Genomic DNA, 72,089 nt, shown 5'->3' with positions numbered 1-72,089 from the left:
TTATTCTTTAAAACTGTATTCCTCTTGTACTATTGATATATTCTTTTCCCCCTTTGATCTATTTACAACAGGCCTGTTAACATTTCTTGCAGCCTTGGTTTGGTTGTAATGAATTCCTTGAGTTGTTTGTTTTTTGTTTTTTTGTCTGGGAAGCATTTTATTTCTCCTTCGATTCACATGATAGCCTTGCTGGATAAAGTAGTCTTGGTTGTAGGCTCTTGTTCTTCATTACTTTAAATATTTCTTGCCATTTGCTTCTGGCCTCAAGTGTTTCTGTTAAGAAGTTGGATATCATCCTTATGGGGGTTCTTTTGTAGGTGATAGCCTTTTTTTCCCTAGCAGCTTTTAATATTTTCTGTTTATCTCTTAGGTTTGTTATTTTAATTATGATGTGTCTTGGTGTGGATTTCTTTGTGTTTCTCTTTAATGGAGTTCTTTGTGCTTCTTGAACTTGTGACATTTTCCTGCATCAATTTAGGGAAATTTTCAGCTATGATTTGATTGAGCACGGTCTCTATCCCTTGTTCTTTCTCTTCTTCTTCAGGAACTCCTATGATGTGGATGTTGTTTCTCTTTAGGTTGTCACAGAGCTCTCTTAGAGATTCCTCAGATGTTTTGTCTCTCTCTCTCTCTCTCTTTTTTTTTTGCTGCTCTGCTTCTATGTTTATATTTATCTTGTCTTCTAAATCATTGATTCGACACTCTGCTTCATCCAGCCTGCTTGTAATTGCTTCTAGTTTTGTCTTCATTTCTGATATTGTATTTGTCATTTCTGACTGGTTCTCCTTTATTATTTCAGTGTTCTTTCTGATGTTTTATGTGCTCACTGTCGATCCACTGTTTTACTAAGATCTTTCAGCATTCTAATACTTATTATTTTAAACTCTGCATCCAGTAGTTTGCTTATTTCTGTCTCACTTAGTTCATTTTCTGGAGGTTTCTCTTGTTGATTCATTTGGATTGCACTTCTCCATCTTCCCATTTTGTCTGTGTTGCCCTGGACTTCCCCAGCCATGGCCTGGCACAGATCAGTGGGGTCACTGCCTATGACTGGTTCTTATCCACCTTTTGGAAGCTATATGTTATCCATTTCTTGTGGCTGCCTCTGCTAGGTCCTGGTGCTATTGTAAGTATCAGCTGCACTCCTAGGCTTGCTTTTATCTACTCTTAACCTGGGAGAAGTTCCTTTAAAAGTTCAAGTACCCCTAAAATTTGCTTTCTGTTGCCTCGTATTTCTGGCTACTTGTTGGGTTCAGTACTATAATTCAGTGATTAGGTATGGTAGCACTCAGTAGGGTGTAGTCTCAGGGTTCCAGTGGGTGTGGCCCCTGTGCTCCTTTCATGTGTTCTGTCTAAAAGACCACCACTACTTTTGCTGCCCGGGGCTTTTGGGCTCAGGTGGTGCTGGCGTCAGCCTGCTTTCACGACCACTGTTGACCTGGTCGGGCTTGCCCGTGTCCACATGCCCCTTTGGACTGCTTCCGTGGCCATCCCATCCTCAGCTGCCCCTGAGAGCCTGTGTGCACTGTGAGCACTCTTGCTCACGGGCTTGGGCATCTGCCTCTTCCCTCACCCCTGCCGGTGGGGTCACGCACGCCCAATCGGACCACTTCCAGGGCTGCCTCATGTCCAGAGGTCTGTGAGTCGGCCCCCAAAATACAGTCTTATCTCTTTTCTTTCCCTCACCATTAAAATTATTTTTTCTTTCTTTTTTTTTTCTTTTTTTTTTAGTGAGAGAGAGAGGGACAAATAGACAGGAAAGGAGAGAGAGATGAGAAGCATCAATTCTTTGTTGTGGCACCTCAGTTGTTCATTGACTGCTTTCTCATATGTTCCTTGACTGAGGGGGAGCTGCAGCTGAGCCAGTGACCCCTTATTCAAGCCAGCGATCTTGGGCTCAAGCCAGTGACCATGGGATCATGTCTGTGATCCCATGCTGAAGCAAGCAACTTCATACTCAAGCTGGTGAGCCCATGCTCAAGCCAGATGAGCCTGCACTCAAGCCGGTGACCTCAGGGTTTTGAACCTGGTTCTTCTGCATCCTATACCAATGCTCTATCCACTGTGCAACCACCTGGTTAGGCTACCAATTAATTCTTATAAAAGAAGTTACAGTTGCTATCCATATGTCTTAATTTTTATTCTTACCACAACCTATTGAAAATAGTCTTCTTAGTCTGCAATCTATTGGAGATACCTGTATCATGATCATCCATGACCTACCTGATAGTGTCCTTAATTTCGCAATCTATTAGACATCAACATAGCATTCTGACTGCTTGCCACATTTGAATTTTTAAAACTTTGGTCTTATACTAATCATATCTGGCTAAACATACACATAATGCCTCTAGGAAGGTTCATCTCTGAGCACGTGACCCATTGAAATTTCATATATACCGGTTCGAAACCCTGGGCTTGCCTGGTCAAGGCACATATGGGAGTTGATGCTTCCAGCTCCTCCCCCCTTCTCTCTCTCTCTCTCTCTCTCTCCCTCTCCTCTCTAAAAAAAAAAAGATAGAAATTTCATATATAAAATAACTGGATCTCTGCTCATCCCAGTCTGGCTTATTCTGCTGCCTATGGAGATCTAAGTTCTTGTTGTGGCACTTTCCTAATCCAGAGGAAGTAAATAACATTCTCAGTCCACATATGGGGCACTGTGAGAACTGATGCTCATTAAGTGTGTTATGTGAAAGTCATGAGTGGAGCACTAAACATTTGCAATAAAGCAAAATTAACAAATGTGACTCAAGTTCTCAGAAGCGAAACAATTCAGATCTTAAACGATATGGCTGTCAAGAATCAAAATGAGAGATGAATTTCTCCCCAAATATGTGCACAGATGAGATTCAAAGAAGTAAGCTGTCAGGATAGACAAGGAGAAGGAAATCTGTTGGTTGGACCTAGAAACAAGTTAATTTTGTTATAAACCACAGAAGTTTCCTTTTCAAATAGATCCATGTGGAAAATCCAGATGGCCAAACACTCAACTCACAAATGTGAAAACTAAGCTTCAAAGCCTGAATATAGCCAAAGCATTTTACTTACCTATTATTGAACATTCCTTATCATTATATTTAAGCTTAAAACCTTAAATTATTCCTTTTCTTAAGGAGAATCAGTTTTCTGGATTGGTAGGATAGAAAGAGTATTAGAAAAAGTTAAACACTTCAGAAATGAATTTAAAAATCACCAAATATTAGCTCTGGGTTAAATACTCTTACTAGATCTTGGGGTTACAGAAACTTAGCTCTTTTTGGGAATTCCCTAACTCAGTTGATTGCTACACTCAAAAAATAATCAAATTCCCATTGATTACTATTAGGTGAAAATCACCCTAGACCAGTGGTCCCCAACCCCCGGGCTGTGTACTGGTCCATGGGCTATTTGGTACCGGTCCGCAGAGAAAGAATAAATAACTTACATTATTTCCATTTTATTTATATTTAAGTCTGAATGATGTTTTATTTTTTAAAAATGACCAGATTCCCTCTGTTACATCCATCTAAGACTCACTCTTGACGCTTGTCTCGGTCACGTGATACATTTATCCGTCCCACCCTAAAGGCCAGTCCGTGAAAATTTTTCTAACATTAAACTGGTCCGTGGCCCAGAAAAGGTTGGGGACCACTGCCCTAGACCATTCCTACTCCTTTACCCATTTTCTTACCATCCAATCAATTATCAAACAGTACTGGTTTGATCTGTTGAAAGTCTCTTCAGCATGACCACTTATTTTATCCACACTGCCACTGCCTACTACAAGCTTTCATTATCTGCTAGCTAGATGATAGTAATTGTCTCCTATTTCCCATTGATCCTTCTTGCCACCTTCTGAGAGCCCTTTCAGTCTAGAATATCAGTTTATGTTGGTCTGTTGTTTAAAGTTTCTTAATAGCTACCTATAACCCATGTGATGACATTTCAATTTCTCAGCAGAGTGTAAAGACTCTGTCACTGACTTATCTCAGTTCTCACTTTTATTCTTCACACAGTCCAGTGTGTGAAGAATCACTGGCGATTCTCCCATATGTGTCATGTTCTAGCATGCTTTCTTGCCTTTGTACCTCTATTCCTTTTACCTGGAAGGACTTCATCCTTCTTGTCTGCTTGGAAATCTGCTAGTTATCTTTAAATTTCACTGACTACCAGATCCATGCATATTAACAATTGAGAACTCAGCACCAAATCTTTGCCTTTTGTTCAGCACAAGAAATTGCTTGATCTTGTAGAAATGTCCAGTGAGAGGCTATATGAGTTACTAAGTTTCTGAATGATCTACGTAAGTAAAGGAAGGGAGAAAAATTTTCTCTACTGGTTTCCATACTGGGGTGCATATGTATGAGTTTCAAGCAGATCCTCTGGCTTCTCACGCACCAGTAAAACCAGGAACACATGGAGGGGAGGGGAGAAGTACCTGAAGTGAATTTAAGGTAGGAACAATTGAATTTTTTTCATGTGAAGTCAGTCACAGAGCAATTGGGGTGGGTGAAACTAGTAGCCTAAAGCATCAGAACTAATGCATAGGAAGTGTTTAATGAACAGCGATTTACATTATAAATGGAAGATAGACTTGCAAAAAAATTCTCTCTCTCTCTCTCCCTCTCTCTCTCTCTCTCTCTCTCTCACACACACACACACACACACACACACACACACACACACGAGTCCCTGCTTTGCACCATTCCAATATGCATGAATTATAGTTATAGTGACTCATAGTTAATTTAAATAATACCATTTCCTCAGCAACATGGCTTAAATTGTACTTTCCACAGTATATTAACTATAAGTACAGTCAGTCCCCTGTATCCAAGCATTCCACATCCATGGATTCAACCACTATGGAGCAAAAATATTGGGGAAAAATGTTACATTTTTGCTTATGCATACTATGTAGTTAGCTTTACAATGGTTGCACCTGTACTGAACATGTACAGACTTTTTTTCCTTGTCATTATTCCCTAGACAATACCGTATAACAGCTATTTACTTAACATTTACATTCTAATAGGTATTATAAATAATCTATAAATGATTTAAAATACACAGGAGGATGTGCATAGGTCATATGTAAATACTAGGCCATTTTATATCAGAAACTTTAGCACCAGTGGATTTGGATACCCATGAGGGGATCTGGGACCCCTCCTCCATGGATATTTAGGGATGATGGTAATTTAAAAACATACACACTCCATTGCTAACTCTCCCATTCCAAATTTTAATGGAAATAACAAGTGTGCATCATGATCAGTGAAAATTACATCATTTCTGTTATCGTCTGTCAGCTATTGTTCACCTTCAGACTCAGACAGCAAAATATGCAGTTTTGATGCCTCCTTGTCTCCTAGTTATACATCCCTCTCATATTTTATAACGACTAATAATGGAAAGAGGGAATTGGCTAACAAAGATGAAAACTTAACAAGAAAAAAAGAAAAGTGATTGGCCTTGGAAGTGAAACTTGAAATGGACTTAGATAGAATTATGCAAGAAATAGTTGACTGGGAATATCAACACTGCTGCCATTCTAGAAACCCCACATATGCAACCAGAAGAACCCCCAAAAGCAAACTTGGCCACCTAAATGTGGAAAGAGGTTCTAACCAAAAGGGTAAAGATGTCCCATAAAAAGTGATGCTGGCAAAAAAACTTTGCGTTAAAGAAAACCTTAGAGATATTTCATGATATTGAAAGTTCAAAGAATAAAGTGTTGGAAGCTGATCCAAACTTAGACATAGAAAAAATACTTATTTTGTTTTATCAGTTATACCATGAGAAGGAGGAAAACACTGTTCCAACTGCTTATTTCCTTTGTTACAAAGACATAAAACTCTAATTCTCAATGTTTCCAATGCTTTTAATCACAGTGTGCTAAATAAATATTTGATTTATTTTTACTTCTTTATATATACATTTATAATAGATACTGAGAGAGTTTTTAATGTATTGACAAAAAAATTAAAGTTCATGGAGCAATTATGGTTTTTCCCATTGATTATTAAGATCATTTGCTTCCATAGTCATTATGTAGTTTTGTACTACTGTGCAAAATGAGAGCTGTTTCTCCCTGTATGTATCTATAATACAATTTACATATATACTTCTATACAGATATACTATGAGAAAAGATGGTATTGGAACTCAATCTTAAAGGCAGGGTAGGTTCTCAGCCACAATAAAAGAGATGAGGATTGTAATGGTCATTACAGACAGATGAACAGCATGTGCAGTGGCCTAATGTTTGATGGAGTACAGTGAGTTCGGAGAGCGAAGGCTGTCTGGTACATCTAAAGCTCAAGTGTGCCCAAGGTAAAGAGCAGCCAGAGATAAAACTGAAAAGGTCATCTGGTACCAGGCCTAATAGGGATTTCTCTGCTTGACTAAGGATTTTGATTTTTATCCTTTAGGTTATGGGAACCTCTGAAGGGTTTTCAGCAGATGAGTGACATGATCAGACTTATTTTAGGGCATTTACTCTGAGCAGCCTTCGAGATTGGATGGAGTAGAAGCCTGCAGCTTCGAGGCAGGAATATCAGACTGATTTTAGCTGATGCAGGTAAGAAATGAGGAGAGACTGAACCAAGAAGCATGAGAGTATGCAATCACTTTGCCCTTTGTTATCACCAAAAAAACTGATGTTTCCTTAAAATCCAATTTCCCTAACATATCTCAGTAGTTCACCATTTAAACAGATTAAATAACACAACCTTATGGCCTGAGCTATAGTCGCACTGCAGTCTACTGAATACACTAAGGAGAGAGCTGGAGTGCCATCCTATTGAAAACTAGCCACCTCCTCACTTATATAATCAATAATCCTGTCCCTTCTCTTCTCTTGCATGGGCACTTGTTGAACATGACTTGTCTTTCCTAGCTTGATTAGAAAAAATGTGTTCAGGTATGATGCTCATTGCTTTTTTTTCCTTCCAAGCTGTCACCTACATTTTAATTTACTGGGCAATGCCAATGATCTCAAAAGGTGACCTAACAGTTTTCTTTGGGGATAGAGAAAATTAGACTAGGTGGGTAGCTCAGTTGGTTAGAGCATCATCTGATATGGCAAGGTAGTGGGTTCCATCCCTGGTCAGGGCACAAACATGACTCAACCAATGAACCAGTGAGTGGATGGATGGGTGGAACCACAAGTAAATGTTTCTCTTTCTCTCTTTCTCTCCCTCTCTCCACAATAAAAAATAAAAATTAAAAAAAAATTAAAAAAAATTGTCACATAAACATAGGAGTGAAGACAAAGCAATGCCAAATTTAAATTTTAAAGATACCACATGCTGCACAGGTAGTCAAGAGTAGGAAAAGCATCTAAGTTTACTTTCATGTATTAACATTTTAAAGGACTAACAATACTTCAGGAACAACTTGCTGTATTATTTTATTTGTCAAAGCATTGATAAAGGAAACAAATGAAAATACTTTCTCCAGTTTCTCAGCCATCATATCTTAATTTATTTTCAGATTTTTTTTGTATTTTTCTAAAGTTGGAAATGGGGAGGCAGTCAGACAGACTCCCGCATGTGCCCGGCTGGAATCCACCCTGCATGCCCACCAGGGGGCGATGCTCTGCCCATCGGGGGGCACCGCTCTGTTGCAACCAGAGCCATTCTAGCGCCTGAGGCAGAGGCCACAGAGCCATCCTCAGCGCCCGGGCCAACTTTGCTCCAATGGAGCCTTGGATGTGGGAGGGGAAGAGAGAGACAGAGAGGAAGGAGAGGGGGAAGGCTAGAGAAGCAGATGGGCACTTCTCCTGTGTGCCCTGACCGGGAATCAAACCCGGGAGTCCTTCATGCCAGGCCGACACTCTACCACTGAGCCAATTGGCCAGGGCCAGTTTTTTTTTTAATCAGAATTTTACTTTTTGGATCCAGAGACTAATGCCCCTTCACAATTGTTAAACTTCTTTGAATGATATTGTTTAGCCTCATGGATCTGAGTTTTATCCCATAGAAAAAGAAAGAAACTTACTGTAAGTAGGCATTGTTAATTTTTAATCCTACACTACATCATTTTCTCCAAGTATGTCCACCAGCTGTCAACCAATATTTTTGTTTCATCCATATTGATTCTTTATTACTAGTTGTACCCTTATATGAGATGCTGTACTTTTCCAGAGAACATTTCCTAATTTATTTTTCTCTGTTAAGACATTTTCTATTGTAAATAGAGCACTTTGTGATTTTCACCACACACTTGGCAGATTTCCTTACTCTTCATAAAGATAATACCAACATCGGTAATGGATGTCAATAATAACCATGGCCCCTCCAGGCTCCTGCTCAGGCTGATCCATCAGGCCTCCCTGAATGGCATTCATTAGAGTCCAGGCACCAAGATGATAAGATAGCAAAGCCAATGATGCCAGCTTTCATTCTTTAACCAATTACCTTCTGGACTTGGTTCAAACTGAAACCAAACACCCTGAATAAATTTACTCATCTTTGGAAGTTATGAAAATACATGAGAAGCTGCAAATAAGATTCAAAGCTATTTTTTGGATGACAGTACTCATTTTATCTATATAACAGCAGCGTCTTCATATATTAATGCAGAGAATGACAGTTTCCCATGAACATTCAAAGTGATAGCACATGAAATATTGGAGTTGCAGGCCATATATTTATATCCACAACTATAAGATAACACTATGTTCATTAAATTAAAATCCTGAACTACAGAACAAAAGAATTAAGAGAGTTTTCTGAACTACCATATCAATCAAAATTAGATTATTTTAATGATGAATGTCTATGTTACTCAGAAGCTTATCACAATATAATTTTGTCCTAAGTATATGAAAAATAAAGGAGAGTGCTATGACATTCATATCAAAGAGGTAATTTCAACTTTTTCAGACTCAGTAAACACAGTATTGCATGGTAACTGGGAAAAACCCCTCAAAGGAATAGCGTTGTTAGAAACACTGCAAAACCAGACTGAAGATGAGTTAAAACATCACAGTGATGATAAGATTTGTGGAAAGCCCCTGTAGTTCCTCATCAAATCACAAGCTACACACTTGGAAAGGACTTATTTCCTGCATTGACATGTATGTGAATATACCCATGTGGTTGCCATTTACATGTATGTAAGTGCACATATATGGAGAGATACAAGCATAGATATACATATAAATTTCTCATATAAGATTTAGCACAGTTTTGAATGACTCTGTGTCAAACCCTGTAATTTTCATTATATGACATTCTGCTGACCATTCTTTTAACTGGCATTTTAGAAGATGTACAGTAGTAGTTGCATGTTTAAAAGTACTGTAAACTAGTTTAATGATTAAGAGAATGGATTTTAGATTTACTGTTTAGAAACCATTGAAAGATAATTCTTTGCTAAATACAATTGTGTTTAACCAGAATATTCCATTTTTTAACAATACTAGATAACAGAGAGTTAATATGCTTTTATTAGCTACACGTTTGCTTGTGCTCACTGACATCTGCCTTTCTTCTCAATTAATTTATAAGCTTTGCAAGAGTAAAACTTTTAAAAAAGTTACTTATATATCAGTTTATGGTCTTTATGGATTAAGGTGTTGTCTCAAATGGTAAATTTAACATAAGTTTTCTTCTAAATAAGGTTGTGCTAATTTAGATACTATTCTTAGTTGGAAGAGCTCAATTATGGTGTATACTCAAGGACACAAGGAAGAGATAGATGACCAACAGGTAAGTTTACTCACAAATAGAATGATTAGGAGGCTACTCATGTATTGAATGAGAAATTATTTAATCAATCATGAGCTTGGCACCTATGAATCAGTAAGTCACTCTATAACTTTGTTAAAAACGGTTTAATTTTAATCACATATTTTAAGTGTTGAGAGAAGAAAATAAATGCTTACTTCCTAAAGAAAAGTCAAACAAACAAACAAAACACAGTTACAGAATTTTAAAATATATTAAATAAAATTAATTCACTTGACTAGTGGCAGAAGTGAGATATGTTCCTAAACATCTATTTCCCAACTGGGTAATGTGTTAGGGAAATTAGAATACAGGTTATATAAGTATTTTGAGACATATTCTTCTGGCCACAATAATATGTAACCTTGGTGATTAAAAATATTAAAAATGATACAAAATTGTAAACATTCATTTGAAGCTAAGAATGAACAGTGCTCAAGGGGAAGTTAAAGGTGTCTTTCAAATATAGAAAGAAAAACTTTTTGCATGGGGCATGGCGCGGGATATGATGCAGTGTGTAGATAGGGCACTTGTAACTTTGTCAATACAATAAATTTTTAAAAACTTTTTTGTGAAAGGAAAACTTACACCTGGAATGCTAATAAATAGATAATTCTTGGACATTTAACTTGGCTCACAATCATTAGGATATCAGAGAAATGCTCTATAAGCTGCTGGAATACAGTGTCCGGATTCTGGTGCCGGTTTGGTGGGGCGCTCTCTCTCCCTTGTAGTCCTGTGTGTGGACTGCATAGGTGGGAGGACGCCTACCTATGTATACCTTGTGATTTGAGGGAGGCTGACAGAACCATTCACCAAAAATATATTCATCATGTGCCTGTCACAGTGACCAAGAAACAAAACTCTATCAGGATCACTCATTAATAATTATGAATCATAGACTATTTGAGCCAGGAAGACTTTGAAAGATCATCCGACTTTGACTTTGAAACCTCCTCATTGTCCAAATCAGGATATAAAGCCCAGGTGATTAGTCAACATTTTCCCCAGTTAGTCCATAATTACCTTGTGTCAGAAAGTAAAGAGCAGGGATCTTGGGTGTGGGTGTTTCTGAGAGATATTATTAATGCAAGAGGTTTCATAAGGGCCCTAGAATCCTGTAACAACACTAAAACTGTGTCCTCAAAGAATAATCCACCTCTTCTCCTATCCATTATACTGCCATTTAAAGACAGCACATATATACACATATATAATTTAGCATACTGTAGCCAATATTAATAGCTATACATACATGTAATTCTTTTTAATGACTTCATTAGTAATTCATGGCATAAACATATCGTGATTTATTTAACCAATGGTATTAACACTTAGTTTGTCTCTTTAATTTCCCCCACTACATATGACACGAGTAAATTTTCAAGGAGCAATATCTCTTTACACATCTTTGTTTGTTTCCAGAAATTATAGTTTTGTAGGCAATCTCTCTCTTTTTATTTTTGTATTTCTAAAAATACAAATATATTTACTACTAGCTCCACACATAGGAAAAACTGTGCTCAGTGATTGAGCCATAGCCATTCCCCACTAAAAGGATGACGTGTCAGCCTCCTTTCTGTCCTTCTGTGTCCTGCTTGCACTGTTTCTTTTTGAATTTCTTGTTTTGAAAAGCCCAGGTCATTTGAAGTGAACAGAAACCAGACAGGTGAGAGGAGAAGAAAACAACTGCAGGATACAAGAGAGAGACAATGACCAAAGAAATAACCTTTCATTTGGTCAGTTCTAAAATCAAAGCAACCCCATTAGGAAAAGGGAAAGAAGGATCTATGGCGGGGCGTGGATTACAGTAACAACAGCCAGTCAGAGCACTTGCAATAATACCCACCATCACTATCAGAAGGATGCAATTGTTACTGGAAAGGTAAATGAGAGGGGAGAGAGCTACAATAATTGTCAATTGTTTGGGCACTTCCCACTGCCCTTGGTAGATTTCAGCCTTAGTAGCCTATGAGAAGGGTAAGGTCCCTCGAAAGCTCAACTAAGCAACAGCTCTAAGGTAACATTTATACAGCTTTCACTGTGCCTTGATTCACAAGTAAAAGCAAATTTATCAAATTTTACAGCCATGCTTTTCTCAGGAAATGTTGTTTGCCTTTTTAATTGCTGAGCTAGGGTTCATTGGACATAATTGAACAGCTACCTGATTAGAGGGCACAGGCTGAGAATGGCAGGAGCCAGCTGTCAGGAGGCCCTGGCACTTTGAGTGGGTTCCGTCTGCCGCTTTCCTCCTGCTGGGGTGAATGGAGCTGAACCGCTCACTAATGCAATCTTGACTGGGGAGGAGGACAGGAAGTCCCTTTGACCCAACCAGTCAGCCAGCAGCAGGAAAACAGCCTGCCAAGAGTTTCTGTTTCAGGACCAGATGTTAACTGAAAGCCTCAAGTTTCCGGGATTTCATTAAATGTGAGAATCACACCTTCTCCTCACCTGCAAAGAGCTGCAGCCTCCCTGAGGGAGCCTGACAGCTCCACTGGCTGAGTGCTTCTTTCCTGACTCCCTGCTGACATCTTTGAATGGGGCTGATGCCATGAAAATGGATCTTGTTTTTACTCCTGAGAGGCCTCAGACAGGGAGCATTCAGATGGAAGTAAAGAGAACATTTTCGGGGAGCGTTCATCTTTGCCATTTCCATAGTTACACTTCCAGCAACTAAAGTTCATCGACTTCTGAAATACAATCATCTTGCAATCCAAACAGCTGCTCCAGCATAATTTTGCAGTTTTCAAAACACTACAGTCAGAAACTTCTTAGCCCGTCCATAAATTTTCATTTGTACCTCTCACATTGGTTAAATGCATCTCTCATAAGTATCCATAATTTCTCCCACACTTATAACATGATAGAATTTTAAGAGTTGTTAGGAGTGAAGTTTTTTAAATAGCCTTACTTTCATGGAATTTAATTATAATAGTAATAATGAAAATATAACCTGGGCCTGACCTGTGGCACAGTGGATAAAGCGTCGACCTGGAAATGCTGAAGTCGCTGGTTCGAAACCATGGGCTTGCCTAGTCAAGGCACATATGGGAGTTGATGCTTCCTGCTCCTCCCCCCCTTCTCTCTCTGTCTCTCTCCTCTCTCTCTCTCTCCCTCTCTCTCTCCTTTCTAAAATGAATAAATAAAAAAAAGGAAAATATAACCTCATGTGACTTGAGATGCAAAGAATAAGGTCAATTGAGCATATATTATATTTAGTTTAGTGTATTATTTCTTTTTAAGTTCTATCCCACAGTTCTTCCTGGCCAACACTGGTGGCTACAAAGGGCAAACAATCTAGCCACACTCTCATGCTCAGGTTGGCAGTAACACTGCTTTTCTACAAGTAGGATAAATTTTGACATGTAAAGATAGCATAGCATCTTGTTTCTGCAAATATTTAGTGATGGTCCCTAGAGCACCCAAATAGGAAGAAACATTTGCCCACTGCTTCCCATGGGAAGCGTTCTTCTTGTAACATCTTAAGAAATTAATTTGGGAAAGGGAAATTTCTCCTCCAAAGACTAGATCTTTCTGTTCCTCTGAGATCACCCTTATTTTATTACTGTATTCAGGACCAGCAAGATAATTTGCAGAACCTGGAGAAAAATAAAAATATAAGTCCCCTTGTCCAAAATTATAATGAATTTCAAGACAATGACAACAGTCATAAACCAAGCACAGGGTTATTCCAAGCCTGGGGCCCTGTGTGATTACAACACATCTCACACCCAGGAGTCCAGCTTTGACTATACCAGATGCTTTCCTGTCCATTCCCCTGAAGTGCATCATTCTTGGTCAATTTAAACAGCATGACTTATTGGCAAGAGTGTGGTAAGGGAGTTTAGAGAATAAATTCTATAGAACTGACATAATTTGAAAGCATCATTTCTAGTTACTTTATTTAGTTGGCATAGGTTCAATTCATTAAATGAGCCTTTTTAGGTTTCAATCCTCTTTCTGCTGGCAGGTGTCATCTCCAACCATGTCTTTGGAACTACTGACTAACCTTGCAAGGCTGCCCTACTTGTGCTCCTGAAATGAAAATTAGTTGTGTATTTTTACCCTCTAGGAACAATGTCTGTTTTCCTCTGAAACCAGGTTCACGTCCTCTCAATTTTAAGTTGGTTCTTTTAATTTTAAGCATCCTTTCTCTTTTTCAGTTTTCTCTAGCCATTTATCTAAATCAGTGTTTCTCAAACTTTTTTTCTTAATTTTTCCCCAAGAGAGTATTTTAATACCTTTTTTTCCCCTTAATTGCACCCTCCAGAAAATTTTGGTACTACGAATAGACTTGCCAACCTGTTATTGGGAAGAAAGAAATTCTACTCTACTTTTCTAGATTCTTTTGCTTTTTCTCATAATTGTCAACATAAAACAGTAGTAACAAGAAAAAAATAACCAAACTTAATTACATATGTACATATGGAAACCCCACATGCATCAGAGAGTCAGAGAGCCTACGTAAATGAGAAGTCCAAAGATAAAATGAGGTGTATGACATCATGAGTCAAGAAATAAGGTGAGGAGTCTTAGGGTTTGAGAGGGGAGGAGGGCAGCTCACACAATGATAAGAAGATCAGATGTTCGGTACTCCAAAGTCTGCCCTGCACTATACGGAGGTTATATGTTATTTCAGGTAGTTAAACTTCTTATGGGAAAGGTCTCAATTTAAATTTGTTAAGAGAAAGATAAAAGTTTTTCTTGTGCCTGCAGGGTCTTGCTTGCCCTCAGCTTATATTAATTCACATAGCAAAGCAGTACAACTTGGGGGCCTGTTCTGGACCCCTTCACTCTTTATGTTTTCTCTCTCTCTCTCAAAAAAATACAAAACATTAGCTTTAACATCCATGAACCTCTCGACTAAGCTCAGATTTCCACATTACCCACTGGGAAATTAGCCCACAAATATTTGTGTTCTATGACAAGTATTCCTGTGAATCTATATGCATTTTAATTATTACTTTATTGTTTTCATTTCTGAGACTAATTCTATTCATAGCTAACATTTGAAGAAGATGCTGTAAGGGACAGATAGTAATACAAAGAAGTGATGGGCTTTAGAACATGCTATGCCAAAATATGGTACCTTGGAATATTGAATATTTTAATGTGAAGGAATTTGAGAAACCAGCAGGAGCAGGAAGGTCACCATGACCTTCCCTCTACTCTTCCCTTGAAACAGGTCATAAACCCTCATGTGAGGATGCCTTCCCTATGGTCAGCAGAAAAGAGCATCCTTTTTGCTCTTTTGGACTCCAAAGACAAAGTGACACCAAAGAGATCTGAAAAAACAGCTACTTTTCATGAAGACAAGATAAAAGTTTCCCATATCTTTTCAATGATATTGTTCCCTTGCTTGATAAATTATCTCTTCTATTACATAAAGACATGGCAAGAAGATTAAAGTAACTACGAAGTATTGATGTCCACAGAGCAACTAGCTAACCATGGAATAAACTTTAACTCAGCTTGAAATAGATAGCATAATTTAAAGCAATTTATTCTCTTGGAATTATTTTGCTTGGACCACCTTGAAATTATATTGCTAAAGCAGAATAGCTAAAAAATAAAGATCGGTAAAATCATCAACCCCCCATGCTACCTTGTTTTATCAATCTCTTTTATGTCTATACTTATAACAGCTACTGAAATAAAGAGAATAGAAGGTTTTTTTTTTCTATCTAGGGAGGAGCTATACAGTAAGCAATGAAACCTCCGAATGAGAAAGGGTATGAGAGCAATTGAGAACAGAGTCTGTCAAGAACATATGCTGTCTGGTTGGAAAATCAGGAAACAATAATACCTAGTTTAGAACCATATGATGTTCATTGCTTATTCTTGCTTTTATATCTTCATTCAACAATGCTCATTAAGCATCTATGATATACAAAATATTGTGCTAGATGTTGTATGAGATTGAATTTAAGCTACAGCAGATTTTTCTTCTAACCCTATCTTCTGAAATATTTATATATTTATAAAGTTTTATCTCTATTGCAATTAATACCTCCCTCCATTTCCCTACCTCCTACCCTCCATAGACACCTCTAAGGCTCTTTTATAATTAGCTGCAAATGGCTATGAGTAAGACACATCCCAGAACATATATAATGACTAACCTTCACAGGCCTATAAAATATTCAGTGGTGCAGTATTATTCCTCTTAGTTATATTAATCTAAGTTCGGAGGGAGGAGGAAAGCAGGAAAGATAAAGCTTGACATTTTAACTGAAAAGCCTATCTTTCTCAAAGAGAATCCAACCCTACAGCTCATAATTTTGTTGGTTAATAATTCTGATCTGCTTCAACATTTGGGGTACAAGTAAGATCACTTTTATTTTTTTCCAGTTGATCACTTAAATATCACTGCCTGTTATCACTAACAAAATATTTAGTACCTGCTTCTTAATGACTTCCATCATCAAATAATCCAATCTTGAATGGATTTCCTCAGAGTATAGTACAATATTTCTGATTCTCCGTGTTAGTTGAAGAGACAATGAAAGTCTTGTCAGTCCTAGAAACTCAAGTCTGGTGCCTTCCCTGATCATCCCAGAGAAGCTTTCTTTCTTTCTTTTTTTTTTTTAAATTTTCTGAAGCTGGAAACGGGGAGAGACAGACAGACTCCCACATGCGCCCGACTGGAATCCACCCGGCACGCCCACCAGGGGCGACGCTCTACCCACCAGGGGGCGATGCTCTGCCCCTCCGGGGCGTCGCTCTGCCTAGACCAGAGCCACTCTAGCACCTGGGGCAGAGGCCAAGGAGCCATCCCCAGCGCCCGGGCCATCTTTGCTCCAATGGAGCCTTGGCTGTGGGAGGGGAAGAGAGAGACAGAGAGGAAGGAGGGGGGTGGGGGTGGAGAAGCAAATGGGCGCTTCTCCTATGTGCCCTGGCCGGGAATCAAACCCAGGTTCCCCGCGTGCCAGGCCGACGCTCTACCGCTGAGCCAACCGGCTGGGACCCAGAGAAGCTTTCTTAAAGAGTAAAACCATCTTCTTTCGTACAATTTACACTCTACTTAGTGGACTGACAAAGTACAGGTTGTTGCTCAAATCCAGCCTGTCGTCCGTTCTTGTATGAGTAAAGAATGTTTTTTCTAATAGTTATTATTTTTAAACATTTGTAAACAAAACTAAAATAGTAGAGTATATGACAAATTCCTCATGTGATCCTGGAAGTCTAAAGTATTTGCTATATTATCTTTATAGTAAAAATTAAACCATTGGTCTACAGTAACATTACTTTACCATTCTATTCACACAACTTTATTATTCCAGGAGATTCTTGTCCAAAAGAAAGCCCAAACAAAACAAAGAAGTTGAAATAACTTTATTATTTATTACAAGACTTCCAGAAAGGCCTGTTTCCTTTTTAGTAGAGAAAGCATCAATAGGAAGTTTACATCCCAAGATTCTTGAATCTCTTGCTCAAATTTTTCCTCTGGCTATGTCCACAAATTTTAAACTATTATATTATGATCCTTACCCAATATTAATCAAAACCACCTTACTTTTTAAAAAAATCTTCCTTAAGCCAGACCTTAAAAATCCTAATAGAGCAAATCTTATCCTTCATCCCAAGACTCTATCAGACTCTGTTGAGGTAATGGTTGTTCTAGATACGATAAATAATAAACTCAACTTTGTTTTCCCAACATATTTTTCAGGGGCTCTTTGGAAAATGTTACTAAAAAAATTATTCTGACACTTGTTAAAATGTTAAGGAAGACTTTGGGACTATTGCCATAGAAGTCAAGTCTATCATAATGAGAGAGAGAGAGAGATCAGGCTAAACACTTACTACGGCCAAAACTGTGGAGGATTTATAACCAAAGAGCAGAAAAATAGGATCAGTGGATGAAAAATTGCTGAGAGACAGATCAGATATCAAGAGGGAGGATAAATAATTTCATCAGATATCAAAAGTGATTTGATGTTAAGGTGGGGAATTCTCACTGAACTGACATAGCAAGATTCTTGCTAAGCCTTCAGTAAGCAGCTCTGACAATGACAGGGGCCAAGGTCAAGGCTTCCTTGAGAAGAGGGCTCCGAGGACCTAACTAAGGTTTGGTAAAGGAAAGAGTCTTTGTCAGGAGCCAGCATTCTTCAGCCACTCTCCACACAACTAATTCTGCTTTATTTTCCTTATTGTGGATATCCTGTCTTAAACTATGTAATTTCTTTAGTTGTTTGTTTATGTCTCTGCTACCAGAATTTAAGTTCCTTAAAGATAGAGATTATACCTGTTTTGTTTGCTGCTGTAACCCCAGTGCCTAGCTGAGATCTCATTACTCTGTAGTCTCTCAATAAATATTTATTAAATAAATATTTGAATTGCCTTGAACAAGGCTATCAGATGTTACTAGTAAAATAAGTCTCACTCAGTTCTAAGCATCCTTGTCTACTCTTGGTTGCCTTTATTGGTTTAGATTGCTGTATATCTGCAATGGTGTTGCATACTTAAAAGTTTTCTAAGTAGCAGCCATTTTTATTTCCTAATCACAGTCTCAACTACTGTTCTTATAAGGGAAAAACAATAGACCTCATCTTGAGTACAATCCTTCAGTTCCTATGAAAAACCTTGGTTATCAGGCCAGTTTCTTATTTCCGACATGCTAAGTTCTCCTTTGACATTCTGCTGGCCCTTTCCGGCCACCAGATCTTAATTAGGAACATCTCAGTAGTCCAAAAAGGTCTCCTTGTAGCATTAAGTCCCAAAAAGAAAAAAATCAAGGTTTATACCTTTTCCCTCTAGGGTGGTCTTTAGTGTACTTATTCAGTCACCAGTTCTGAATGCTAAAGTGTATTTGGAGTAAAAGCCCTCCAGGTCACAAAAGGTCTTTCTGCCCAACCACCAGGGCAGTGGGTGACAATGACACTGACATGTCAGTAACTAAGGGAGGTTACTCAAGGAATGCTCTGCAAATTAAACTTTGCTCTAAGGTGAATTTCTGTGTTGCTGTAAACCTAGCTGGTGTATCCTGTGGATATAGCCCATCTAGACCCCCTTCAGAAATAAAGAACTTGTTTCTGCAGCCTCTGGGTCTACCGCAGGCAGGCAGTCCTCAGCAGTTAGCACCCTCAGCTGAACAGAACCAAGGTCATATCCTTTCCTCGAGGACAGCTTACATTAATGACTGATCTATGTGGGAGCAGAAAGGCCTGGTCTGCTCACACCAACTTAGATTACCACTGCAGCTTCAGAATTCTCAGTAACATTGGCTGTCCTTCCATCAAAATGGGTATAGGAGGGATAAATGGTGATGATCTGAGACTTGACCGGGTTGGGAGGTGGTAAACACACAACATAGAGTACAAAAGATACATTGTAGAATTTTGCATCTGAAACCGGTATGATTTTGTTAGCCAGTGTCAACCCACTAAATTCAACAATAAAAACTGCATTGCAGTTCAACTTCTCCTTCTGACCAATCCTGTTTTCTTTTTTTTTTTTTTATAATTTTTATAAATTTTTTTGGTATGTTGTGTTTCTATTTTTTATTTATTTATTCATTTTTAGAGAGGAGAGAGAGAGGGAGGGAGAGAGACAGAGAGGGAGAGAGAGGAGAGAGACAGAGAGAGAGAAGGGGGAGGAGCTGGAAGCATCAACTCCCATATGTGCCTTGACCAGGCAAGCCCTGGGTTTCGAACCGGCGACCTCAGCATTTCCAGGTCGACGCTTTATCCACTGCGCCACCACAGGTCAGGCCTGACCAATCCTGTTTTCCACCCTTTTCTTCCATGGTTATCCTTAAGAGTCATCCCAAATAAACCTTTTGTATAGCAACACATGAGACAACCTAGCAGTAGCTTCTATTTTTATTGTTGAAAACCCCTTTCCATTATAATAGGAAATAAACTGTGACTATTTACAATTTATTTATAGTTTGAGAATAAAGACTTGAATGTAAAGTTTCATTGATGCAGTTAAGCAATGTCTAAGGCTCTATTGGAATAGAACAAAGTGTTTTTTTTTATAAGATAGGTAAGACCCTGACCAGGTGGTGGCGCAGTGGATAGAGCATCAGACTACGATGTGGAGGACCCAGGTTTGAGACCCCGAGGTTGCCAGATTGAGCGCAGGCTCATCTGGTTTGAGCAAGACTCACCAGCTTGAGCCCAAGGTCGCTGGCTCGAACAAGGGGTCACTTGGTCTGCTGTAGCCCCCCGGTCAGGGCACATATGAGAAATCAATCAATGAACAACTAAGGAACCGCAATGAAGAACTGATGTTTCTCTTTCTCCCTTCCTGTCTGTCGGTTCCTGTCTGTCAGTTCCTATCTGTCCGTCTCTCTGACCCTCTCTGTCTCTGCCACACACACACACACACACACACACACACACACAAGATAGGTAAGAAAAACAGAAGTGAAAGACTAGTTCAAATGACTGGAGAGTAGATGAAATTAAGATTGAAATGTATAAGGGAAACAGGCAAATAGCTTGTTTCTGATTTTGCATGCAAGGCTGACTGTTGAGCCAAACAGTAACCCACATTTACAATTTGTTTTACAATTTCTAAAGAATTTTTACATACACTGACTTATTTTGACATCTCAATAGATCTGGAGAGAAAGAGATAAAAAAAATAGGTTTGTAAAATACAGTGAAACTCCTGAATTATACTATCTTCTTTGCAATGTCAGAATATGCCTCAGATTCATCATCTATAGGAATTCTGTGAGAACACAGTAAAATATTGCTTGTAAAATATTTAACACAGTGCTCCAATGTAGTGGGTGCCTGATCAGTGCTAGAGACCACCATCATCCCTCCCGCGCCTTTAAAACATCCTTCCTGAAGAAAGACGGTAGGACTTTGTGGATCACCATCAGTTTTCATATTCTACCAATATGGAACTCTAACTCTAGAAAGGTAAAACCTCTACTCAAGACCAATGGGATAATAAGTGTCATAGGCAAGACTAAAACCTGGGTCTTCTGAGCCCCTGTCTGCAGTCCCTTCCAAGGACAGGGTTGGAATATGCATTATCACTAAGAGACTCTGATTCTTTCCGGTTTGTAGATACCAACACTGAGAGTTGTGAGAAGTGATATGACCTCAATTACAAAGTAAGACAAAATCTGCACTGAATTTCTCTGTTCCCTGGATACTCAATCCATTCTATCCTATAGCAAGGGTGAAAACAAACGCCAGACATTACACATGCAATAGGGCTGATGTAGCCTTGGATAATTAAGCTATGGGATCTGTAACAGAAACATAAATAAGGCTATTAATATGAGTGGGTACACATTATTGACTTACCACCCACAGTGCCTCTCTGCCCAAACCCTGGGTAAACCCCCTCCCTCTCCCCTTTTCTCCCCCCATCTCGTTGTTCTTATAAAACAAATTGATATACTGCATTTGTTTCCTTAGTGTTCTGGAGAAGTTTTTCAGTTGGTTATTTTCATTTACTTATCCATTTACTTTTTGGTTTTTAAAATGAAGGTTAATTGAGGAGATTTACATAGGCTTGTGAGGAGCTTTGGGTATTGGTAAGTTATTGGCTCTGAGATCCTTTAGTCCTGACACTTCAACACCACAATATCTGGAGTGAAATGTTTGCAAAGAGGCTCTCTTCTAACACTTGAAATACGTATCTCATATTTTAATACTGCTGAAGGAAACCAAACTTGCCATTTGGCACGTTCTTGCTGCTTTATACACCCTTGCATTTCCTACACTTTTATTTTTATATTAACATAAAACTTCTAAGTCTACACTTCTAAGTAGAGACTACTCAGGACCAAGTTGAAGAGTTATTGAGCTGTTTGGCAACTTTAAAGCTTTTAAGGAACAAAAGCAAGAACAAGTCTCCTGGCACCCAACTCTCGGAATGAGGCAGTGATAAAGCTATAGTGTTACAGGATTTTCTACTGTGGCCTTACTTTGTGGTTCCAAAGAACATCAGCCTTATTAAAATAGTGGCACATCTGGAACCCACGTTTCTCTTCTCATTTTGTAAAAATGGATGTCAGAGTAAATAGGACTGAAGAACCAAATAAAGTCCTTACTCAGATGTAGTACAAAGGAAGAGTCAGTGAATGTGAACCTAAAATAAGGAAGAAGCTTAGAAATCATTACATTTATTTCCCTTCTCCTTATTTAGCACTTCTGGAAGTTAGACACAACGCGCACGAAAGGTTTACTTACTTGTGGCAAAATGGTTTGCCAAGGTCTCGCAGCATTTATAGTGAAAATCAGAAATTGAAACGAGAGGGAATATCATGAGCTGTATCTATATCATGACCTTCAGCATTGTTGAATAATCTATTGTTTCCTTGAAGACACCAATTTCTCTTTCATGTGCATATCTTCCCTTGCCCCTCAGCCCCCAATACTGAGATTCTGAGAAGTTTAGAAATCACTCATTACAAAGTCTTAAATTTTAAACTTTCTCCCAAAACCACAATAGTAACAACAAAGGTCAAATAGGTATGTTCAAATTTTATAGAAAAATTAAATATTTATTCCCTGAGGCCAAAGAACTTTATGTCATGTTTACACTGAGAATCAATTTTGGAGACAAATTGTAAGAACCTCAAAGGCAAGTATCTATAATGGAAATGCTGAAAAAGCACCTGTAATAATTTTACCTCAGGGAAAGGGAGCCAGCCTAGTGAGACTTTCTTCCTTGTCTTAGATCTTTGCTCAGAACTGGCATTGCTCTTTTGACACTAAGAAGGGTAGTTTTAGAACATTTTATTGAAAAGGGACTTCATGGCTGAAATACATTAAGAATCTATCAATAGCAAGGACAGGAAAACATAGCTATTTTATTCTGTTTGTATTCAGTTAAAAGAATTTTTAACGTTTTATTAATGAAAAAACTTAAATATACATAGAAGTTGACAGTACAATAGGGTGAGCAACCAAACACTCTACCTAGATTTTATAATTAATTTTTTACTATGATGTTATCTAATACTATCTAGCAGCCCATCCCTCTAACCATTCATCAGTCCACCTTATTTTGTTGACACGTTGCATATTAAGTTATAGATTTGAGTACTTTATACCACTACACACATGAATATGTCATTAGTTTGCATGTTTTTGTTCATTTACGATTCTTATTTCAAGAGAGCTTTGTAAAGGACTTTGGGCAACCATTTCACCAAGAATAAGTAAAACTTTCTTATATGTTGTGTTTAATTTTTCAGGAATGCTAGATTTTGTTAAGTCGACCCACAAAAGTGGTTTCTATACTCAACTTTTACAATTATCCATTTCCTGTCTACTATTACTATATTTTAATATTTCTATAACAATACATAGTTTAAATTATACAATATCAGTTGTATAAAACCCAACTTTCATAGCACACATACTAGAAAAGCATGAACTCTTTAATTTAGAGCAAGTAGTTTAGAATGTAATTAAATTAATAACAGAACTTTTCTGCTTCTTCCCTAATTAACTCTTTAGGAATACATGATTTCTGCTGCTTCTGTTTAAACATAGGGAGGTAATTTGGAGATGAAAATCTATATTTCTCTATCTTTATATTTTCTTATCTATTTATTCATCTATCTGTTCAACAAAAAATAGATATTGAGTTCTTTACTAAAGCCAGTCCTAAATAGACTCTAAGTCTCATCGAGCATCCAGCCTGGTGTGGCATGGAGATTAGACAGGCACAGACCAAAGTAACTAATGCTACTATGCATGTATGAAAATGGATGAGGGAATGTTTATCTCAGAAAGCAATCAGGGTGAACATGAATGTACTTAATAACAGAGAGGAAGGGTCTGCAGACGCAGGAAAAATGGATGTGTCAAGCTCCTGTTACAGGAGAGAACATGGCACATTAGAGGAATTCTAGAGGAGCTAGTGTGGCAAGGTTCCAGAGACCGTGACAAAAAATATGTAGAAAGAGGCTTCACATGTCAGGGGCTTGACCAAATAGTCCCATAAGGACTTGCTGTTTTCCTTATCTTCTAGGGCAACAGGAAACAATAAAAAAGTTATAAACAGCAGTGAGATTGGAGGAACACAATCATATTTATATTTTGAGATAATCAATTTAGCTTTATTCTGAAAAATAAATTGTATATTTGAAGGATTAGTAACATGCTATTATAGGGATTCAGGTGAGAGAAGAAGGCAACTTGAGCTAAGCTGGTTACCATGAAGATGGAAGGAATGGATGAAATTTGAAAGATATTTACAGTAAAGAGGCTTTGAATGGATGTTGACAATGAATGAGAAATGTAGGTTGATGAAGAGAGAGAGTCGCAGGTGCCCCAAGGTTTCTGGTTTATGTAACAGGTTGAATGATGATGCTATTCGACTCAGATAAAAGGCATTGAAAAACCCCCAGATATTTTTCCCCTGTTCATGGGCAGTGAGTCATGAAATCAGTTTTGCTTGTGTTGTATTTAAAGTATATTTGACTTGCCAGATAGAGGTACTGACTGGGTAGGCAGTTACATACATGGATCTGGAGCACAGAAAGAGGCCAGGGCTGAAGGTCATTGGCATGTTAATACTACTTAAAAGCATGTGATGGAATAAACTCTCTAAGTGGGACTATAGAGTGAAAGGAATGTGAGATTCTGAACCTTAAGACAACAAACTATTCAATGCCTGAGTAGAAGAGAAATAATTTTCTAAGTAGCTGAGAGGCAGGAAGGCATCGAGGATAAGGAATTCTAGAGGCCACCGGAGAAGCACTTCAAGGAGGGAGTGGTTAACTGTCAAATGCTTCTGAGATGTCAAATAATATAGATTTCATTGAGGATTCCAGTAATAGCATTTTCAATGCAGTGGTTGGAAAAGACACTACATTTTAGATTTTTGTCTAAACAACAGATTAAGAATGGAGACTGTGAGATTAAAAGTTTCTCAGTGAAACAATGGAAACAGAGGGGATGAGACTTGAATGGTTTTGGTACCTAGGGAGAATTTTTTTTAATTAATATGGAAGATACTTCAGCGTGTTTAAATGTATCAGAGAAAAAGTTTGAGTTGAAAAAGGAATAAAATATACAGAAGGAGAAGTTATTAATATGCAGAATTTTTAAGAATTGGTGAGCAGGTGGAATCCAATGAACAGGTAGAGGAACTGTCTGAACTCAGACACAAGGAGCATTGTGTGTCATTATCAGAGTAAAAAATGACAGAATAGGTGCAGAAGTAGGCAATTTGATATTTGTTGCTGTAAAGATAAGTGGGTTTTTTTTTCTGTCTGCTTTTGTTGCTCTGGGAAACTGAAAACAATTATCAGCTCACAGTAAGAAGCGAAAGGGTGGGTTGGAATTTTAAGAACAGTGAAGAAAGTGTAAAATAATTGTTACAGAAAATAGGAGAATGAGTCAGCGAGATACTGAGAAGCCATGTGAATCTGGTAATGATAAGTGTTCATGGGATCAATTTTTTGTTGTTGTTCCAAGCAGTACTAGGCTATTGGGGAGTCATCGTGAAGAGAAAAGACAGTAGAGATCTTCCACAGCGATGCTTGGTTGCAAGGAGCAATAACAAAAAGTAGATCATAGGATATTGCCAAAACAGACCACTAAACCTTCTCTGGTTAAAGGGAGAAATAGGAAAAGAAGAGAGCCAGAGGTCTGGAAGAATATAAAAGGGTTTCACGTGTAAGAAAGCTAGACAAGTTGAAAGGCTTGTGGCAGGAATAAATAGAAAAACAGGCTAGAAGGGAAAGTTGTAGTTTTAGATTGATAGCCTTGAATTTATCATTTTCAACAGGGAATAAGTTCAGGTATTGGCCAGGTTCATACTGTTTCTATGAGAGCAAGTGACTAAAGTGGAGTGGAAGAAAAAGTCATTGCAGATGAGACAACGACATACTGGCAGGTTTGGTTACACAATGACGTTGAAGTCACCCGGAGTGGTTTTATAACTCGGGGGTAGTGTGGAGGATTATAGTCACATAATACAATATTCAACGAATGGGCAGGAATGACTGGTAAGTTGTTGTATCTAGACGGAGGATAGGGTGGCATAATCAAACAGCACAGGCCTTGGAACATCAGAGCTTTCAAGGTGGCAGGAGAGATATGCATGTAAACCTTGCAATAAGTGACAAATGCTCCAGTAATGATCTAAACAAAGCACAGTGTTTCTCACAGCAAAACAGAGGGCACTAAATCTATTTAGAAGGTGCATCCAAAGAAAAATCTCCAAACTGACATAAAATTTTAGTTGTTACTAAATTGTTGTTACTAAAATTTAGTTGTTACTAAGTTGTACTAAATTGAACCATCGCTGTTAGCATATTAATTATATTTCAAATGCCAATTCCTGTATCAAGAATCATATTCCTTCTAATTTTTTTCTTTCTTAAATTTACAATAGCTTATTTTATTTTTTAAAATAAAATTTATCATGGTGGACTCTGGTTATCATAATTACACAGGTTTCAGATGTCCAGTTCCACATCATATCTCTGTACACTGTATTGTGTGTTAACCTCCACCCCAAGTCAAGTCTCCATCCACCACCATTTATCCTTTCTACTCCCTCTTCCGCCTGCAATCACATTATTGTAAATCCTGCAACAAGAAGACCTCTTATCTCCAAACACATTACGCTCTCCTTTATTTAAACTATCTATTAAATAAACTATATCCTTAATCAGATTGTAACATTTCCAACGGTTTCAAAGTTATAGGATTTCCATAGTCAGTGCATTGTTTCCAGTGCCCTCAGGTAAGACAACAAATGCTCCAGAATACTCAAAGTCCATTAAGAGATTGCTTAGGAATCTGCAGAATATACAGTCCTAGGCTTGCCTGTCAGAGGACTGTCTTTATAATTCTCTAGCTTCCACATTCAAGTTCTTTCCAATGCCTTGGCTTCATTGGATGCACATAGTTAATGAGGAAATGCTTTGTTTGCTTCATTATTCCTGCCATACTTACGGTTTCTGGCAAGTATTTAGTCACGGTGCTATTTCTGAATATTATAGTCTTTTTTTATTCACTCAGTGTGTAAAGGGCTTTAAAAACCTTGCAACCATCAAAGTAAAAGATGCAGCACAGGGCCTCATTCTCCAGCTTTGCTGCAGGGCTCAATAATCTATAGATCATGTAATAATTTCATTTAGCAGCACAATAAAAGTCAAATTAGTTTCCATGAGACAGTTATGTATGATAATCTGGATTACCGTGGCCTCTTACTGAATGTATTAGCATTGTAATGTTATTTCCTCTTCTGGGATTCTGGTGGAATTTTTTCTTTCTGCTTATATTTATTGAATAATTATGAAAACTGACTTCTTACAGTCTTGAAGAAATGGATTTATACCAAAAAAATTTAATGTGCAGTGATAATGATCTTCACTTCCAATGTATCACTTCTCTCCTTTAAAGAAGTTACTTTAACTGCCACAGTTCCAAAGTCGTCGAGTCTGTGCCTCAGAGAGTCTGTGTTTCTCTGTCAGGACCTGCATTTGCCAGGGGTTGTCAAAGCAGTGTGTCAAAATAAGTTGTAGTTCAGGAAAACGTTAAGTAGTACAAAGTTGTGTAACTGTGGGAAATTTATACAGTTGCTAAGAAGCCAGGGCTTTTCGATGCAAATCCCAAACCAATCCTACTTGGTACTTCTGTAGAAATTGATACGCTTAATACTTATATGAAAATGCAAAAGATCTAAACTATCAAAGGGATTTTTATAAAGAAGAATAAAGTTGGAATTCTTATTCTACCTGATCTCAACAATTATCAAGTGTTACAACAAATAATCAACGCAGTTTGGTTTTGGTGAAAAGATAGACATGTATATCAATACAACAATGTCCAGAAGCATACCCAAACATACGTGGGTAACATCAACATGATCTTTGACAAGCTGCAAGGACAATTCAGTGGGAGAATGGAAAGTCTTTGCAAAAAGTGGTGTTGGATCAATTGAATGTCCATACCAAAAACACAAATAAACAAAAAAACAATTCTATGCCACACTATACACAAAGATTAATTTTAAATGGCTCACAGGCCTAAATGAGAAACCCAAAACTATAAAACTACTAGACTAAAACACAGCAAAAAAATAAAAAAACAAACAAATAAATAAATAATTTGTGACCTTGTGGTAGAAAAAGATTTCTTAAAACATAAAAAGTTTGAGTCTGACCAGGCAGTGGTGTAGTAGATAAGAGCGTTGGAATGGGATGCAGAGGACCCAGGTTTAAAATCCTGGCGTTGCCGGCTTGAGCACCGGCTCATCTGGCTTGAATGCAGATTGCTGGCTTGAGCATGGGATCATAGACATGACCTCATTATCGCTGGTTTGAGCAGGGGGTCACTTGCTCTTCTGTAGCCCCCCAGTCAAGGCACATATGAGAAAGCAATCAATAAACAACTAAGAAGATGAAAGAAAGAATTGATGCTTCTCATCTCCCTCCCTTCCTGTCTGTCTGTCCCTATCTGTCGTCCCTCTCTCTGTCTCTGTGACAAAAAAAAAAAAAGTTTGAGGCCTTGGCCTATTGTGGTAGAGTGTCGGACTGGCGTGTGGATGTCCCAGGTTCAATTCCTGGCCAGGGCACACAGAAGCACCCATCTGCTTCTCCACCCCTCCCCCTCTCCTTTCTCTCTACCTCTCTCTTCCCCTTCCATAGCCAATGCTCCATTGGAGCAAAGTTGGCCTGGGTGCTGAGGATGGCTCCATGGCCTCTGCCTCAGGCACTAGAATGGCTTTGGTTGCAATGGAGCAATGGCCCAGAGGGGCAAAGCATTGCCTCCTAGTAGGCTAGGTGATCCTGGTCAAGCACATGTAGGAGTCTGTCTCCCAGCCTACTTGTTTCTCACTTCAGAAAAATACAAAAAAAAATGTTTGAATCATAAAAGAAAAAACTGACATTTTCAATTACAATTGGATCAAAATAAAACTTAAAAATGGTTGCTGTTTGAAAGACACCGTTTTTAAAAATCAAAGGGAAAGACATAGGCAGGGAGGAAATATGTGACATACATATGCCAGATAAAGGAGAAAAATATGTATGCATATATGCTTCGTAATAAAAATTCAATAAAACAAATAACCCAATTTAAAATATAGGCAAAAGATTTGAATAGGTATTAACCAAGTAAGATATACAAATAACTAATAAACACATAAAAAGTTGTTCAATGCCTTTAGTCATTAAGAAAATACAAATTGATCTCCAGGTCCATCCATGCCCTCACAAAAGTTAAGACTTCCTTCTTTTTCATGCCTGTGTAGTATTCCATTGTATAAATGCACCACGGCTTTTTTATCTACTCATTTACTGAGGGTTCCTTGAATTGTTTCCAGATCTTGGCTATTAAAAAAATGTGTTAGTGTTTCATGCTTCTTAGGATATATTTGTAGATGTGGGATCACTGCATCAAAAGGCAGTTCCATTTGTAATTTTTTGAGATAACTCCATACAGCTTTCCACAGTGGCTGTACCAATCTTCAATCCCATCAGCTACGCACAAGGGTTCCCTTTTCTCCATACCCTTGTCAACACTTGTTTGTTGATTTATTGATGATAGCCTTTCTGACAGATGTGATGTGACATCTCATTGTGGTTTTAATTTGCATTTCTTTAATGATTAGTGATGCTGAGCTCTTTTTTTTCTTCTTTTTTTGTATTTTTCTGAAGCTGGAAACGGGGAGGCAGTCAGACAGACTCCCGCATGAGCCTGACCGGGATCCACCCGGCACACCCACCAGGGGGCGATGCTCTGCCCATCTGGGGTGTCACTCTGTCACAACCAGAGCCATTCTAGCGCCTGAGGCAGAGGCTATGGAGCCATCCTCAGCACCTGGGCCTTTTGCTCCAATGGAGCATTGGCTATGGAAGGGGAAGAAAGAGACACAGAGGAAGGAGAGGGCGAGGGGTGGAGAAGCAGATGGGCGCTTCTCCTGTCTGCCCTGGCCGGGAATCGAACCTGGGACTCCTGCACACCAGGCCGATGCTCTACCACTGAGCCAATTGGCCAGGGCTATGTTGAGCATTTTTTAATGTCTAATGGCCAACTAACTTTGTGTTCTCTTCAGAAAAGTGTTTATTCAGATCATTTGTCCATTTTTTAATTAGATTGTTTGTTTTTTTGGTGTTGAGTTTTATAAGTTCTTTATAAATTTTGGATATTAATCCCTTATGAGATGTATCATCAAACATCTTCTCTCATTCAGTGAACTATCTTTTTATTTTGTTGATGGTTTCCTTTGGTGTGCAGAGGACAAAGATTTGACTTGGGGAGGAGAACATACATTATGGTGTAGAGAGATGTATTGTAGAATTGAGCACCTGAAACTCATATAATTATGTCACCCTAATAAATTCAATAATAAAAGAAAGAAAAAATGCAAATTGAAACAATAATATTCCACTACACACCCATTAGAATGGCTAAATTTTAAAAAGACTGAGAACATCAAAGTTGACAGGAATATGACAGCACTGGAACTAAAACATTACTGGTGGGGAGGTTCAATGGTTAACCAATTTGGAAAACAGTGTGACTGTTTCTTTAAAATTTATACCTATGCCTATCATATGATCCAGATATTTCATTTTTACTTATTTACACAAGAGAAATGAAGTATTTGTCCACATACAATAAACTTTTATACAAATGCTTATAACAACTTTATTTGTAGCCAGAAACTGAATGGATAAACCAATTGTTTATTGGTCTATTCCTACAGCGGGAAACTAGTCAGTAATAAAGAGAAATAAATATGGATACATAAAGATAATAGATGGCTCTCAAGATATATGTTGAGTAAAAAAAAATGCTGTTAAAAGAGTACTTACGGGTTCGATTCCCGGCCAGGGCACACAGGAGAAGCGCCCATTTGCTTCTCCACCCCTCCGCCGCGCTTTCCTCTCTGTCTCTCTCTTCCCCTCCCGCAGCTAAGGCTCCATTGGAGCAAAGATGGCCCGGGCGCTGGGGATGGCTCTGTGGCCTCTGCCTCAGGCGCTAGAGTGGCTCTGGTCGCAACATGGCGACGCCTCAGAGGGGCAGAGCATCGCCCCCTGGTGGGCAGAGCGTCGCCCCATGGTGGGCGTGCCGGGTGGATCCCGGTCGGGCGCATGCGGGAGTCTGTCTGATTGTCTCTCCCCGTTTCCAGCTTCAGAAAAATTAAAAAAAAAAAAAAAAAAAAAAAGAGTACTTACTACATAATTCCACTCATATAGTTTTCTTTAAAATGAAAATGGCCTGATAGTGACAGAAGGTCACTGATTATTAGGAGCCAGTGGTGAGAAAGGGCCAATTTACAAAATAGCAGGAGTAATCTTTTGGGGGTTACAAAAATGTTTGTTTATTTTATTTGTGGTGATGGTTTCACAAATAAATATGAAGTTATAAAATAATTCTTAATTATTGTGAGCAGTAATTAAAACCCATCAAGTTGTACACTTTTTATTTTATTGTATTCAATTATACCTCATTAAAATTGTTAAAACAAGGAGGAGGAGGAAGAGGAAAAGAAGAGGAAGAAAGAGTGAGAACAAGAAAGTAAGACTAGACCAGGCATCCCCAAACTTTTTACACAGGGGGCCAGTTCACTGTCCCTCAGACCATTGGAGGGCCAGACTATAAAAAAACTATGAACAAATCCCTATACACACTGCACATATCTTATTTTAAAGTAAAAAAAAATGGGAACAAATAAAATATTTAAAATAAAGAACAAGTAAATTTAAATCAACAAACTGACCAGTATTTCAATGGGAACTATGCTCCTCTCACTGACCACCAATGAGAGAGGTGCCCCTTCCGGAAGTGCGGCGGGGGCCAGATAAATGGTCTTAGGGGGCTGCATGCAGCCTGCGGGCCTTAGTTTGGGGACTCCTAGACTAGACCTTGGGAACATTTTAAAAAATTCTAAAAAATTTTATTCAAAATGACCACAGCATTGAGTAGTTGCAAATTGGAATATGTAAAACAGGGGCACTTCTATTATTAATTATAAAAGATCTGCCAAATTACCTTATCTCATACTTGCTCAGCTGAAAAGGGGGAATATAATGATTTCCCCCCATCATGTTGTTGTGAGAATACGAAATGTTATTTATGTAATGTTCTGGACATAAAATGGTGCTGAATAAATTAGATTTCTTTTTTTTTTCTTTTATTGATAATCACTAAGCAAACATCCTTTTCCAAGGACTGTTTTTTTTAGTGACATAGGCTAAAAATGACTCTGAGTTGAAAGGTTATGCAATTCATAAATACTGGATGAAAATCAAAAGATTTCATATAAGACAAAGCAGTAGAACTCCAGTGTGTTCAAGCCTTTTTTTCCACTTGGTTTCCCTAAAGACACTTTGTAACTTTTTCAATTTCCTCCCCTAGACCCTCGACTAAGTGTCACACACCATTGTGGTATCAACAAGTTTTTAACCCACTCCAAAAACTTTTACATACCCTTAACTTAATCCGAAGTGCTGCACTTTGCATTAAGTGATTTAGTTGGCAGAAACATATGTGAACACTTGGTGGCAATATAATTTATAATCCAATTTAGGATCTCTTTTGAGAGAGAAAGGTGAGCATTACGTATAAACAGACTACCTCAGGCAAGCTAGGATTTATAATCTCTCTATATAAATTTATTTAAAGTATGTATATGTTTTCTACAGTTAAAGCTTGATAGAAACCCATTCCCCTTTCACCACAGCTAATATTATCAAAGAGGAAGATTGCCCGTCTCTGCATTTAGCTTACAGCAATCCCTCCTGCCCAAACCCAGTTCTCCATTTATCTGTCATCAAATCTTTCATTGTTGAACATTATCTCCAGTCTCTAAATAGTGTTTCCAGCAAGCAGTCACTGAAGTGTAATTTCTTGCTAATGAAACCCTTTAGCAGCCCTGGCTGGTTGGCTCAGTTGATAGAACATCAGCCCAGCATAGAGATGTCCAGGGTTCAATTCCCAGTCAGGGCACACAGGAGAAGTGCCCATTTGCTTCTCACCCCCTCCATCTCCTCCTTCTCTCCCTCTTTCCCTCCTGCAGCCAGTGGCTTGATTGTTTCAAGGGTCAGATAGCTCCATTGGCCAAGAGTTAGCCTTACGTGCTAAAAAAAATAGCTCGGTTGAATCAAGCATCAGCCCTAGACAGGGGTTGCTGGGTGGATCCTGGTCTGGGCACATGTGGGACTCTGTCTCACTATCTACTCTCCTCTCACTTAAAAAAAAAGAAAGAAAATAAACCCCTTTAGCAATGATGATCTGCATCTCTGTGTTTGCACCCTGTCTCCTCAACTAAATATAGTTGATCTTAGAACAAATCTAGGATTGGGGGTACCTACTGCCAACTCAGTAGAAAATTCATGTATAACTCTTGACTCCCAAAAAACTTAACTACTAATAGACTATTATTGAATAAGAATTGTAAGAATTGTAAGAATCCTTACAATAACATAAACACATATCTTGTTTTTATATATATTACACACTGTATTCTAATAATAAACTTAGGTAAAGAAGAGAAAATCTTAAATATATTTACTGTATTTATTGAAAAAAATTGTGTGTAAGTGTACTCTACAGTTCAAGCTCGTGCTCAGTGGTCAGCTGTAATCAATTTCTAAAATGCAGAAATTACGTCTATTATAGACACACATACATCTTTAGTGACTTGTGCATTACATATCAATAGTCTGTTAGTAATAAAAAGTTTATTAGTAGCCAAAAAATAGTAGAAATAGAAAATAATTTTTAAGTATTAAGAGGATTTTCAATCTGGGCAAAGATTATTGTTTGGTATTAAAATCATTAGGTGACTTTTGATGGAAGTGGTACAATTATATGGGGCAGGGGGTAAAATAATACCAAACCAATTACTCTCTGATCATAGGAGGAAACATATAAGAATGATAGAGGAATCTAACTGTCATATCTCTACTTTACTAGTCAGAATTCACATTGCTAATTATGAGACATTGAGTTACTTTGTGTCTTCTGATGTGAGATATACAATATCACTTCTAACATATTCTAATCATAAATGCTTAATTTTAACTCAAGACATTAGAGCTAATTTTTAATGTGTTAGAAAAACAAACAAAAAAGAGAAGAAAAAAAATGACACTAAAAAGAAATAAACAGACAAATCTGTAAAGTAAGATATTCTGCCACATAACAGAGTATGGCTTTGTTACATTTTAATAAAAATCTCTGCCATTAAAAACAAACAAATCAGCCTAATCAGGCAGTGTTGCAATGGATAGAGCATCGGCCTGGGATGTAGAAGACCCAGGTTCAAAACCTGGAGGTCGCTGGCTTGAGCATGAGCTCATCCAGCTTGAGCGCAGGCTCACTGGCTTGAGCTTGGGATAACAGACATGAGACCATGGTCGCTGGCTAGAGCCCAAAGATCACTGGCTTAAGCCCAATGTTGCTGACTTGAGCCCAAGGTTGCTGGCTTGAGCAAGGGGTCACTGCTTGGCTCAAACCCCTGGGGTCAAGGCACATATGAGAAAGCAATCAATGAGCAACCAAGGTGCTACAACTATGAGTTGATGTTTCTCATCTCTCCCCATTCTTGTCTATCTGTCCCTGTTTGTTCCCTCCCACCTCTCGCTAAGAAAACCCCCCTCAAAAAAACAAAACACAAAAACAAATCAACAAACAAAACAAAAAACACTTTTCTAGAGCAAGAGAGAATGCTTAATCCTGGATTGATTCTGATCTGGACACAAATGTCTGCAAAGACATTTTTTAAATAATTGAAATAATTTGAATATGGCCTGAATAGAGATATTAAGAGGTTATTAAATATGTTCACTGTGACCATGTTGTGGAAGGTACCTATTTTTTTAAAGAAAGGTTGTGGTTTTTTTTAAGAACTCTAGGTACCTATTACCTACTTGAACACATTAAAGATAGAACAGAACATTATCTCTATGAAACTTTCATGAGGAAGCCATAATATTACACACCTCTTCAGAGATAGAGGGGCTGTAAGAAATTTAAAATCTTCTAAAGTTGCTATAAAAAGCAAATCAATGTATATCATATGTTATCCTGCTCCAAGTTGCACCTTCCATTCTGTCCAGAGGTAGAACCCAAGTCAATTGGCTGTCTCTTAGGTCCATGTACTTTCTTATCCCTCCAAAGTTGTCCTCCAAGTATACTGCAATGGAGAGCGCATCGTTCTGCCTGCAGTTCCAGAGTACTGGGCCATAATTCCCAACTGTGTGTGTATGTTAGCCATCCATCCATCCATCCATCCATCCATCCATCCATCCATCCATCTGAGGGTCAGGCACAACGTGGTATATATCCTACATGACAAATTAAAAAAATCAAAGTGTTCTTCCTAGAATTAGCCAGCTGTTTCTCACTGTTTACAAAGCACTGTAGCTCATAATTTTTATTAAGTCATGGGGATAATATATTCAGTGATCTTCCGAACTGTCCCCTGTTAGGCATAAGCTAAAAGTGCTTGCCAGCAGCTGCGAGTTTCAGTTAAGATTACAAAAATAACTGACCCTAACAAAATCACAATAGCCTAGTCACAAGCCAGTTTCAGTCAAGTTGTAAAAATAACTGACTAGACGTGAATCATGATAGTTTCTGTAACTTTTAATTGCAGGCTGGAAGGAACCACTGTGAGAATGTCCACCAGATCAATGGACCAGGCTAACCGGATGCCAGCAATTAGCGCTAAACATCCCCTTCTATAATCTCTATCCTACCTTTGCTCGGGTAGGTTATAGTCCTGAAGGCACAACCTACTGCAGAGAAGCCTTAAATAATTGTTCTACTTGATCATTTATGATCCTCCATGACTTCAGGCCATACCTAACAACCTCCTTTTTCAAGATTGATAATCATGATATAGATACAGAGACTGACATTAAGAGAACATTTCAACTTTTTGAAAAATCAATCCTATGGAGTTTCAGTATTGCACTGTAGACTCATATTTAGCCATAATTTAGTTTTTAGTTTCTAAATACCACCCCATTCTCTCTGTCTGCTCCAGCTGTTACCTAGGAGCTCCAGCTATGCCAGATTGCTCATCTCCATGCTTAGGTACGTTTTTAAAGTGCTTTTTTTTTTTACCCTTCTTACTTGCAGCTGTCTCACTTCAGTTCACAAGACAGCATCATCTAAGTATTCTGTTATTTTAGTGCTGTCGTGTGTGTCCAACTCAGCAAAACTGTGCACACAGATCATCATTTCAGGGCTATGAGACTGGATTCTGTAGCAGGAACTCACTGAAAATGAATCTTTTGGGGCACTTTTCTTTAATCATGAAGGAAAAGAAGTAAAATATGCACTGTGCTTATTACTCCAAATATATTTGTGGTAGGGAATGGAAGGGTGTAGAAAGTGTTCAAGGGAGGAAGAGAAGAAAGAAATAAAAAGGTAGGAGAATGGAAGTGAGGAAATTACATTGAGAAAGAGAAATAAGAAAGGAGAGAGGATAGAACAAATTTGCAGAAAGAAATCTTACTTTATTCTTCATTTAAGACTTCATTTTCTTGTAGGATTCACCCTTCAGGAAGAATGCAAAACTAAACTTGACAATGCGTAGTCACCCTTCTTTAATGTTCTGACATTTTTGTTCTATGTTATGTTTAATTATTAATCAGATCCACCCTATCCAATATAAGTATCCTTTAAATGTTTTCTTTTTCCTATTCAAAATGCATCTAGATAACAACAAAATTGATTAAAAGAAATGACAGGAAAAACATTATGAAATTGCTTATACTATATACCAAACAATTGACTTAAACATGCATAGAGAGAAAGTAAATGCAAACTATTTGTAGTGTGCAACATTGATGTTGAATTTACCTACTATGAACATGGTAAATCTATAGTCCAGGGTATGTGTAATGAATTCTCTTTGCTTTAGGGCAATCCAGACCTCATTCTGGTTCCATGCCATTTGTTAATTATCTTTGTTATTCTTGGTCTTTGCCAAAATGGGCTATTTTAATGATGTGGCTTTTAAAATAAATGCAAACAATTCTCAGCCTATCAGTAATTGCAAAACATGCAGACTTTTAAGATATACTTCATCAACTATAAATTCACAACTCTATTTTTCTCTCTTTGGATCTCCTGCTTTAAGTTTCGTTTCCTTTGGGGCACTAACTGCAAAATGATTTTTGTTAGTTACCCTCAAATGACAACTTTCTCTGTTCTACTTTATAATGTGGTGGTTGAAAAGATTATATAAACTCCCCTGTCTTTTTTTTAGGAAGAAAAAATTCTCAACTTGATTATTAGGTGAAAAAAAAAAAAAACTACCCCATGACCAGAAGTCAATGACTTTATGCAACTTCCCCTGCTATATTATAAATTAACTCTTCTTCTTCCCCTCTAATGTTTCCTCTCCACTTTCAGCAAGAAGCTCTGTTGGCACCACTGACTTTTTCTGTTTAGAGTTTTCATGCCCCATAGTAAGGGCTATATTGCCATGGGATAATAGTTTTTTCATGTATAGCACATGATGTTAGGTACAATCCCATCGGTGTTTTAAAGGAATGCCTGTAATTTAGAAATCATAACATGTGGTACCAATTACCATTAAAAAATGTGTCCTGGAGAGTTTGAGAAATATGTGCAACAGTTACTCAGAATTTATAATATAATAATTGTGGTTACTCTTCCAGATGACTCACATTATGTGTTTCTTATTTTAAAAATAGAAATGCATCCTGGGTCATGATAACCCCATGAAACAATATGCTAAAACATGGCTAATTAGCACTGACATTATAAAAAATAAATGCTCTCTTCTAGATAAAGTCAAGTTTTTAATATTTGTGTCTTATTCTCCAGAATTTTTTTTTCCCAAGTGAGAGGAGGGGAGATAAAGAGACAGACTCCCGCATGCGCCCAGACCAGGATCCACCCAGCAACCCTGGTCTTGTGCCAATGCTCTGCCCATCTGGGGCCAGGCTCACAACAAAGCTATTTTTAACACCTGAGGTGGAGGCTCCATGGAGTCATCCTCAGAGTCCAGGCAATGTGCTGGAATCAATTTCACCATGGCTGCGGGAGGGGAAGAGAGAGAGAGACTGACAGAGACAGAGAGAAAGGTGAGAGGGAAAGATGGAGAAACAGATGGTCACTTCTCTTGTGTGCCCTGACCAGGAATCGAACCTGGGACATTCACATGCCAAGCTGACTCTACCACTGAGCCAACCAGCCAGGGCTCCAGAATTCTTAAAAGAAAAACACTTTCAATAAGGAAACATTCTATTTCTGGAAGGGAAATATAAAAAATGAGATATCAAAACTAAGTTGTACACATTGGGATCGCTTAGTATCTAAAAAAATATACATTCCTGAGATTGCACTTAAAGAGACTCTAGTTCAATAGTCCTAGGACTGAGCATAAAAAACTTGCATATCGAAAAGGTTGTATAAGTTATTCTGATGCATAGGCCTCATTGATAGTTTGCCTAAGGTTATACAACTCAATAAGAACAGAATCTGGACCAGAATGAGTTATATTTCAGTAATATTTCTATTACAACATCTAAACAAACAAAACAATGAATATAGTCATTTCTCCTACACTGGTCATACTCTGAGAATGAGACACTAAGTCAGGGCAAAGACCAACACACCAGGTGAGACAATAAAGATCTGCGCAATTTTGGTTGTAAAAGTATCTAATTGGTACTATCCATGGTCACTGGTGAATTGAGTGGATCTGGAAAAGAATGGGACTAGTGGTAGAATAGTAGGAGGGGCAAAATTCAGGGTAACAGAAATAGGGAAATATTTTGGGAGGGTGTTAACGCAGCAAGTATCATCACTGGCCTATTGAGAACACTAATCATACGGCAAACTTTTCAGTAAGAGTAGACACAGAGGTGAAGGTCAAGACAACAGAGAGACACCAAATGCTGTAGAGAGCATCAAAGAGTTTAGAACACTAAAATCTGCAAGCAGTGGCCCTATGGCAAAATTCCACAGGATGGGCATTATTGCTCCACGTGGCCTTGTAGGTGTTTGCTAGGGCACGATTCCCATTTCTCACTCCCACCCCTATTCTATACTGGGGCTGGGACAGTTCCCGACATCAATTGGAAAGACTATTTCAGGACTAGTGTATTAAGCCAAATTGTCACACGTTAAAAATCACATTTGATATCTCTTTATTTCTTATAATGAAATTTAATATTAAGATGGAAAATTTGGAACATATGAAGAAACTAATATTAGTTTCCCATGGGAAAAAGCATAAAATAACATTTTATGTGAGATGGGTACCTTGAGCTAAACACATGGACTTTTAAGACGAAAAGGTAAATTTCATTAATAGTCACAGTAATTTATAAAAGTTTTGGAAATCGACCATTAATGGAAAGGAAATGAGATAGGGAGATATCTGAGAGTATGCCAAACCAAACTGCAAACTCAAGGCCACTAGATTAATATATAATGATCCTGACACACCAAACAGCTACCTTATTGCCCTAAAATTACCCCGTAGAAACACAATTCATGAACTCAACCACTGTGAATAGGGGCCACACCTGGAATTTATTTACTAAGATTTTCTAATTAGAGCAAAAGTACATAAAACGGTCTCTGATTTTATTTTGTTCTAATCCCTATTGGGTACAGAATAAGAAAAGACAGCTAAAGCAGCTGCACCAAATTCAATTCAATATCTACAATGAAATGCACACCGACAATATATATGTCAGTCACTGTCAGCCTTTAGAGAAACGGAAAAGTTAAAAGGCCATCTGTCGGTTCCCAGCCTCCCGGGTGAATCTGAAACTAGTCACCTACACTGAGAAAGGGGCAGGCCATCCAGACTGGTGGGGGGCAGCTTTGACAGCAAACGAATTTACCTACGGGGCTTGCCTTGGGTGACCAGTGATGAGGTCCCCACAGCCAGAGTCTTCAAGTTCCTGTGGAGGCTTTAACGGGGTTCAGTCACGGTCACGGCCCAGACCGCTCTCGTACACACGTGCACACCTGGCTCCCTCAGGCGGCGTCCCCGAGACTACTTCCGGTGGGAGCGTGGGAACCTACCTTCCGAGTGCCCAGAGGGGGTGGGGAGCCTGCGCTCCCCCAGGTCCAGCTCAAGGGTCAACCGGAAGTCTGGCCCTCTGGGTGACCTCCCGCTCCGCTGCCCCTGGATGGAGGATCTCCTGATCCAGAGAGCAGGGCAAACAACCGTGACAACCCTGTAGACCTCTCGCAGATGCTGTGCTGTTGGAACCTGAAGGCGGGACCTTCCACCGGCAAAAAGGTCAGAACACTCGGTGTGGAGGGTCCTGCGTGGTCCCTGTGGCCTGGGACGCATCCTTCAGCGTTCCTGTCGCTGAGGTGTGACTGTCATGTGAAAGCTGGCACGACGGAAGACGGCACATAGTGCTCTGAAATAATTCAGTGTTGTCTAGGGAGGGACGTGGGTGGAGGAATTCACACTGAAGGCCTTGTGGGGTGAAGGCGTTTCTCCAGGTGGGCTCCAGGAAGAGGGACCCGTGCGCGGGCAAAGCGCGGGGAATGTGCACATCCCAACAGCAGGCAGTCTAGTGTGGCGACGAAGTGGCATGCATGGTGTCAAAAAGGGCGGCGAAGAGCAGGGTTCAGTGGTCCTTGATCCTGAGTGTGACCCTGGAGACAGGGTATGGGATGGACAGGCGATACAGAGTTGCAGGATTTGGACCTGCATCCTATCTCGCTGCTTTAATAACAGTGTGGTCTTTGAAAAGTTGCATCCCCCTCATGCCTCAGTTTTCTCATCTGTGAACTGGGAATGATAAAAATGATTCCAAGCTCACAGCATGGTTTTAAGGAGCAAATAAAATTATGTATATCCATACATATATGCATATATATGTATATATTAAACTTAGAAAAATATCACATGAAGTCTACTAAATAATGTTAATAATATATTAATATATATAAATAATATATTAATCTCTGCAGGGGGTGGCCAAAAGTAGGCTTACAGTTGTAAGTGGCATTCTTTTGAGTTTATAAAGCTATTGTAATAATCATAACTTGGATGTCTTTTTCCATAACACCATAAACCTACTTTGACCCACTCAGTTACAAATGTCAATGAAGAACTTGGAAAACAATGTGAAATGACGATTAAGTGCATGGTCTGGAGTCCAGAGGACAGACTGAGGCAGCAGTTGGTACTCACCACTCAGATCACTGAGGGAGTTACTTAACTCCTCTGTGTCTGTAAATCAAAGATAGTAGTTGTGAGGTAGCAGAGCCAATATTCTAAGCACTTAGCACAGCCCCTGTCATAGAGCAAGTGCTCAATCTGTTCCTTGAGAGCTGTTAAAGAGGAGGTGAGGGTTGAAGAACTTGTATGGGTTAGGGAGGATATGAGATATATCTACGTCCTATAAAAAGTATCCCAAGAAAGCAAAAATGAGAGTAAAATGTAAATAGCAAATGACTAATGCATTGGTGGCAGTCGAAGTGGATGTGGCAGTAGTGTGTATTTGTGTATTTTTGCACGCGCATGCGTGCGTGTGTGTGTGTGTGTGTGTGTATGTGCAGCTTTTAACTATTTTTAAAAGAAACAGACATTTGTGACATTTGCTTGGCCAATACATTTGCTTCCAACCCTTATATTCTTTTGCATGTAATTGCTACAACCAAGTGGAGCCAAAAATCTCTCTCATTACAGTCACTAGCAAGACTCCTCACTTTGAGCATTAAAAATGTATTTAGCCTTTGAGGCTGTTTGGCTTTGTAGATGATTACAAATGGCAGAAGCCATAGTGAGCTCTGTAGGGGACGAGAGGCAACAGTGTGAAGGCACTGGCACAGAAGACCACCTAGAATAAAACTCACAGCATTCTAAGCCATTTATTTATTTGTTGATTGAAAAGCACTTAAAATTGTTGGGGTGACTTTGGTTAATAAAATTATATAGGTTTCAGGTCTACAGTTCTATAATACATCATCTGTACATTGTACTGTGTGTTCACCACCCCAAATCAAGTCTCCTTATGTCACCATTTACCCCCCCCTCTACCCTCTTCTACTGTCTTCACCCACCTTCCCCTCTGGTAATCATTATACTGCTGTTCACAGCATGGATGGAACGAGAGAGCATTATGCTAAGTGAAATAAGCTCAGTCAAAGAGAAAGATAGGTACCATACAATTTCACTTATGTGTAGAATCTAATGAACAAAACAAACAAAATGGAAACAGACTCCCAGACACAGAGAACAGACTGACAGCTGTCAGAGGGGAGAGGCGTTGGGGGAGGACTGTGTGAACTAGATGAAAGGATTAAGCAAAAAAAAAAAAAAAAAAAAAAAGCACTTTTAATATAATCTATTTTAACTTTCATACAGCATTTCGGGTGTTATTATTCTATTGTTTTCCAGATGAGAAAACGGGTTTTAGATATGTTAACTGATTTGCCCAAAGTTTCACATAGGAAAATGTTGGAGCCTCTTTGGAATTCATGCACTCATATACACATTCTTTTTTTAAAATTATTAAGTGAGAGGCAGGGAGACAGACAGACTCCCACATGCACCTTGACTGGGATCCACCTGGCAAAACCCCCTATGGGGCAATGATCTGCCCATTTGAGGCCACTGCTCTGTTGCTCTGCAACTGAGCTATTTTAGTGCCTGAGGCAAGGCCATGGAGCCATCCTCAGCACCTGGAGCCAACTTGCTTGAACCATTTGATCCATTGTTGTGGGAGGGAAAGAGAGAGAGAGATAGAGAGAGAGAGAGAGAGACAGAGAAAGGCAGGAAGAAGGGGGAGGGGCAAGGGTGGAGAAGCAGATGGGCGCTTCTCCTGAGTACCCTGACCAGGAATCAAAGCCAGGACTTCCACACGCTGGGCAGATGCTCTACTGCTGAGCCAACTGGCCAGGGCCCCTGTACATATTCTAAAACATCTTCTTGCATATAAAGTGTGTCTGAGGTTTTCGAGGTGGTGGGCAGAGGGTTAGATCATGAAAGAGATGAAACAGTAGGTTCTTCAAGCAGAAGAAAACGAAAGTGCAGCACTCCACCTTCCTGTTCACAATATTTGTTTAATGGTTAACTCTGATCCTGATTTAGGGACATCCTTATAGAAGCATCTTTCAGTTGTTGTATACATTTCTCCTGAAAATTTCATTAAGCTATTGATCGCTTCCCAAAATTGCAGAAACAAAGGTAAGTCATGGGCTCATATAAATGAAGTTAACACAATCACATTCTTCTTCTGTCTCATAATCATATAGTGTTTGCTGAGGAGTAAGGATTTTATTTATGCTCTCAGACACTTAGTAGCACTATGCCCTGCCATTCTTGTATTATTTCTGTTCTGTTTCAGGGCATTGATCCTAAAATTTGCTTTAAGTTTTCCAATGCATTGTCAAGACTCATTTTAATGCTTGATACATAAAATTTTCTAATTTGTCAAAAAGTTGTGCTAAAAGACATGGACTAATCTAGTAGGTTTTTGTGGTATATTATGGGTAGGAAAGTGACCAGGAAATGGAGGGGTCAGTGGAAAGCAATGTAGAACTGCACAACTAATACACATTACCAGCTTCCATTTTAGATTGTTTTCCTACATTCCTTACTAAGACCAAAAGCTCAGAGACACGGGGGTTGAGAAAAACCAGTAGTTTGGTGGGGTGGGGTGGGGCAAAGCAGGGAACACTGAGGAAAGAGAAGTATTTTGCTTCACTTATCTTTTCTGTTTTCTTCTTTACCAAGTGAGAGGATGGAAGATAGACTCCTGCATGCACCCTGACCTGGATTTACCTGGCAACCCCTATCTGGGCCAGATGCTCTGCCCATTTGGGTCATGCTCAAAATGGAACTATTTTTAAGACCTGAGGCAGAGGCTCCATGGAGCCATCCTCAGTGTCCAGGACTGATGTGTTTGAACCAATTGAGCCATGGCTGTGGGAGAGGAAGAGAGAGAAAGAGAGAAAGGATAGGGATGGAGAAACAGATGGTCGCTTCTTCTGTGTGCCCTGACGGGGAATCAAACCTGGGGCATCACATGCCTGGCTGACACTCAACCACTGGGCCAGTTGGCCAGGGCCCTCATTTATCTTTGCAACCTTAAATTCTAACTCTGGTCTATAAACATACTGTGTAATCATGTATTAGCCCAAGTTTCTGCAAGCCCTTTAATTTTACTCAACTTTTCCTTTGATTTTTAAATGATTTGGCCTCTTTTGCCACCTGTCTCAGGAAATTCAGGACGTCCATTTTCTCTGGGAATCCAGATATTCTTTAGGATCTTATGTTCTTTTACTCATCTCTTCCATTTAGTTCTTGTTTCTGATAAATTCTTGTAGTTTGATTGACTCCTTCCCTTTCATACCCTGAAGGTCTTCTTGAGTACAGATATGATTTATTTTCTTTTTTTTCCATTTTCTTTTTTTTGTGTGTGTATTTTTCTGAATCTGGAAACGGGGAGAGACAGTCAGACAGACTCCCGCATGCGCCTGACCGGGATCCACCCGGCACGCCCACCAGGGGGCGATGCTCTGCCCCTCCGGGGCATCGCTCTGTCGAGACCAGAGCCACTCTAGTGCCTTGGGCAGAGGCCAAGGAGCCATCCCCAGCGCCCGGGCCATCTTTGCTCCAATGGAGCCTTGCTGCGGGAGGGGAAGAGAGACACAGAGAGGAAGGAGAGGGGGAGGGGTGGAGAAGCAGATGGGTGCTTCTCCTGTGTGCCCTGGCCGGGAATCGAACCGGGACTTCTGCATGCCAGGCCGATACTCTACCACTGAGCCAACCAGCCAGGGCCATGATTTCTTTTTTAACCTTAGAAATGGCACTCACATAAGGCAGCTCTCTGTAGTAGACATTTCGATGGAGATCAAGAATACTGAATGGGACTAGTCAGAATCTTGTTTGAGTCAACATGTGAACATTAGCATGCCTCTTATAAAATCCTCAGGCATGCTCACCACCATCTCCTGGCTGCCTTATCCTTCAGATACTACGTCTCCTGTTGGAGAACTGTGCCTGGCCTCGCATCACTGATTTATTACTTTTCTGCTTTCCTTCCCCATCCTTGTGCCCTCCCTGCCTGCCTTTCCAAGTCACACCCATAGACCATTGTTCTCTTTATTTTATTATATATCACAATTTAGCTTTCTCTTTGTCTTAGTCCTTCTGTCTAGTCCCTGAAATCTAAAACAGGTAGCTCTTTTCTCAAAGTAGTTTTTCTGCCTTAAAATAGCAGTCTTTTGGTAATATTTACAGCCTATTTTTTTTGGGGGGGGGAGAGGGTAATGTGTTAGATTTATATTGGTTAACAACAAACCAGCTTAAGCAAAACATAAGAAAATATTACCTGTTTTATTTTTTTTAAATACAATGTAAATCAGAAAGCATTAAGATCTATCAAGGAAACTTACAAGAACGCTTCACTCTTGTTCTAAGAACCAAAGTTTCAAGGGCACTTTTAAACTTTGCATGATTTTAAAAACTGGTGTTAAATGCCTCTTGTCTAATTCAAAATTTTCTTAGAGTTTAGATATGACATTGAAAACATTTGTAGCTCTGTTTTCTATAAATAACATGAGATACATGGACAAGAAGGAAAGCAGGACCAAGTTAGTAAGTAGCTTTGAGTATGCATTCAGTGAGATGCGGTAGCCTACAGAAACGGGTGAAGAACTCCCATTCTGATCCAGAAAAAGAGAGACCTTAATTAGATACTGGAAAAGGATCAGCTACTAGGGAATGTGAATCTATCCAAGGATGTCAGTTTCTTATGGTCAACTAAGTAGATGAGAAGGAATATGTCCTAAAAATATCACAGAATTGACCTGTCCATCTCCTTACCACCCACTGGTGTAGTGGTTCAGAATCCTGCTTTGTGGTTTCATCCTGGAATACTTTGGATGGTTAGAAGAGCAATTTGTCTGAAGTATACTCCAAAAACTCAAGAAGAAATCTTATTATGCTGAGCATGAATTCCCCTGTAACCTAATATTTCTATTGAATTTATAGACTGATATCATGAATAAATGTTGGGTAGACAGCCATGTGGCTGGGTTAAGGGTTCCTTCAACTATTGATCTCAGCACAATAAAGAGTAAGTGGTGCCAGTGGAAATTTGATTTTTATGTGATGGAAATGTGCTGAATCATCGATTATAGTCATACCCTGTGTGTTTCAGGGACATTTATAAAGCTGTGGGGCTAAATCAAATCAGACTTGGGGAATGTAGAGAAAATATTTGCAGAAAGTATCAGGGAGTCTTCAGAAATATGACTTATAAGAACAACATTTAGGTCCTGTCTGGAATAATGCCATGCAGAGCTCAAAGATGTTTGAGACCACTTTGACTGTGTTTGTGTTAATTGAATTCCTAGAAATTAAATGCAAAATAATTAATATTAGTAATGTAATATATGAGAAGGGCACAAAATAGCTTATGTATTACAATGTTTATGAATAGCTTTAAAAAGTCCAGAACACATAGCCCTGGCCGGTTGGCTCAGTGGTAGAGCGTCGGCTTGGCGTGTAGAAGTCCCGGTTTGATTCCTGGCCAGGGCACACAGGAGAAGTGCCCATCTGCTTCTCCTCCCCTCCCCATCTCCTTCCTCTCTGTGTCTCTCTTCCCCTCCCGCAGTGAGGCTCCACTGGAGCAAAGATGGCCCCGGTGCTGGGGATGGCGTTTCGGCCTTTGCCCCAGGTGCTAGAGTGGCTCTGGTCGCAACAGAGCAACGCCCCGGAGGGGCAGAGCATCGCCCCCTGGTGGGCGTGCCGGGTGGATCCCGGTCGGGCGCATGCGGGAGTCTGTCTGACTGTCTCTCCCCATTTCCAGCTTCAGAAAAAAAATACAGAAAAAAAAAAAAGTCTGGAACACCAATAAAATAAAATGTCTCCTATTAAACTTAGAAGGGTGAAATAACAGGATGGCTTGGGAACAAGTAGATGTTTTACATGCTTAATATAATCTTATATTAAACAAGGAACTAGGAGATGAATGCTGAGGTATGGAAACATATAAATGCATGTAATTTTTAAGTAACTGATGACAAATGTTAGGAATGTCAAGCTGGAAATAAAGAAGCACTTACTAGGGGGATGCAAATATTGATGATGTGATATAAACTCAACTGAATCCTCAAATTTTATTTGGAGAACTCTCATGAAGAAATCTAGCTTTGTTATGCATATTATGCTACCTTATTGTTTCTGATCCATTGAAGAACACGTGATGACAATAGCATGCAGGCTGATTGAAATGATGTAACACACTTGCAAAGCCTAGGCTTCCTGTATGGTTTATAACCACATTGTTAAACAATATGTTTCCTTCCTGAATCAGTCACTTCATCAAGTAATGTAAGAAATCTCTGGGGGCTGGCCATTACCAGAGTGTAAGGTATTGGACTTTGAACCAAGGAATTCGTAGTTTAGACTTTACTTTTCCATAACTAGATTTATGACCTTGTGCAAGCCATTTAATTTCCTTGGGCACTTATACTAAATAATATTAGTAATTCCGGTTTATTATATGCCAATATTCTGCTAAGTATTCTTTCTTATCTCATTATTAACCCTTTAAGTAAATATACTCTCCATTGATACAGAGAAAAAGTACTGAAATTTAGAAATGTGAGAAAATTGCCCAAGGATTTCCAACTAATAAAAAGTAGAAATGGGATTTTGATTAAGACATGTTTGTTTTAAAACCTGTGTCTTTAATCACTATGCTACTTTGCTCTCCTAAGAAGTGTGCCCCTTCCTACTTAGCTTGGTCATATGTGGTTGAGAACATAGATTGGGAACCAGAGAACCTGAATTTAAGTCCCACTTATTGACGCTTAATTAGCATTGTGACTTTCAATAAACTACTTATACCCTGTGTCTTATTTTTATCTGTAAAATGGGGATAATAATAGTATCTACCTATAAATGTTGTTATGCAACATAAGTAACCTATTTAGAATATTGTTTGATGCATAAATACAATATTAATATTAACTTTATTATTAATATTTTATTTTATTTGGCACAAAATTTATACATATATACACTAAAAATACGATTGAATCAATCACCAGATATTTATTAGTTTCTTAATATATTTTATAAACCTGTGCCAAATGTTGTAAGAAAACACAATATAAAAAACATTGACATGGTCCCTGTTCTAAACAACAATCATTCTACAGAGTGAAATTTCTGTCTTCCTGAAACTTCCTTTAAAGTGTTAATGTTCATAAGGAATCAAAAGTTCAAGAAAGAAAATAGTCTTCTATGGATTGTTCTTTACTCGGAGACACCGATCCCTATCAGATTATATACTGTTGTGCCTTTTATCATGTGTGAGTATGATGACAAGTATATTTTTCCATTTTTTGGAGGGGAACATATTAAATGGTGTATTACTAGTAACTTAGTTTTCTGATTATTGCTTTTTAAACATGTTCTTTCATTATGGATTTAAAGATATTGTGAGTCTCTTTATTTGTTATGACTTTTTTTTCCCTTTGGGCTGGAGATGATACATTAATGTTTCATGAGAACTTATTTATATTTATAAAGTTTCAAAAAAAATGAAGCTTCAAAACCAAAGATTTTGGTTTGGGGATTCATGTGTTACTACAGCTGATGCCTGAAAGGTTGGGAAATTAATTGTAATTTTTTAAATAGTTAGTTGTTACTTAAAATCAACAAATCAGTCATTTAACAGGTAACATTTTCTGTACAATTATTGCTGATATATCATTATTAGCTAAAATTTTGAATATTTAGAACAACTTACATGATATATATCATAGACTTCCAAAATATTCTCTAATAAAAAGTGTATCTGAGATCTGTAACTTAACTCAAGATAAAATGAAGAGAAACATTTCTCTTTTTTTTTCATGACAGAAAGAGACAGAGAGAGGGACAGATAGGGACAGACAGACAGGAAGAGAGAGATGAGAAGCGTCACTTCTTCATTGTAGTACCTCAGTTGTTCACTGATTGCTTTCTCATTTGTGCCATGATTGGGCGGGCTACAGCAGACTGAGTGACCCCTTGCTCAAGCCAAGGAACTTGGGCTCAAGCTGGTGAGCCTAGCTCAAACCAGATGAGCCCACACTCAATCTGGCGACCTCGGGGTCTTGAACCTGGGTCCTCCACATCCTAGTCCAATGCTCTATCCACTGTGCCACCATGGTCAGGCAAGAGAAGCAGTTCTTGTTCTGTCTAAGGTTGCAATGTAAAGCAAAATAGAATTTAGAAATCCCTACTTGATCAAAGTCTAGGACATCTTTAAGATGCAACTTAGGCTCATATATTTTATATACCATGAGTGTAGAAAAATGAATATAGTAATTCAACAAATATTTTCTGAATACCAGTGTATGCCAGGCAGTTTCTTAATTGTCATAAAGCAATTTCAGAGCATTTAAGGTTATCACCACATTCACTTTGAGGAAAATGCACCCTACTTGGGTATGGATTTAGTAAATAGTCACTCTTCTACACCTCTCTGTAGTTGTACACTTTTATTAATGGTAGGATTGGCCATGAACTTGATTTGAACAAAAGATGTTATAAGACATGATCCAAGCAAAGACTTGAAATGTGCTTCTGTAGTAGAGACAGCTGTCCTGTGATTCAGATATTGCTATGAAAACAATGTGACTTCGGCAACTTGCTTGTCTCAGAAGAATAGGACTTACATTGAGCAGAGCTACCCTAGGTAATTGTCCCATGAAATGTTGGTAACTGAGTCAACTCAGCCAACCTGTAGATCCACCCGCAGCTTGAAGTATAGTCACCCCAGTCCACCCCCCAAAAAGTGAACATAATAATAAATTTTTATTGTCTCATGCCTCTGAGTTTTGGTGTGGTTTGTTATGACTGATGCATTACTTTATACAAAATCAGATAGTTAATAATCAGGAAAAAGAAAAAGATTCTTGCTTTCATATTATTTATAATCTAGTTATGAGAAGAAGATAACCCCAGACCCATAAACAGTGATTAAAATATTTTATATTAGACATAGATGTGGGATAAACTTCATTTTGATGAAAAGAAGATACTGTCTATTTTATAATAAAGCAAGATGCCTCACCTTGGCAGGTTTCATTAATTAATTAATTTAAAAACATTTATTAACTTGTTAAACACTGAAGAAAATGGTTAATACTACACAAGTGTTGCCTTTGAAATGTTTGCTGTTTAAAAGCAGTTGAATAAAACAGAACGAGAAAAAATTTTTTAGCAAGTAATATGATTATAGTTAGAGTATCTAGGCAAAGCAAACAGCTAAGCCATCTTTGATCAGTTTCTGGGCTTCATAGAATCCGTTAGACATATTTGTTGGCTTTCCCTGGTAGGAAACCATCAAGCATGCTGTACGTAGAATCTGGCAGGGGGGACAGGCTCAGTAGCCCAGCATGACCACTGTGGCAGTTGGATTCAAGGGCAGTAACACAGTCTCACAGACACTATTCCAAGTTCTCAGAAGCCATTTGTGATGCACTGAAAAGATTTCCTGTGATCTTCAGCCTATATATTTTTTTTTCAAGAAAGAGAGAGTGAGAGAGAAAGAGAAAAGGACAGATAGGGACAGACAGGAAGGAAGATGAGAAGCATCAACTCATAGTTGTGGCACCTTAGTTGTTCATTGATTGCTTTCTCATATGTGCCTTGACTGGGGGCTTTAGCCATGCTAAGGACCCTTTGCTCAAGCCAGCAACCTTGGGCTTCAAGCCAATGACCTTTGGGCTCAAGCCAGTGACCATGGGGTTATGTCTATGATCTCATGCTCAAGCTGGTGAACCCACCCTCAAGATGGTGAGCCCGTGCTAAAGCTGGAGACTTCGGGGTTTCGAACCTGGGTCTTCAACATGTCAGTATGGAGCTCTATCCACGGCATCACTGCTTGGACAGACAATCTTAGCATATTTTTTGAAAAACATTGTCAACAATTTCTGGTTTCAAAAAAACCTGATTCTCCTTTGAAGTTCTTGAATTTTTCCCAGTCATACTAAGTGGAGATTTTTATTTTTCCACTCAATTTTTATTTTAAGATCAGACATGTGGTCAGTATAATCCTGGGTCATTTTATTCTATTGCTCCTCTGTCTCCTTTTAAAAAGTCCCCTTCCTTTGATTCTCACACATGTCATCTGTGGAATCTTCTAGTAGTGCTGCTCCTCCTTGTTATCATTTGCTGTCTTAGCCATTAAGAATTTAGTTCCTGGTTCATTGACTCCTTCTCCATGTCAACTCTTGTCATCATCCTAGGAAATTATATATACCATAAACTAGCTTCCAAACTTCAAATCTAAAACATGCTTCTCCTTTCCCTTTTTAGTCTTATTCTTTTCCTAGTCATCCTTTTTGTTCTTTTCATAGTAAACTTTTTAACAGCAAGGATATGATAATTTTATTTTAACTGCTTAAAAGCCTTACATGGTTTTCCCTTTATACTCTTGGTATGTATGCCAGCCTTCTTGAGTCATTCCTACATAATTGAGATCTTACCTATCTTCTCTATAGTCTCTTATCAAGTTCCACGCACAATTACATTCTGTGTTCTATCTGTATTGCATTTCTTTTAGATATTCTAATTTTCTATATTTTCTTGTACCAGAGCATTGAACACATAATTTTCTCTTCCAAAAATTCTAATAATTCTTTCTTTTATAAATTCCTTAAGTCAACTTCAACTTAAACATTGCTGTCCTTATAATGCCGGAAATAATCCACTAGATCAGTGGTAGTCAACCTGGTCCCTACCGCCCACTAGTGGGTGTTCCAGCTTTCATGGTGGGTGGTAGTGGAGCAACCAAAGTATAAATAAAAAGATAGATTTAACTATAGTAAGTTGTTTTATAAAGATTTATTCTGCCAAACTTAGCAAAAATCTGACATAAAGTACTTGGTAAGTAATTATTATTATATGCTTTAACTTGCTGTAACTCTGCTTTATAAATTTTATAAAGTAAAGTTGCTTCCCTACTTTATAAATCACCATTACTGTGGAACCGGTGGGCGGTTAGAAAATTTTACTACTAACAGAGATACAAAAGTGGGTGGTAGGTATAACAACGTTGACTACCCCTGCACTAGATAAAGGAAGTTACCCTTTAAATGTTTCTAATAATTCTTTATATACTTAACTGCAAAGCATTTATCAGAATTGATTATAATTAATGAATTGTATCTCAATTTTACCAGACTGAATGTTCATGCAATGGTGATCACAGATGTTTCATACATCCCTGCATCTCCAGCGCTTAGCATAATACTTGAAACATGATGGGACAAATGCATATTCATCAAATAAACAATTACAATATTATGGCTTTGGTTAATTGCAGTGCAACATACCCAGTGGCTCAATACTATCTAGGATAGGTTAGGATGCCTCGTTTGAGTCATAGGGTCTATGGACGTGTCAGTAGTGAGGAGGTTCAGAAAATAATTTGAGGATAAATAGTTGAGGTACTTAATTCCTATAGTAGTGACCTCAGGCCATAAAGACGTACTCCTCAGAGTACACCTTTTTTGAAGTACTTGCACCCGAGTGCCCTCTTCTCAATTTATTGTCGACTTCTTGCAAGGTAAGTAAGGATAGCTAGCAATTGCTTCAGCTAAACTGTTTTTGATTCCCTGGCATCCAGACACAAGGTTTCATCTGCAATTATGCTGGCAGCTAAATAGCAACAATTGAAGGAAGATTTGATGCAAATAGAACAAAGAAACGCTGATCTTTACTGAGGTTGCATATTCTATTGCACTGAAAATGAAAGCAATCATTACTATCAAACTCAAAAGAGAGGGCAGAAATTAATGTTGAAAGTGGAAGGTTAGAATGTATGGGCTGCAAATGTCAGCCACAAACACCTTTGTGATAATAGACAATGTGATTACTAAAGGAGCATCAGCACGTACATTCCCTTTCTTAAAAAGCACTGGAGCCTGACCTGTGGTGGCATAGTGGATAAAGCGTCAACCTGGAAACGCTGAGGTTACTGGTTCAAAACCCTGGGCTTGCCTGGTCAAGGCACATATGGGAGTTGATGCTTCCTGCTCCTCCCCCCTTCTATCTTTCTCTCTCCCCCCTCTCTATAATGAATAAATAAAATCTTAAAAAAAAAAAAGAAAAAAGAAAAAGCACTGGAGAACAATGAAGTTCCTGTATTATTATGATTTCAAATTAAATGTATAGTATTTTGACAGCTAAATACATGGGAAATGCCTAAAAATCTGATTTTTTTTTAAAAAACAAAGCTAATTCCGAAAAATGACATTCAACCCCAATGATTCAATTTGTGGATACATAGAAAATGACCATGAGGAGAGAATGCACTGATTCATATAACAAAAGACATGATTTTAAAGAGCATTTTTGATAAGAAATGTTCTATATTTTAAAGACGCAAATAAATATTTGCTATATTATAATGAGTTGTATTTTTCCCCATTGTCACTTACTAGGTTCTAGTAGCCTATAGTGCAGAGAAAGAACTAGCAAAATATAGACTGTATTGATAGAACAATTATCTTGGATGTTATCAAGATCAATTTTCCATGCAGCGTATCTTTGATTTTTATGACTATTGCTCAACCAGTGCTAAGAACCCTACACAGCTGATTTAAACTCAACAAAAGAGCTAAGGATTCTTTCAGCTGTATTTCAAACATGTGTAGATTTTTTGTTGTATTTGGTGGTGGTGATACTGTTGTAGTTATTTCCCACCCACACAAATATAAATAAAAAGGCCATCGAGTAGCCAAAAACTGTGAGAATGAGAGATTGAGATAAAAATGAGTGTGTGTGTGTGTGTGTGTGTGTGTGTGTGAGAGAGAGAGAGAGAGAGAGAGAGAGAGAGAGAGATTGAGAAAGATTGGGGGGGGGAGTTTGTTCTGACAATGTTCTAATGTTCTGATAGTAAGTGACTTTCCCCAGTGAGTTTTGGTATCTCATGACCCTCTCAAACAAGCTCTCTTTTAGTGCATTTCTTTAGTCTCACTTGAACACATCTCTTCCCTGTTTGTTCTCAATTCCAACAAGGAAAGAAAAATAATTCTTCTCAACCACACAACATTTCCCATCTGTAAAGAGAACCTAGATCTGTTCCATACCACCTTATATTCAAACGAAGTTTTAGAATCCCATTTTTCATAAATAATAACGCTGAGTGTTTATTATAAGCACTTATTCCAGGTTATAACCGCAAACTTAATATGAATGAGTCTCTCGGGTTACATCCCAGGAACGTGAACTTTAAACAACCCCCCATGTGGTTGTGATGCACAATACAGCTTGAGAGTGCTATAGTTTGATAATGAGAGAGTTGAGACAGATTGGACTTAGCTGAAGCTGGGTCTGTCACATGGGGAAGAGCTACATTAATCATGAGTGAGGCTTAAATTACTAGTATAATAACAGTGGCTAAAAGCATTTATTGAGTGCTTAACATATGTCAGACACTGTTAAATATGCTTATACATGTTTTATTTCATTTATTCTTTATAACATGACTGTGAGACAGATGCTATTATCATCCCTACTTGAAAAATGGGAACAATTTCAGGGTTGAAGATGGTAAATAACTTAAGTAGATTCACACAAATATTGAAATATAATTCTCAAAACTTTTTATGTAACTATTTTACTGTACTATCTACTAGGAAGAAATAAGTAAATATTTGGTATGTATCAGTCAAGTCCTATACAGACCAATAAATTACATAATCCTGACCCTTGTTAAGTCACATGGAAAAGATAAGATTGACGCTATCTGTCAAAGGTAATTGTAGTCTACTACTATTTTTCTATTTGACCTTAGGTCTGATTTTTAAATGCTCTAAAGATAATATCATAGATCAAAATTTTCTTGTTTAAAGGTATTTTTTTTTCTGTACATGTATTCTTCCTAACATTTTTTCCTCTTTGATAGTTCCTTTTGACAATTTATTTATAAAAAGGGTCTATTTACCTGTAGTGAATGTTCACTATGTACCAGGCACTATGGTTATAGTAAGGATAATGATGAACAACAATTTTAGTTCACATGTTTATGTAAATATATAAATATAAACACTGCCATGTGATGTTAAATGCTAATAAGGAAACACATGTAAGGCTGAGAAAGAATCCCTGGAGGGACCAATTTAAATTAAAATGATCAAGGAAGTCCTCTTTAGCAAGAGAAATCTCTTTTTATTATAGAAAGATGGACAGAGGGATGGAGCCTTTAGTAAAAAAAGAACAGATCACATTTATTAAATAATTCCCCGACAAATTTAGATTTAGGCCCAGTTTCACAGAAATTTTAGAATGATACTATAGTCTTATCTCATTTTTTTTAACAGCTAGATACTAAAACTCAATTTAGTAATCCTTAAGGCAACAATAAGGAATCAGGTCTCAATTCAAATACTATATTCTGATGCATCATTCAAGTTAACTCTACTATGACACTGGGAAGTCAGACCATAAAAGAGAATTTAGGGTAACTTAAATATTTACAAAAAAGAAAAAAAGAAAAAAGAAGAAGAAACGAAATATGCAAAATGTGCTTCCTAAGAAATTATGCCTCATTGCCTAAGTTATTTATGAGAATTTCACCTCAATATATCTCTCAGGCAAAAATAACCCAACACTGAAATCATAAGTCATTATTTATATATATTACTTAGTGTATAAAATGAAATAATATAGAAATAAAGTTTGATATGTTTCTTATATTTGCCAAGATAGCTAAAAAGTAAAACTATCATCCCAAATCAGAAATACTATAATTTTAAATTTTACAGTATATGTTTTCTCAACAGCTCAGCAAAACATACCCCAACCTTTCCCTCCAAAATTATAAAATCATAGGTCTGTAAGTTGAAAAATATTGACTTCATTTTAACTAGGATTTCATTTTAATTATGACGAATATTGCATTTCTAGAAACATTCTGATACTGAAATAGAACACCAATATCCATGTCCAAGATGTAAACATATAATGATTGGGGCAAAATGTGTATTTCTCTGGACAAGTAGAAATAGTTCTTTTCACAAATGGTTTGATGAATAATGCTTAAAATTATGTGAAGTTTGAAAAAACATAATTTTAACTAAATTTATGTGAAAAGGGGAAACATCAATATTGGTAATTGTAAAAATCTTGGCTTTCTTACAAACAGTATCCTTATAATTTTCTAACTCTGAAACCAGGAAGTATTTCTCTCCAAGAATAATAAACTGACTGTACATTGTGCCTCCTATATGTACCTATACCTATAGTGCCAGAGTCACTTCCCGATCCTGGTCTGCTGCTACCTGGTCCATCACTTCTTGTCCCAATCTATCATGGATGCTCCCATGTTGAGGACTGAAAAGTCAACAGGATTTTTAGAGTTTGGATATCTGGGGGACAGAGGTGCTGGGAGCTGACTGTAAGCTGACAGTCTGCCCAACTCCCCACCTCACCTGCCTGATTAAGTTGCAAAAGGCTGTGAAGCTAGCCCTGCCTCCCATGTTCCCCAGAAGGACTGGAAGGAAAATACTTTTTTGTATAAGGTCCTGTATGTTAAGTATTGGTGGGGGGTTTTCTGCACCTGGTGGAGTTCTATGGTTGCCTTGGAAACATCATTGAATTGCTAATTTTCAACTTGACCCTAGAATAAAGAAGGATACAGCTAGGGCAGCGGCCATGTTTGCTGTGGCTTAGCTACCCCTGTAATTTTACTGTTAGCAGGAGCTGTGGCTCTCTTTTGAAACCCATCTTTTATATGTCTTTAGTTCTTTGTCTGTATTCATTAATTTCGTACCATTTTCACTCTTGACCCTGGAATATACTTGTCGCGTGGGTCTTGACACTCCCATTATAAAATCATCATGGAAGATGGTCCTTCCTGGGCCTTCTTCTTTTACTTCCCTCTTTTTGGCTTTTGAGTTCCTTCTAGTTGAACTTTTCTCCTTTGTATTTGAGTCCATCTCTCTCAGAATAATGATAAATATTTATATTTCCTGGAAACAGTTTAGAGCCTCCAACTTCCTTAATCATTTCATCAGCATTCTTTGAATGCTTTTGAACAGCATTAAGTAGTTGCATCACACCCCTCATTGCCATTCTCTGAAGATCCTTCTCTGTGTCTTTGTCTTTGACAACATTTGGTTTGATTCTGTGCATCATTTTCCATTCCTGCTTCTTTTTCATTTATTTGCATTTTTTAATTAATTTTAATGGGGTGATTGATAAATCAGGGTATATATGTTCAGAGAAAACATATTCAGGTTATTTTGACATTTGATTATGCTGCATTCCCATCACCCAAAGTCCAATTGTCTTCCGTCACCTTCTAACTGGTTTTCTTTGTGCCCCTCCCTTCCCCTAACTCACTCCCTCTCCTCCCCCCCCCCTGTAACTACCACACTCTTGTCCATGTCTCTGAGTCTCATTTTTATGTCCCACCTATGTATGAAATCATATAGTTCTTAGTTTTTTCTGATTTACTTATTTTGTTCAGTATAATGTTATCAAGGTCTATCCATGTTGTTGTAAATAATCCGATGTCATTTCTTATGACTGAGTAGTATTCCATAGTATATATGTACCAAAGCTTCCTATTCCACTCGTTCACTGACGGATGCTTGGGATATTTCCAGATCTTCGCTATTAAGAACAATGCTAGCATAAACATGGGGGTGCATTTCTTTTTTTCAAACAGTGCTATGGTGTTCTTGGGGTATATTCCTAAAAGTGGGATAGCTGAGTCAAAAGGCAGTTCTATTTTTAATGTTTTGAGGAATCTCCATACTGTTTTCCACAGGGGCTGCACCAGTCTGCATTCCCACCAGCAGTGCAGGAGGGTTTCCTTTTCTCCACATCCTCGCCAGCACTTATTCTGTGTTGTTTTGTTAATGAGCGCCATTCTGACTGGTGTGAAGTGATATCTCATTGTGGTTTTAATTTGCATTTCTCTAAAGATTAGTGATGTTGAGCATTTTTTCATATGCATATTGGCCATCTGTATGTCCTCTTTGGAGAAGTGTCTATTCATTTCTTTTGCCCATTTTTTGATTGGATTGTTTGTCTTCTTGGTGTTGAGTTTTACAAGTTCTTTATTAATTTTGGTTATTAAACTCTTATCAGAGGTATTGTCAAATATGTCCTCCGATTGTGTAGTGTCTTTTTATTCTGTTCTTATTCTCTTTAGCTGTGCAAAAGCTTTTTAGTTTGCTATAGTCCCATTTGTTTATCCTCTCTTTTATTTCACTTGCCCGTGGAGATAAATCAGCAAATATATTGCTGCGAGAGATGTCAGAGAGCTTACTGCCTATGTTTACTTCTAAGATGCTTATGGTTTTACGGTTTACATTTAAGTGTTTTATCCATTTTGAGTTTATTTTTGTGAATGGTGGAAGTTGGTGGTCTAGTTTCATTTTTTTGGAGGTAGCTGTCCAGTTTTCCCAACACCATTTGTTGAAGAGGCTGTCTTTACTCCATTGTACGCTCTTGCCTCCTTTGTCAAATATCAGTTGTCCATAGAGGTGTGGGATTATTTCTGGGTTCTCTATTCTGTTCCATTGATCTATATGCCTGTTCTTATGCCAGTACCAGGCTGTTTTGAGTACAATGGCCTTGTAGTATACCTTGATATCCAGAAGTGTGATACCTCCCACTTTATTCTTCCTTTTCAAGATTGCTGAGGCTATTTGTGTTCTCTTTTGGTTCCAATAAATTTTTGGAATATGTGTTCTATATCTTTGAAGTATGTCATTGGTATTTTTTTTTATTTTAAATCTCATTCTTTTTTTTTAATAATTTTATTTTTTTAATGGGGTGACATCAATAAATCAGGATACATATATTCAAAGATAAGAAGTCCAGGTTATCTTGTCGTTCAGTTATGTTGCATACCCACCACCCAAAGTCAGATTGTCCTCCGTCACCCTCTATCTTGTTCTCTCTGTGCCCCTCCCCCTCCCCCTTTCCCTCTCCCATTCCCCCCTCCCCCCCGTAACCAACACACTCTTATCAATGTCTCTTAGTTTCACTATTATGTCCCACCTACGTATGGAATAATACAGTTCCTGTTTTTTTCTGATTTACTTATTTCGCTTCGTATCATGTTATCAAGATCCCACCATTTTGCTGTAAATGTTCCAATGTCATCATTTCTTATGGCTGAGTAGTATTCCATAGTGTATATGTGCCACATCTTCTTTATCCAGTCATCTATTGATGGGCTTTTTGGTTGTTTCCATGTCCTGGCCACTGTGAACAATGCTGCAATAAACATGGGGCTGCATGTGTCTTTACGTATCAATGTTTCTGAGTTTTGGGGATATATACCCAGTAGAGGGATTGCTGGGTCATAAGGTAGTTCTATTTTCAGTTTTTTGAGGAACCACCATGCTTTCTTCCATAATGGTTGTACTACTTTACATTCCCACCAACAGTGGATGAGGGTTCCTTTTTCTCCACAGCCTCTCCAACATTTGCTATTACCTGTCTTGCTAATAACAGCTAATTGAACAGGTGTGAGGTGGTATCTCATTGCCGTTTTGATTTGCATTTCTCTAATAGCTAAAGAAGATGAGCATCTTTTCATATATCTGTTGGCCATTTGTATTTCTTCCTGGGAGAAGTGTCTATTCATATCCTCTTCCCATTTTTTTATTGGATTGTTTGTTTGTTTGTTGTTGAGTTTTATGAGTTCTTTGTATATTTTGGATATTAAGCCCTTATCTGAGCTGTTGTTTGAAAATATCATTTCCCATTTAGTTAGCTGTCTGTTTATTTTGTTATCAGTTTCTCTTGCTGAGCAAAAACTTCTTAGTCTGATGTAGTCCCATTCATTAATTTTTGCCTTCACTTCTCTTGCCATTGGAGTCAAATTCATAAAATGCTCTTTAAAACCCAGGTCCATGAGTTGAGTACCTATGTCTTCTTCTATGTACTTAATTGTTTCAGGTCTTATGTTTAGATCTTTGATCCATTTTGAGTTAATTTTTGTACAGGGGGACAAACTGTAGTCCAGTTTCATTCTTTTGCATGTGGCTTTCCAGTTTTCCCAGCACCATTTATTGAAGAGGCTTTCTTTTCTCCATTGTGTGTTGTTGGCCCCTTTATCAAAAATTATTTGACTATATATATGTGGTTTTATTTCTGGACTTTCTATTCTGTTCCATTGGTCTGAGTGTCTATTTTTCTGCCAATACCATGCTGTTTTGATTGTCGTTGCCCTATAATATAGTTTGAAGTCAGGTATTGTAATGCCCCCAGCTTCATTCTTTTTCTTTAGGATTGCTTTGGCTTTTTGGGGTTTTTTATAGTTCCATATAGATCTGATGATTTTTTGCTCTATTTCTTTAAAAAACGTCATTGGAAGTTTGATGGGAATTGCATTAAATTTGTATATTGCTTTGGGTAATATAGCCATCTTGATTATATTTATTCTTCCTAGCCAAGAACAAGGTATATTCTTCCATCTCATTATATCTTTTTCGATTTCCCTTAACAATGGTTTATAGTTTTCATTATATAAGTCCTTTACATTCTTTGTTATGTTTATTCCTAAGTATTTTATTTTTTTTGTTGCAATCGTGAAGGGGATTATTCTCTTGATTTCCTTCTCAGTTGTTTCATTGTTGGCATATAGAAAGGCTATTGACTTCTGTATGTTAATTTTGTATCCTGCGACCTTACTGTATTGGCTTATTTTTTCTAGTAGTCCTTTTGTGGATTCTTTGTGGTTTTTGATGTATAGGATCATATCATCTGCAAAAAGTGATACCTTTACTTCTTCTTTTCCGATATGGATGCCTTTTATTTCTTTGTCTTGTCTGATTGCTCTGGCTAGAATCTCTAGTACCACATTAAATAAGAGTGGAGAGAGCGGACAACCCTGTCTTGTTCCTGATTTAAGGGGGAAAGCCTTCAGTTTAGTGCCATTTAATATGATGTTAGTTGATGGTTTATCATATATGGCCTTTATCATGTTGAGATATTTTCCTTCTATACCCATTTTGTTGAGAGTCTTAAACATAAAATTGTGTTGTATTTTATCGATAGCCTTTTCTGCGTCAATTGATAAGATCATGTGGTTTTTGTTCTTTGTTTTGTTGATATGGTGTATTACGTTAACTCTTTTACGTATGTTGAAACATCCTTGAGATTCTGGGATGAATCCCACTTGATCATGATGTATTATTTTTTTAATATGTTGTTGTATTCGATTTGCTAGTATTTTGTTTAGTATTTTAGCATCTGTATTCATTAGAGATATTGGTCTGTAGTTTTCTTTTTTTGTGCCATCCTTGCCTGGTTTTGGTATGAGGGTTATGTTGGCCTCATAAAATGTGTTTGGAAGTATTGCTTCTTCTTCAATTTTTTGGAAGACTTTGAGTAGAACAGGAACCAAGTCTTCTTTGAATGTTTGATAAAATTCGCTGGTATAGCCGTCAGGGCCTGGACTTTTATTTTTGGGGAGCTTTTTAATGGTTTTTTCTATTTCTTCTCTACTGATAGGTCTGTTTAGGCTTTCTGCTTCTTCTTGACTCAGTCTAGGAAGGTTGTATTGTTCTAGGAATTTATCCATTTCTTCTAGGTTGTTGAATTTAGTGGCATAAAGTTTTTCATAGTATTCTACAATAATTCTTTGTATATCTACGGTTTCCGTGGTGATTTCTCCTCTTTCATTTTGGATTTTGTTTATATGAGTTCTTTCTCTTTTTTCCTTGGTAAGTCTTGCCAAGGGTTTGTCAATTTTGTTGATCTTTTCAAAGAACCAGCTCCTTGTTCTATTAATTTTTTCTATAGTTTTTCTGTTCTCTAATTCACTTATTTCTGCTCTGATTTTTATTACCTCCTTTCTTCAGCTGGTTTTGGGTTGTCTTTGTTCTTCTTTTTCTAGTTCCTTAAGGTAGGAAGTTAAGTGGTTCACTTGGGCTCTCTCTTGTTTGTTCATATATGCCTGAAGTGATATGAACTTCCCTCTTATCACTGCTTTTGCTGCATCCCATAGATTCTGATATGTCGTATTGTCATTTTCATTAGTCTGTATATATCTTTTGATCTCTTCACTTATTTCTTCTTTGACCCGTTCATTTTTTAAAAGTATGTTGTTTAGTTTCCACATTTTTGTGGGATTTTTTTCCTCTTTTTTGCAGTTGAATTCTAGTTTCAAGGCTTTATGATCAGAAAATATGCTTGGTACAACTTCAGTTTTTCTGAATTTGCTGATGTTGTTTTTGTGGCCCAACATATGGTCAATTCTTGAGAATGATCCATGTACACTGGAGAAAAATGTATACTCAGTCACTTTGGGATGAAATGTCCTGGAGATGTCTATCATATCCAGGTGCTCTAGTGTTTTGTTTAAGGCCACTATGTCTTTGTTGATTCTCTGTTTGGATGACTGATCTAGAGCCGTCAGCGGTGTATTGAGGTCTCCAAGTATGATTGTGTTTTTGTCAGTTTTTGTTTTAAGATCAATAAGTAGCTGTCTTATATATTTTGGTGCTCCTTGGTTTGGTGCATATATATTAAGAATTGTTATGTCTTCTTGATTCAGTGTCCCCTTAGCCATTATGAAATGGCCATTTTTGTCTCTGAGTACTTTTCCTGTCTTGTAGTCAGCATTATCTGATATGAGTATTGCTACACCTGCTTTTTTTTGGATGTTATTTGCTTGGAGTATTGTTTTCCAGCCTTTCACTTTGAATTTGTTTTTATCCTTGTTACTTAGATGAGTTTCCTGTAGGCAGCATACAGTTGGATTTTTTTTTAATCCATTCTGCTACTCTGTGCCTTTTTATTGGTGAATTTAATCCATTTACATTTAGTGTAATAATTGATACTTGTGAGTTCCCTATTACCATTTTATATCTTGCTTTCTGTTAGTTGTGTGTCTTGTTTGAGCCTTTTCTTTCTTTTTTTTTATCTTTTGTTTTTATTTGGTTGTATTTCATACATCTTTCCTCTGTTGCTATCTTTTTTATCTCATGGGCTTCTGTGGTGGTTTTTTCAATGGTGGTTACCTTTGAGTAATGAAAAGGGTCCCTACCCTGTTCATTGTAGCAAACTATTTTGTGAGTACTTTTGCACTCCATCGTCCTTTGCTACTGTTAATCTCCATCTTCTCCTCCTCTTTCTTTTTGTTGTTTTCACAGTTTAAATTTGGTTTTATTGTGTTCTTCTTGGAGCTTTTACTTGTGGCTCTGTTGTTGTTTTTTTTTGTTCTTTGTATCTGATTGGAGAACCCCCTTTAGTAATTCCTGGAGTAGGGGTTTTCTGATGATAAATTTCCTCATCTTTTCTGTATTTGTGAAAGTTTTTATTTCTCCTTCATATTTGAAGGATAGCATTGATGGGTATAGTATTCGTGGCTGAAAGTTCCTCTCTTTCAGGACTCTAAATATTGGGGTCCACTCTCTTCTAGCTTGTAGAGTTTCTGGTGATAAATCTGCTGATAATCTAATGGGCCTTCCTTTATATGTTGTATTCTTCTTTTCCCTGGCTGCCTTGAGAATTTTTCTTTGCTGTTGGTTTGTGTCTATTTCATTATGATATGCCTTGGAGTAGGTTTGTTGGGGTTAAGAAAACTCGGAGTTCTGTTTGCTTCTTGAACTTGAGGCTTTAGTTCTTTCCACAGGCTTGGGAAGTTCTCATCTATTATTTGTTTGAGTATGTTCTCCATTCCATTTTCTCTCTCTTCTCCCTCTGATATACGTATTATTCTTATGTTATTCTTTTTGATGGAGTCAGATAATTCTTGTTGGGCTATCTCATTTTTTTTTAATTTTTGAGTCTCTTTCTTCTTCTCTCTGTTGTGCCTCAAGTTGCTTGTCTTCTATTTCACTAATCCTCTCTTCTATCTGACCTGTTCTATTAGCTAAGCTTGTTACTTCATTTTTCAGCTTGTGAATTGAGTTTTGCATCTCTGTTTGATTTGTTTTTATAGTTTCTATTTCCTTGGACATATATTCTTTGTGTTCATTGAGTTGTTTTCTGAGCTCCCTAAATTGCCTTTCTGTGTTTTCTTGTATATCTCGGAGGATTTTTAGGATTTCTATCTTGAACTCTCTGTCATTTAGCTCCAAGGTTTCCAATATATTAATTTTTTTCTCCATAGATTTTTCCTCATCTAGCTGTGTTACCTCTCTTTCTTTTGTATCCATGATATTTGATTTTCTCTTCCTTAATGGCATCTGAGGGTGGTTTTGTTGATAGTATTAATGAGATTTAATAACGAATAAAAAGTTAAAAAAATAAAAAAATAAAAAATCTAAAAGAGTTGTTTTTTAAAAAAATTAATAATGAAATAAAGAAAAATAAAATAAAATAAAAATTTTAAAAAAGGAAATCATTCCCCCCTTCCTTTTTTCCTCTCTTCTCCTCTCCACTCTTTCTTGAGAAAATCTTGTGGTGAATTGTGAATTATAACAAACACTGCCTGTGATGGAGGGCCTGAATTGGGGAAAAGTAATAAAGGGGCAAAAAAAAAAAAAAAAGAAAAGAAAAAGAAGGAAAAAAAAAAAGATCGTATGGACCCACAAAAAGCAAATAAGGAAAAAATTTGGGTCAAGAATAAAATGATTTGCTTTTAGGTATTGGTTGTCTAAGAGTTATGATGAGAGGAATAAGAGGAAAACGGAAAAATGGGGGGACAGATTAAAAAATTACTATTGTATTTAGTGGAACAAGAATTAGATAATATGGAGAGCCAGGGATGGGAGCACTGCTAGTGAGTTAAAAAGGTGAAGTAAAAACCCCCCAAAATGCCACAAACATAAGTTTGAGTCCCAGATAAGATAATTTGTTTGTTATTGAGGTTTGAATGAGAGGAGATGTAAAGGAGAAAGGAAGAAACTAAGATAGAGAAAGAAAAGAAAGAGAGAGAGAGAGAGAAAGAGGGAACCACTAAAAGAAGAAAAAAGAAAGGAGAGAGAGAGAGAGAGTTAGGGGTTTTGGAGTGCAATCCTTATAGAGAGAAAGGAAGAGAAGAGAAAAGATAATGGGAGATGTAACACTTATGGGTAGTGTAGTTCAAGGAGAGGATAGAGTAAGACCGGCAGAGACTTAATCGGCCAAATTGGAGGAGGAAAAAAGTATCAAGAATGAAGATAAGAGAAACAAACGAACAAATATAATAAAATGGGATAGGTTATAAAGTCTGCAGATTATTCTTGATTTTGAGAGGTTATCTTCTTGCTTTTTCTTTTCTCTCCCTCTTCCTGGTCGGTGACTCTGTACCCCGGGTTCTGCCCCTTTGGCACGCTCAGGTAGAGGTTTGCAGTTGATAAGTCTCTATGGCAATGTCATGTATTGTGCTTTAGTCTCGTTGGCAGTCGAGGCTCATTAGCATTTATAAGCTCCAACAGTGAGAGAGTCCGTGTTCCTGGAGCCTTTCTCCTAGTCTTTCCTTCCTCAATTAGTAGCCTGATAATCCAGCTATGGGGTTGCTGCTGCCTCTGCCTGGATAGTAAGAGGCTCAAAGAGCTGGCAACTCCCCACTCTATTTCCACTCAGCACAGGGCTCTGGGTAAGGCTCAGTCAGTCAGAGCTGCTAGCATAATCAGGCAGGCTTTCCACCCACTCAAAGACCTCTGGCTCTGCCACTCTGTCTGGTAACACAGGCAGGCGCCCACTTCCTGGGTGCTTGGAGGAAACTCTCACTCACTGTCTGCGACCAGGATATCCAGCTAGCAGTCTCACGCTCTGAGTGAAACCCCCAACCGCAGGGAAAAGTTGCAGCATTGGAATTGAGTCTTGCTCCGTCCCCGTGCGCGGCTTTTGCAAGGCGCTGGGGTGGCCCGAGATTCCTCTTTGGCCCACACAAAGGCCCCTGACTCTGCCCCTCTGTGCGATAACACGGGCGCGCACTGCCGAGGCACTCGGAGGAATCTCTCATTCACTATCTGTGCGCGCAAACCCGGATATGAGGCTGGCCGCGTTTCCCTCTGAGTGAAACCCCCGCCCGCACGGAAAATCTCCACCGTTGGAATTAGTTCTCACTCCCTCCTGTGCATGGCTTTCCCAGGGTGCTGGGGCTGCCCAGAGACTCTGCCCTTGGCCCACAGAAAGGCCTCTGACCCTGCTTCTCTGTGGGGCAACACGGGGACCCACTCCCAGGGCCTAGGAAGAAATCTCTCACCCACTAACTGTGCGCACGCCGACCAGGAGACCGGGTAAAATGGCCGCTCCGCTTGTCTTTCTTTGTTTGGGTTTGGCGCGAGTGTTAGCTTGTATTGCCCGGGTTGCCACAGGATCAGATTTTCCTCAGCTTGGATCTTCGTGCCACAGCCTGGTTCAGCCATTTGTGCCGCGGCCTGGATCTATTCACCCCCTTTGCCCGCCTCAGTTTCTATATTCACAGTTACCAGAGAAAGCCGCCCTGTTTAGGTTAGTGAGGAAGGTGGAGCATTTCTTACTCCCTCTTTCCTTCGGGGTTTGGTTATATATTTAGCCAATTTTCCACTCAACCATACCTTTGGATGTATTGTGAAGCATCTGGAGGCTCCAAGTATAGGTTTTTATGTTTCTGGTTGAAGATCTTGTTGAGTTTTGGGGGAGATTTATCGGTATCGCTTCCTACCCCGCCATTACTCTCGTCATTGGTATTTTAATTGGTATTGCATTAAATTTATAAATTGCTTTGGGTAATATAGACATTTTAATGATGTTTATTCTTCCTAACCATGAGCACAGTATATTCTTCCACTTGTTTGTCTCCTCCCTGATTTCTTTTATCAATGTTTTATAATTTTTCAAGTACAAATCTTCAATCTCTCTGGTTAAATTTTTTCCTAGGTACCTTATTTTTTTGGTTGCAATGGTGAAGGTGATTGCTTCCTTAATTTCTCTTTCTGACAATTTATTGTAGTGTATAAAAATGCCTCTGATTTCTGAGTATTAATTTGATATCCTGCCACTTTGCTGAATTCATTTATCAGATCCAGTCATTTTTTGACTGAGACTTTAGGGTTTTCTATGTACAATATCATATCATTTGTAAATAATGATAGTTTTACTTCTTCTTTTCCTATTTGGATGCCTTTTATTTCTTCTTCTTGTCTGATTGCTGTGGCTAGTACTTCCAGAACTATGTTGAATAAGAGTATTGAAAGGGGGGACCCCTGCTTTGTTCTTGATCTTAAGGGGATTGCTTTTAATTTTTGCCCATTGAGTATGATGTTGGCTGTGGGCTAGTCATAGATGGCCTTTATCATGTTGAGGTATGTTCCCTGTATTTCCACTTTGCTGAGAGTTTTGATCATGAATGGGTGCTGGATTTTATCAAATGCTTTTTCTGCATCTATTGAAATTATCATGTGGTTTTTCTCCTTCCTTTTGTTTATGTGATGAATCATATTGATTGATTTGCGAATATTGTACCAGCCTTGCCTACCAAGAGTAAACCCCAGTTGATCATGGTGTATGATTTTTTTCATATATTGCTGGATCTGGTTTGCTAATATTTTGTTGAGGATTTTAGCATCTAAATTTATCAGGAATATTGGCCTATAATTTTCTTTCTCTGTGTTGTTTTTGCCTGGTTTTTGGAATCAGAATTATGCTCGCCTCATAAAAGGAGCTTGGAAGTCTTCCTTCCTCTTGAATTTTTTGAAATAGCTTAAGAAGGATAGGAGTGAGTTATTCTTTGAATATTTGGTAGAATTCACTTGTGAAGACTTTTTTGGAGTTTTTTGATAACTGTTTCAATCTCATTTGTTGCGATTGGTTTGTTTAGGTTTTCTGATTCTTCCAGATTAATTTTTGGAAGATTATATGTTTCAAGGAATTTGTCCATTTTATCTAGGTTGTCTAGTTTTTTGGCATACAGTTCTTCATAGTATTTTCTTACAATATTTTGTATTTCTGTTGTGTCAGTTGTTATTTCTTCACTGTCATTTCTAATTTTATTTATTTGAATCCTCTATCTTTTTTTCTTGGTGAGTCTGGTTAAAGATTGATCAATCTTGTTTACCTTTTCAAAGAACCAGCTCCTGGTTTCATTGATTCTCTATCTTGTTTCTTTAGACTCTATGTCATTTATTTTCACTTGGATCTTTATTATTTCCTTCCTTCTAGTACCTCTGTGCTTTACTCGCTTTTCTTTTTTTAATTCTTTTAGATGCAGGGTCAAGTTGTTTATTTGAGCTTTTTCTAGCTTCTCTAGGTATGCCTGTAATGCTATGAACTTACTTCTCAGGACAGCTTTTGCTGTGTCCCATAAATTTTGAGTTGATGTATGCTCAGTATTGTTTATTTCTAGGAAATTTTTATTTCTTCTTTAATCTCATTGTTAACTCATTCATTATTTAATAACATGCTATTTAGTTTCCAAGTGTTTGAGTTTTTTTCAGTTTTTCTGTTTTGTTTTATTGCTAGTTTCAAGCTATTATGATCAGAGAAAGTGCTCGATATGATTTCAATCTTCTTAAATTTGTTGAGACCACTTTTGTGCCCTAAGATGTGGTCTATCCTAGAGAATGTACCAAGAGCACTTGAAAAGAATGTATATTCTGCTGCTTTAGGGTGAAAGGTTCTGAAGATATCTATTAAGTTGAGTTGATCTAGTGTGTCCTTTAAGTCTTCTGTTTCTTTGTTAATTTTCTTTCTTGAGGATCTATCTAGTGATGTTAGTGGGGTATTGGAATTCCCTACTATTATGTATTGTTGTTGATCTCACCCTTTAAATCCATCAAAGTCTGCTTTATATATTTAGGTGCTCCTATATTAGGTGCATAGATATTTATAACAGTTATATCTTCCTGTTGGATTGCTCCCTTTATCATTATGTAATGACTTTCTGTATCTCTTACTATAGCCTTTGTTTTAAAGTGTATTTTGTCAGGTATAAGTATACCTACCCCAGCTTTTTTTTTCATTTCCATTTGTATGTAATATTTGTTTCCATATTTTTATCTTCAGTCTATGTGCATCTCTTGTTTTAAGGTGTGTCTCTTGTAAACAGCATATGTATGGGTCCTGTTTTCTTATCCATGCAGCTACCCTATGTCTTTTGATTGGATCATTTAATCCATTTACATTTAAGGTTATTATTGATATGTAGTTGTTTATTGCCATTTTATTCTTTAAAACTGTATTCCTCTTGTACTACATTCTTTTTCCCCTTTAATCTGTTTACAACAGGCCCCTTAGCATTTCTTTCAGCATTGGTTTGGTGTAGTGAATTCCTTGAGGTTTTTTGTGTGTGTGTCTGGATAGCATTTTATTTCTCCTTCAATTTACATAATAGCCTTGCTGGATAAAATAGTCTTGGTTATAGGCTCCTGTTCGGCATTACTTTGAGTATTTCTTGCCATTCCCTTCTGGCCTCAAGTGTTTCTGTTGAGAAGTCGGAAGTCATCCTTGTGAGGGCTCCTTTGTAGGTGGTAGCCTTTTTTTCTCTAACAGCTTTGTATATTTTCTCTTTATCACTTAGCTGTGGTATTTTATTATGATGTGTCTTGGTGTTGATTTCTTTGGGTTTCTCTTTAATGGAGTTCTCTGTGCTTCTTGAACTTGTGAGATGTTTTCCTGCATTAATTTAGGGAAGTTTTCAGCTTTGATATGTTTGAACAAAGTCTCTATTCCTTGTTCTTTCTCCTCTTCTTCAGGAACCCCTATGATGTGGATGTTATTTCTCTTCATGTTCTCACAGAGCTCTCTTAGAGTTTCTTCAGACTTTTTGAGTCTCTTCTTTTTCTGCTCTGCTTCCTTACCTTTATTTATTTTGTCCTCTAACTCTCTGATTCTCATCTTCATCCATCCTGTTTTGAATTCCTTCCATTGTATTCTTCATTTCTGATATTGTATTTGTCATTTCTGACTGATTCTTTTTTATTATTTCAATGTACTTTTTTATATTTGCTATCTCTTTATTTAGGTGTTTGTAATGACCATATTGTTGTTCTAAGATCTTTGAGCATCCTAACAATCGTTATTTTAAACTCTGCATCTGATAATTTGGTTATATCTGACTCATTCAGGTCCTTTTCTGGGGATTTCTTTTGATTCATTTGTGTTGCATTTCTCTGCCTTCTCATTTTGTCTGAGTAGAAGAAGGTTTTGGCCACTGGAGACTACTGGTTTTGGGCTCTGTGTTTCCTAGGTGTGGTCTGTCTGCAGGCCTGCTATCCCCTCTGCTGCTGCTGCCTAAGGCTTTTTTGTATAGGGGTTGCTGGTGCCAGCCCACTGGGGCTGTTGCTGTGGTTTTCGCCTCTCTTTCATGTGAGGGGCTGTGATCACGTGCTCAGATGTACAAACCTTGGCCGGCCTTGGCTTTTGTCCTGCCTTCATGGGTGGGGTTATATGCCCATGCCTCAGCCCTGAGGGCAGGGGTGAGCACCTTTTCTCAGCTGCAGATTTCTGCCTGATTCCGGGCTTTCACCCCACCCCTGTGGGAGGATCCCACTTGCAGGATGGCTGCATGCCTTGGTCCACGGGTGGGGTGGGACCGCATGCCCACTCTCAGTTGCGGAACTCTGCCTGTTCTGTGCTTTCACTCCACCCCCATGGGATGAGCCGGCTCGAGTGTCAGGCCACAAGCCTCAGTTCTGTGGGTGGGGCAAGGCTGTGCTTCTGTGCCCTTGCTCAAGGGTGGGTCTCTGCCCCTTCTGGGGCTCCTGCCCTTCCTCTGCAGGCTGGATTGCAGGCACTCCACAGCTAGACTTGACCACTATCCCGCCTCCCTTCCACCCCAGCTGGGCAAGACTGAGCTCACACCTGGGCCTCAGTTGTGGCAAGCCAGCTTCCGCTCTTGCCGATGGAACCGTGCTTCTGTGTCACACCACCACCTGCCCTCGGGCGAGCCCTCAGCTATGTGGGGGCACTGCAGCTCAGACCCTAACACTCAAAAGTGCAGTCCTGAAAGCTCCCTCCTTCTAAGCGACTCTGCTCTAAGTGCCACGGGAGAGCTTGTTTGGCTGGTTTCCTGCTTCCCTTTGCTGGTATTACTGTTTCCAGAGCAGATATTTACTTCAGATTTGGGGAGTTACTCATCCCAGGGGTTAGGGTGGCTGTCTTTCAAAGTATTTTTTCCTGTGCCTCCTGGATTACACTATCTTCATGCTGCTCCGGTCCTCTCCTCTCTCCCTGTCCCCTGGAGCCCCAGGTAAGTGGTTGTGAGAGAGGTTTTCTGCACAGTCTCTTTAAGAAAAATCCTGGGTCTGACAAATCAGTCTGTTTCTCACAAACAGTGTCTTGACTTGTTTCCAACTAAATTCTATCCATACTCCTCTTCTAGACTCTGGGGCTGCAGGCTGGGGCTTTGTTCCTGGGGCTCAGGACCCTCCCCTCTGTGCTAAACTCAGTTCCCACCACTCGAGTCTTTCTGGGCTGCCGTTCACTCTCAGGAGCTGGGCAGCCCTCTCTGTGTTTCCACTTTTCCTACCAGTCTCAGTGTGGCTTCTTCAGTGTCCCTTGGTTGGAAAGTCCTCTTAGTTTAGTCCAAAGTTAGTTTTTCTAGATGATGGTTCTTAAAATTAAGTTGTAATCCACTTTGGTTCTGAGAGGTGGAAGTTGGTACGTCCGCCTACTCCATCGCCATCTTTTCCTTTCCCATTCCTGCTTATCAAGCTGCTTTTTTTTCTCTAGTCTCTCCTGCTGTAACTTTTCTTTTTTCTTTTCTGATTCTTTGTTTTTGACCAGAATAGTGGGTTTACTTTTAGGAGATTTTTGTTCAGCAGTTTAGCCATGGCATCTGTCCAGCCTGCATTAGTCCCCACACAGTGCTTCCACAACATTGTCATTTTCCAAGATAGTGTTTAACTTCATCATAATTATCAGTCTCTATTGCTTCATCATTGGAAAATGAGTGACAGTTTTCTGATCCACACCTTCCTATAGAGCCTCCAATGTCAGCAGCATCTTTGTTCTCATCTTCTGGCTCCCATGCTACAGCCATAGCTACAATTTTCATCTTTTTCATTTTCTTTAGGGAATTTTTCAGCATCCCCACACTGCCATGTGAATCCTAAATGGCTGTGGCTATGCTTCCTCACAGAAGCAGAGAAGTCTTCTTTGAGGCAGTGGCATTTATGTTGAGATTTAAAAGAAGGAAAATAAAGAGAAATTATCCAATAGAGGAGGAATGGCAAATTCAAGAACTCTGGAATTAACAAAGACCTTGCATGTCAGAGTATCTTAGAAAAGACCTGTGGGGCTGACATTGTATGAGAATGGGGATAGTAGATCAGTACTATGATAGTATTTTGTTCAGATGGATAAAGAAATTGGGTTATGTTTTTGTGTTGAAGGGGAAGCCACTGAGGAGTTTGTATAGGGGTGGCATTATTTAATTTTCTCCTTACAAGGATCACTTTTGCTAATATGTAGAGAAAAAAGAGAGAGGAGTGAGCGTCAATGAGAAATTAGTCAGTAGTCTATTACAGTAATTTAGATAAGCAATAACCAGAAGTCTAAGGAGATGAATTTGGGGGGGGGAAAAAAGGGAGTGGATGACTCTAAAATATAACTAAC

At 38.3% G+C, this 72,089-nt stretch overlaps 1 pseudogene; it reads right to left on the bottom strand.

Moving 5' to 3' along the window:
- Positions 1-40,064: 40,064 nt before the first annotated feature.
- On the bottom strand, positions 40,065-71,562 carry LOC136309269 (RRP15-like protein; annotated as a pseudogene).
- Between the last annotated feature and the right edge of the window lie 527 nt (positions 71,563-72,089).

The sequence above is a fragment of the Saccopteryx bilineata genome, chromosome 6 (genome assembly GCF_036850765.1).
Source record: "Saccopteryx bilineata isolate mSacBil1 chromosome 6, mSacBil1_pri_phased_curated, whole genome shotgun sequence".
Classification (NCBI taxonomy): Eukaryota; Metazoa; Chordata; class Mammalia; order Chiroptera; family Emballonuridae; genus Saccopteryx; species Saccopteryx bilineata.
Note: the sequence above shows the minus strand (reverse complement) of the source record. Positions and strands in the feature narration are given on the sequence as shown.